This window comes from Pseudopodoces humilis, chromosome 5 (assembly GCF_049639895.1).
Source record: "Pseudopodoces humilis isolate 2021_Gansu_Grassland_sample_001 chromosome 5, ASM4963989v1, whole genome shotgun sequence".
NCBI lineage: Eukaryota > Metazoa > Chordata > Aves > Passeriformes > Paridae > Pseudopodoces > Pseudopodoces humilis.
The window spans coordinates 12,233,162-12,294,579 of record NC_142204.1 but is presented as its reverse complement, the minus strand read 5'-3'; the positions used below and the strand labels follow the sequence as shown (position 1 = coordinate 12,294,579).

General features: G+C 46.6%; 2 protein-coding genes across 2 annotated transcripts; both read right to left on the bottom strand.

Annotated features, from left to right (window-relative positions):
- Positions 1-15,408: 15,408 nt before the first annotated feature.
- LOC148184276 (maestro heat-like repeat-containing protein family member 7) lies at positions 15,409-21,243 on the bottom strand. The gene is made up of 15 exons (XM_088055091.1): positions 21,135-21,243; positions 20,436-20,500; positions 19,812-20,321; positions 19,515-19,663; positions 19,107-19,258; positions 18,719-18,899; positions 18,499-18,636; positions 18,108-18,222; positions 17,828-17,965; positions 17,399-17,575; positions 17,123-17,278; positions 16,859-16,960; positions 16,035-16,137; positions 15,731-15,787; positions 15,409-15,440 (listed from the first exon to the last, which is right to left on the bottom strand). Exons 1-15 carry the CDS (start codon positions 21,241-21,243, stop codon positions 15,409-15,411), a joined length of 2,184 nt encoding a protein of 727 aa, XP_087911217.1.
- A 5,424-nt stretch (positions 21,244-26,667) lies between these two features.
- LOC148184275 (uncharacterized) lies at positions 26,668-37,586 on the bottom strand. The gene is made up of 4 exons (XM_088055090.1): positions 37,055-37,586; positions 35,245-35,390; positions 33,887-34,972; positions 26,668-26,742 (listed from the first exon to the last, which is right to left on the bottom strand). The coding sequence occupies exons 1-4, from the start codon at positions 37,584-37,586 to the stop codon at positions 26,668-26,670; spliced, it is 1,839 nt and encodes a 612-aa protein (XP_087911216.1).
- Between the last annotated feature and the right edge of the window lie 23,832 nt (positions 37,587-61,418).

Here is a 61,418-nt window from a genome sequence, read left to right as displayed (position 1 = left end):
ATTACTAGAGTGATACAGAAGAGACTGCAGCATAAATTGGACTCTTGCAGCACTTGTCTGAATTTCAGTGAAAACCACTACATTTCTTTTAAGGAAGGAAAAAAAGAATCTTTTCTCCAAGCTTTTTGGAGCTTTTTTGGAACTTTTTTTCAGCGGAGAAAGAAAAAAAAAAAAAGAAAGAAAATATAGTTGAAAAAAAAGCTAGATAAATAGTAATATATTATGTTAAGACATTAAATATATTTTAAGCAGAATTTTCTCCTCTGGGTTGGTTTCACATTAATCAGGGTCTCTCTTTCTTTCTTTTATCTACAATATTCCTGGGAGTTGTGCTTCAGGTTATCTCACAATATAGTCTTCCTATGCAGGCCAAAGTCATATTTTTGATCATATTTAACCCCAAGATCAACAAAAATGTTGGTGACAGACATCAGAGGGGTAAACCGTACCTCAGCTCGGTTCTCAACAGTTTTAAAAGCATAATAAATGCTGATTTCCTGCCTCTAGTTTCTCATTATATGAATGAGAAATGGTGAGGAGTGTTTTGTCTCTTTGAACAGATGTAAAGAAAATTTTACTAGAATCAACTTCATAAAGTCAAATACTCTCTTAAAATATTACAAAGAGTACTTCTGATCCATTTCTCCATATAAATTTATTTGTATTCTATTTTAGCAGCAGTTCTAAATTTTAGGAGTTTTACACTTAAAATGTTTTTCAGTTTCTGAATAGTATTAATAAATTTATTATTTTAATCTTATCATTTGCCCTTTTTTTGTTCTCCTTTAAAATTGGATGTTTTCATTTCCCTTAGCCCACAGATTTTTGCATTCCCTTCCTTGAAGATTTTGTCTTTATATTTCTAGAGGTTTTTTCCCCCCTCTATCTAATTAAAACAAAATGACAAAACCTCATGAAAGTGCTTGGAGGCATTAGAAGATGTTTTAGAAAGGTGCTAAGCTGTGTTAGATCAACAGCAGCTGTTTCTTTTGCTTCAGTGCAGCTACAAGAATTTATAGCACTAAAATTTACACATTTTTGCTCATGTTCCCTGAATAAACAACTGGCTAAGCTTTTCTCTCCCTAAATGCAACAGCAAAATTTTACAAAGAAATTATTTCTTTGTAGGAATTGAAGAAGCTGAGGATTCAATTAAAAGTGTATTGATTTATTGCAGGTGAGGATCTTTGTTTTTCCAGCATGCTGGCATCTGAACTCCTTTTCCTTGGTACTCCCATGATTTTTGTCTTCTTTTAGTGCTGAGCAGAAGAGCTTAAAAATTAACTGGTGACTTTTAAAGGTTTATTTCTATTTCTATCACACCTTCCAGTGATGAAGAATTAGCAGCTGTTTCACCTTCAACAAGTATTTATGTCTTTTAAAACATAGATTTTTATAAAGGGTACTCATAGGCAGCTTATACTTGTATACATCTCAATTGATATTAAAACATATATATATTTATATGTATGTATATACCATATACATAGGGTTATTAAAGGTAAGTGTGCTTAAACCTAGCTATTTATTCTGTCTATAATATTTATATTCTTGACTCTTCCCTCCACACTACCCATGCCTCAAGTTCACTGATCAATGTGGGTAAGGAAACTAAAACATTAAATTTTAAAAACAAAGACATAGTTAAATAATCTGCAGCACATTATTCCATAGGAAGGTTAAATTAGAAGCTGAAAGGAGCTGGAAAGTGTCATGGGATGGACAAAGGAAGGAGATAACACCGAGTGGTTGGACTCTCCTGCCATTGGGGACGGTGCCAAAGCTCTCAAAGCATTCCTGGCGGATTCCTGCGGCACCTCCGAATTTCAGCATTGGAGACAAGTGTGATCCAAGTGAATTAAAGAGGAACAAAACACCCCTGGCTGGCTGGGAGCTGGCAGGAATCCCATCCATTGACTGCTGCCTCCGCTCAGCCGCGGCTCCATGAACAGGTTTGACTCGGACCGTCGTGCTGTTGTTGTTGGCACAGGGACGGAGCGGGAGCCGGCGAGTGCTCTGTGTAATCACCACTACGGCTTTCCAGCCCCGGATCAGTTTTCCATAAACAAACCACAGGCCCAGTCCTCTGAGGGGGTCACTTCATTCAGCTGGTGCTCTGGCCCTGGAAAAGTCCCTTGCCCCATAAAACCAGGGGTTTGCAGTAGTGAAATCACAACCAAACACTTCAGATTTAACAGAAGGGCTCAGCATCCTGCAGGATCAGCTCCCTCAGTAGCCAAAGTCAGTCAAAGATCAAAACCCCGGTTACTTCCAGAGGACTTTTTGGATTTTCGCCAGCATAGCCAAGAGGGGAGCTCAACCCTCTTTGGAGAGACTCTTCAAGGTGTCTATGAGTGCCTAAGGTTAAAGACAGTGTAGGAATAAGCAAATTGTGGAAAATGGGCTCAGAGGTTCTCTGTGGAAACTCCAAGCATCTTGGTCCTCTCACTTGTCAAAGAAAGGACAAGACTGTCCCAGCTCCTCATCTGTGGCCATAATCCTGAGACTGTGCCATTCTGACAGGACAAGAAGAAACGGCCTCAAGCTGCATTGGAGAAGGTTCAGCTTAGACACCAGGAGGAATTTCTTCCTAGGAAGGGTTGATAAAAGTTGGAAGGAAGGTGGTGGAGTCCCCATCCCTGGAGGTGTCAAAGGAATGCCTGGATGTGGCACTCAGTGCTGTGGTCTGGTTGACTCAGTGGGGATCAGTCATAGGTGGAACTCAATGACCTTGGAATTATTTTCCAACCTCACCGATCCAGTAATTCTGTATTTGAGCATGAGTTCCCAAAAGTTTTTTCCATTAGCAAAAAGGAGAAGCCAAGTTATCCTTTAGGGAAGGCTTTTTTTTTCTCTGTAAGTAAAGACTCCTAATAGAAAGCGCAGGCATTTTCAGGTTTAATTCCTTGATTACAAATTATGCCCAAGGAAAATTTGACAAAAGGTACTCTAAGGTCATTCATGATCAACCCGATGTGCAGATGTGGATTTCCAAATTTTGATCTGTGTTATTCCACCTTCCTTCTCTCAACTATAAAGTCAATCCTTAATGCCTTTGTTTTCTAAAAAAACAGCAAATAAGCAACATTTTTGCTGTAAATATATTAAATACTAATATGAATATTAATAAATATAAGTATTAATTATCACTAAATCCACATATTTGTAAATGTAAAGGGATTAATAGTGCATTTATATTATTACATTTATTTTAAATAAATACATTTATTACATAAAAATACACTTAAATAATATTTATGCATTAATGTATTCTTTCTTTAATATATATATATACACACATATATATGTATTATTTTTCAGCCTACTCTTCTTATATTTCTGTGTGGTCAACAAGTGCAGAAACCTATTTGTATTCATTTACTCTATATCCACAGTCCCTAAACGCTGGAACCTAACTCAGTCTCAAAACAGTGTTTAAATTCCTAACACTATCCTGATTTACAGCAGCAGAGGATCTCCCTTACTATATCCCTTAATTTAAAAAACCCTAAAAACAAAACAATAAAACCAAAATAGCAAAAGAAAATGAAAAAAATCCAACCAAAACAAAAAAACCCATTGATAATGCCCCCCAAAACAAAATCAAAATAAAAAACATGGAGAAAAGTTGATATTTCCATGTCAATTGTAAAGAAAGAATGATGGATTGAATAATACAAGAAAAATAGAAAAATTCAAAGCAAGTTGTCTGGATTTCCCATGTCCAAGGGAGTTCAAGGATACTTACTCATTTATCTCCCCAAACTTTTTTAAAACAAAAGCAGAAAGCTCAAACAGTAAAGATTGAGACATTTCAAATGTGATTGGGAATGATATTAAAAGGATGACCAAGTATGGGGTAAAATGTCACAATGCTACTATGGTGCATCTCTCCTTTCAGACCTCGGAATATGGGAGAACGGATTATTAAACTTATTTTTTTCAAATTAGGGCTTTTAGTCTTGTTTTTTTAGAAGACTTCTACCTGTCTGATAGTTTCACACCTGTGTGCAGTTTCTTTGTATTTCCCACTGATACTAAGTTGTGATATCCTGTATTTTTCTAGTCAAAATATGTCATTTCCTGTCCCAGTATGTCTTAAAAAGAAAGATCCAAATAATATAAAAAGTTATTAAGATTTTCTTTTTTTCTGTAATTACTGATCTTGTCAAAGAAAAGTGTTAAAAATTAAAAAGACTTGGCTCTAATATTTTGAGAAAAAATGGAAAATATTTGAGGCCCAAAGAAGTCAAGATGGAGATTAATATTTTGGTGTTTTTAAAAACTCATAAAAGCAGATTAAATTTTTCTAAGGAATCATCAATATTTGTGAGCTTGGCTTCATAAAAATTTAGGCTTAATTTGAAAATATATCTGATTATATTCTTCTAAGGGCTTCAGTTTCCCTTAGTCTTAAAATGGACTGTACTTTTGGTTCCATTAAACTACAATTGCATAACGGATTTTTAAATGTGTTACTGCACAAGTCTGGGGATGTTCTTGAGGACAAAGATATCTTGTCACAAAAAGTCTTTCTGAAATACGTTTTATCCAGACAAAACTTCTATTTTCCATCCTTTGGGCTCAAATTTGGACTTTTTAAATTTTTTTATTATCTCTGCAGGGCTGGGTCCTTGGGCACCCACAAATTCTAAGCTGCAGTGACATTGAGCAGCATCCAGTTTAGGAAATAAATGTGACATTAAAATTCCCCATGCAGGAATTGCTGTCTGCTGTTCAACAGCCAGCCATGAGAACGTTTCATTTCACATTAACATGTAAAGGGATGATGGGGGTGAGGGGAGAGCTCTCCATGGCATTTTATTCCATGGGGCTGGGAAATGGGATACAGGCATGAAGGTTAAAGCTGAGACTCCCGAGCTGGGGAAGGAGCTGAAGGCCAGCCCAGGGATGACACGCTTAATGTGAGGCATTCTTCTCGGTGGGAAGACTTTGGCACACATTCCAGAGAGGCTCTAGCTGGTATTGGAACTTGGAAATATCACAGCCCCTCACACTTTGAGAGGGTACTTAAATCGACGCATTGGCTCCCTTCCAGGAATATTACAGCATATTAGTAGAAAGGCAAGGATTTCCTTTCTAAGAAGTCTTTGTAATTTTTGTAATATAAGATGTAGCCAAAAATGGGCACAAAGTTACAGTGTATAGCTGCAGCCCTTTATGACTCAGTTTTTCAAGCTATATCCAAACAGAGGGACAGACTGCTGTCAGAACACACTGGACTTTTTATCCAAGTCTCCCTATTTCTCTTGTCATAACATCCTGGACTCAAGGAGATGCTTGAAAGCCATTGCCAGCTGAGCCTCTCCTATAGCTGGCACCTCATCCCTGTTCCCCTCCACCCAGGAGTCAGGGAAAGCCTGCAGCTATCCACCTTCTTCCCTGACATCTTCAACACTGCTAACATCCACTCCCACCACTGCTTTCTGCCAACATGGGAGGTGAACTCAGGCAGCCCATAAATTTATGCTTCAGTGATTTCCTCTGCTTTATAATTAGACTCCCATTCATTAAATAAATCAAATGCACATGCTGTCTGCTGGCTCAGGAGTAGCAAAGCAGGTACGTGGAAAGCTTGAAGCACTCCTCTCTCCTGCTCCCGTAGACAGGCTGCAGGGTCCCAGCAAAGTGGAGGCATCCAGGGATTTGCTCTGAGGGGAACTGCTCCAACAATTCAGTACAAGATACCAAACTTGCAGACATCTCACTGGTGTGATGCTCTCACACGGAAAAACTTTCCATGAGCTGCTGGTGGTTTAGGCAGTCATGGTGCAAAAGATGCAGTCATCACCATCTAGCTGCAGGAATTGCCTTTCCAAACGTGAGTTATCAGAAGGGACAGTATTTATGCCCTGGCATAAAGCCCATTTGGTGAAGAAATGCCAGGATACTGGAGCAAGAAAGGAGCAGTGTGTTCTTATAAACACACTACCCTCTAAACACATATTTACAGAAAGGTTTAAACAATGGCAGGAATATTATCAATAATTGCTATTTATGAGTGCATCTGTGGGAAGCTGACACTTTACATAGATTCCACTCATATTTGAAAAACATCCTTAGTCATTTGAACGATGTCCAATAATTTCTTGGGCCAAGAAGCAGTTCAGTCACTCTAAACTGGAAAAAGTCACAGCACCACTTTCATGGGACCCCATAGACCCCAATACAAATCCTGCATTCTGAATTTTCACAGCTGCCAGTGGAACTGGGTTTTGAATTATTCTTGGTTTAGTAACCTGGCGACACCGCAGCAGTACTGTTTCTAAATACCTCCAAACTATCCCTGATAGAGGAATGGCGCACAGGATTAAAAGTAATAAGAGAATTATGACAACAGAAAGCCCCTGCCAAACCCCTTGGGGCACTGTACAGTCTAGTTAGAAACTCAGTTACTAAAACTAAAAGACAGTTAAAACCACTTCATAACAAGCTCTTAAATCAAGTTGATAAAAGCAATTAAATAAACAGCAGGAAGGTAGAAGAGAGATTAAACTGAAGGAAAACATTGGCACAAGTACACATGGTTATAACCTAGACAGGAATACATCTAGGCTGGAAATTTGTTAACCACTCTGAAATCTTCAAGGACAGAGATTCTTGCAACAGCTGTTCAGCAGGAGTAAAGGGGAAACAAGACAATAATCTGAGCAGATTTTTTACTGGGACTGTACGATTTCCTGAGACTGCAGTAGCTAGGGCTTGGTGACCCTGTGAAATCCCGTCCTCTCTCCTGTGGTTCTAAAGAATGTTAGGGAAAAAAAAAGAAAGAAAAAAGCCAGATGAAAAACTGCTCCAGTAGACAGGACTGAGAGTATAAGTGTGTATAAATATCCAAAGGGAGGGCTCAGAGCAGGGCCCAGGCTCTACTCTGGGGGGCCCAGCAATGGCACCAGAGGAACGGGCAGGGACTGATCCCAGGAAGTTCCACCTGGACATGAGGCAGAACTTCTGTCCTGGGCAGTGACCGAGCACTGAACAGATTGTCCAGAGAGGGTGGGGAGTCTCTTCACTGGAGATATTCCAGAGCTGTCTGGACACAATCCTGTGCCCTGTGCTCTGGGATGGCCCTGCTAGGGCAGGGAGCTGGGACCAGCTGATCCAGCCTCACCCATTGTGTGATTCCTGTGGGACGGGGCCATTTTGCCAGCCAGGCATAAATGCTCCTGGAAGAACTGCTTGGAAATGAGACCCAGTGTTGGCTCTGAACCCACTGTTACCACTGTGTTGTGTCCTAGCTTGTTGGAAACTCTTCATCTCCCTGAAGGTTAAGCTCTCCTGAATTCCATCCTTGGGAAACTCAGAGCGGCAACCCTGCCAGTCACCACCTTCCTCCCTAATTTGATTTAATGGCTGCTCTGTGCATCTCACTTCCCTCCCACATCAGAGCTCTTCTCTTCAGCTCCTCCATCAGAGCCACTTTCTCTCTGTTGAAGGTCTCCTATAAAAAACTCATTTATTGATATTGCTTAGTCTGCTAATTGCACAAGAGGATCATCCATTTTCTGCTGGGGTGTTCAATTAGCCTGACCCTTAAGATTACATTTTCCCTTACATTCCGCCATCCTTTATTTTCCTTCTGTGCCCTCCTCTTCTCCTCCCCTCTGCCCTGTGTCATCTTTCAGGAAGCAATATATTGTGCCTTCCATTTACATCTCTGGCTTCAGGCCCATTTGGAAACTGAAATCTCCATTAGAAACAGAGACACAAATGATTAAACAAACCTTAAAATGGGACCAGGGTGTAGGAAAGTAATTAAATACTCCATAAACGCTGTAAAGCTGTAATGAAATTGCCATCCCATTGGGTTAGTGGTTTGTGGGGGGTGCTGTCCAGGGAAGAGTTTAATCCTGGCCTTCAGCCATGGGCAGGAATTCCTGCTGGCTTGTTTGTCTGAAGCTGGAGGAGCTCTCTGGCCAGTGTCACTGTGGGCACATGTGGGGCTCAAATCTCTTCATTAACCTGATTTCCTACCACAAAACAGCCAAAATTCTTCTGGAGCTGTAAAGATTCACTTACCCATGGGAGAGCTGTTGAGGGGAGACCTACATTGCGTTGCTCTATACAAATTGCCTTTTAAAGGAGAGGCTTTACATGCCTCAAAACAATAAAATCAGTGCTTGACATTCTAAGCAAAAGGCAGATATCTTGATGAAATATTCTGGAGATTTAAGCCTAATTTGTCTTTTCTGCTTTCAATTTTGTGGAGCATGTTGTTGTCTGAATTGTTGGACCCCATCTTGGACCTCATGCTTTTCAGGGATCAAGTGATTTTTAAAAATACTGAACAGTTAATTGATCTTAAGGCCTACACCTCATAAGAGCATCAAATCATGGTTTGCTCTGGCAGTTTAATCCTCTTTCTATCACAGCTAATGGAGACCAGGTTATGACTGAAAACCCCAAATCTGCTCTCAGCCTGCTCCAGTAGCACCAGAATTGTGCAACTCTACCTGCATCATGGCAAAACATCATGGCAAAAATCTACAAAATCTGAAAAGAGAAAAAATAATTTAAATCAGATGTTTTTATACTAAAAGGAGGACAAAATTGGTTTGTTGAACAATTTCTGGTGCTTCTCTATACTTCTTCTTCTTCTTCCTAATATTATAAGATTAACATTTTTACTAATTTCTACTTGATTATTATGATATTTCTGCTTGATTTTCCTGCTTCTTTTAGTAATTTTTGTCTCCCCAAATGAAAACTTGGAGGCAGAGTGCAGTGGGAAAATGTAAAACAGACAGAAAAAAAGAGAAAAGTATCAGAAACTCAGTTACTAAAAAATAATCGCAAATAAGTCACAGGGTTGATTCCCAAATTAAAGGATATTTAATTGCAAGTTTGTTTATAAGGAAATTACACCAATAATTGGGAAGAAAGTATTTATCCAAAGTGTATCTCTGGATGACCTTGGATATCTCTGGATAGCACAGCAAAAGTATCCTTGTGTGAGTAATCTTGTGAGATAAATCACTTTGTTCACAAGTGTTCACAAGGATTTGTACCTTTGCAAGTGTGAAAAGGATACATGGAATCTGTGAGTTTGACATGTTATTGTTTGGAGGTGTTTTTCACAAACTAAAGGAATAAATGTTAATGGAAGTGACATTCTCTGAATAATTAACAGAGCCTGGGAAATAGTTTCTAACACTAATTATAGCCAATAAATCAAAAAAAAATTGAAATTTCTTTTTCCTTTCATCTATTGCTTCTTGGTGTATTTTGAACTTCTTGTGACTTCTAATTGCATTTTAAGGACCCTAAAAGGGGCTCAGTTTGGCTTGAAAACAGAATTGTTTTTTAAGTAAGTCTCTTCTGTTGCCTTATTTCATATTGCTAACTCATTTGGCCAGCTCTAACTCACCCTGACTTCAGAGGTCATCTGGGGATTGGCTGCCAAGCCACGTCACATCACCTAGAATGTGACATGCAACTAAATTCTTCCCATGCCTGTCCTCTACCACAAACATCTTTTTTCTTTCTGGCATAGCTGCAAGATGCTGCTTATATGCCAGCAAAGATTCCTTGTGCTAAAACAGGATGATTTTTACAGTGACAGCAGCATCAAACAGCCTGAGCCATTCCCATTATCTTTCTTTAGCTTATTTGTTTTTATTTTTAAAGGCTTCTTACTTTCCCTCTCAGTTTTGTACATGGATTTTTGTGTCTACAGCTGTTTAGAGCAGTATTTTTTCAGGTACAAAATGAAACTGCTGATTCTTAGATCCCACTTTTTTCAGGAGACTGAGTTCTAGTTTTATTTATCTAAGCCCTGGTTACTTTTTCATCCCCAAAAGATTTCTTATTTTTAATTGTGTAAAATGGTACCAAAAATACCAGATTCCTCTTTTACACCTGTCTTGGGTCTTTTATTAGAAATTGATGCTGAACATCAGCCACATCCCCTATCAAAAGGTGTGCTGACTGTTTTAAATGGTTTGACACAGCAATGACTTTTCTTTTGCTACACGTCTGAAATACAGCCCATACAATGGTGTACTGAATTTCTGGTGTGTGACTGTTAATAGTAACCTTATCTATTGAGGAAGCATTTTCCTGAATCACAATTTTAACTTGCAATAAAAATATATTAGTGCTTTTTCTATTGCAGGATGATTTAACCTGCTCTAAAAGTTCTCTGATGACAAATACATAATCAGACAAGAGGATTTTACCTGATATTTTTGTACAAGTTTTCATTTTCGTTTTGAGAGATTAAATTAAAATCTATAAAATGATAGATGTTATTCCTGAACAAATAAAATATACCCTTTATAAAACTAGGTAATCAGTCTTCAAGCATGATTTAAGCCTAGAAGTTGGATTTTGATTGACAGACATTAGATGATACATATTAATGAAACTAATTAATGATGTGCTAGGGAAGACCAAAGATCTGTCTGGCCCAGTATACAGGGAAAGAAGAATGTCGATGACTACAGTAATCTGTATTCTGAATTATTTTGAAATTATAAACAAAAGCTCCCACATCTGGAGCTCATATCTGTTCAATGGTGTTTAGTATCTGCCTAGTGTCCAGGAATTTCTCTTGCAGATTTTAAATGTGTTTCTACATACAGTGTACATTATTTTCTGTGATAATGGAATGGAAAAGAATTTCCTATTTTTCATTTGAAGGCTGCCTCTGGTATTCCTGTGCTGTGGCAGCTGGGATGGCAGGAGTGCCACAACCTTCCTGAAGGAGCATCCTGAGAAGGATGGTTCGCACAGGCACAGGCACAACCCTCTCCTGGCCTGGCGAGTGGTGTTCAGCTCAGCAGCAGCTTCTCCCAGGCAACACAGGGAAGAAAGAACTAGAGCTCTGGCTAATGATTCCACAGAGAAACCAGCCTTTATTAGAGCAGGGCCCTCTGTGAAGAGACCCAGCAGAAACTTTCCAAACTGAGGGAAAAAAATGGGGTAGATATAGGGAATGCAAGGGGCAGGGAGAAACCAGTAACCAATGGGATGCAGGCATGGGGGCAGAGAGTAAAGGGAAAAAATAGCAGTGAACCAGGGATTAACACAGGGTTGCAAAGGCCTCTGGGTGAGAAATTTTGCTTACCATAACAAAAGGGTCTGTGGATCATGGATAACTTCTCCAAGGGAGCACAGCAAGCTCCCTGTTGGCCGGTTCTTTGGCCTCCACGTTCCTGAATTCATGTTCTGAAAGAAATAATGAATGATCACTCCTCAGTCACTTTATTCCCATCATTTGCTACTTTACAGGCCTCCATCATAGCTCTCTTCAGATATCCAAGCTGATGAATTGTAGTCTGTTCAGTCTTACTGCATGTGGAAGACTTTTCTTTTCCTGACCTCCTTTGTGAGCCTTTTCCAGACCTGTCCTAGTCCTTGTGGAGCCCCTCTTCAGGAGTCTATCAGATACGTACACAGTGGCATAAATAAAGATTTCTCCTTCCTTCTCAGTGATCTCTTCCTGGGGTGACTTTGTGATGCTTGTATCCCCAGTCGCCTGGTTTACGTTACATATTAAGTTCTGCAACTGTAAGACTGGCTCTGAGAGCAAAGAGGGGGGAAAAGAAGCCACAGTTTGTGTTGAGAAAGAGCACTCACTGCCCTGCATCCTGCCCCTGGACTGTGTTGTCTGCAGCATGGACAGACAGCAGGACTGAGCTCTCCTTTGCTTTTAGTTAGTTTTACCTAGCTGAGGCAGGGAAGTTCCCTGGACAATTTTTTTTCCCTTTTTCCTGGATCTGTGCAAGCCTGCTCTGGACTGAAAACCCAGCCAAACCCTGGGAACTCACGCCTATGGCCCACCGGGGCCTGGGCCTCAGCACTTTCCAGTGATAAGAGACTGAGTGAGCTGAGCTACACCATAGGAAAAGGACTTTTCCTGAACTTGCCATCTCATCAAACAGCGACAAGTTTTATTGTTTAATATTATTCAATTTCTGTTAAATAAACAGGCTTTTTTTCCACTTTTCTCCAAAGAAATCTCTTCCTGAACCAGTTGGGGGAGGGACCACTTGAATTTGTTTTCTGGAAAGACTCCATTCGGAAGTTCTGTCCCAAATTTGCCCTAAACCAAGACACTGATATTGTCAAAACTCAGTGTCACCCAAGAGCAGGAAACACCAGTCACACTAGATACCTCATGAGGTTCACCAAGACCAAGCTGGTGCTGTACTTGGGTAGGGGAGCATCCAGAAGAGGCCACAAAGTTGATAAGGGCTGAGAAATTTGGGGCTGCCCCCCATTTGTCATGAGCATGAAATGGTTATTTTTACCCCTATGGAAGTAAGAGGAAAAAATTAAAAATATTAAATGAGTAATCAATGCATCAGAGATTTGTACCTCCTTCCCTGGTATTTGGTGGCACGGCAGGAAGACAAGGAAAAGAAAATTACAGAGCCAATTTTAAGGTGAGACAGCATGTTCCAGTAGCCTGCAGATGCAGGGGTGGTGTTCCATGACTGTAGGCTTTCCATCCCTTCAGGCATCCCTCTAGGATAATGTTCTCTATCCTGGGGCTTAAGGGTTGGCCCATATAAAGCTAGAGAGACCCCATTAGGACACAAATTTTCATTCCTTCTCCTTTAAGCAGATTGCCTGCTTGTCCTAAAGTAGTCCATCCTTTGGCCACAGGTGGCCAAGCAGCATCATTGGTAGACCTACCTGAGTTGCTCAATCTGTTCTACAGCAGTTACAAATGCTCAACATTGTAACACCATTCCAGCTTGTTTTTCCATCTTGTTCACCTGTTTTCCAAGCTCTGCATTCTCTTAAACAGCAACTTTGTCTGCAAATAATAGGGAACCAGCCATCTGACCAGCAGGAATCAGACACTCATTAGAGTGTCTCTGAGGAATTTGTATAAATTCTCTGCAGTATTTCAACACCCCCACAAGGTCCTTGGCCTCCCATGCCTTGGCCCAATACTTATCCAGGTTTCTAGCTTATGTGATAATGTGCTCCACAGTTCCTGCATCCAGCCTGATGGCTCCACTGACAAAACCACCACCCGAGGCTCCTTTTCACCAAACATTGTTATCAATTCACTCACACAAAGAGACTGCAAACCACAAAAAGAAGTGAGGCTGGTAACTCTATCCAATGAAATTGCAACCACGCCACCCACTGACCACAGAACAGCTTGTGCTGGGACAGCTATGTGCCCCACTGACCAGGCCCTGTTCTTGGCACACACACACCCATGGCACTCCTTTCTTGTTTTCCAGCTATGTGCCCATGCTCATGGTGCAACCACATGCTCCACTGCCCAAACCCTGTCCCTGTTTTCTTACCCACACTCAAACGTGCACCAATTTTTCATTCACACATGCTCAAAACACCATCAGTTTTTGTGCTCTGGGCATCCCATCCTCATTGACAATAATCTCATGGGCTATGGAGGACGACTATGCAAAAGTCATGTGATTGCAAAGCAAGTTTTATTTTATTAGTAGCTGTTGCAAATAATACATACCAACACCTGGATTGGTGAAAAGCCACTGAGCAGCAGCAGGAGATGGAGCATGGTGCTCCAGTGGGAGGGACAGGCAGGCTGTGCACCTTCAGGGCACCCTGTGCATCAAAAAGGCTTGCATTTTGTCCTTGCGTCTCCAGAACCAGGCCTCATCTCTTCTCCACTGTCTTGGGAAGGATGAGAATTTAACAGAAAAGTTTTATGGATATGAATGCTTAGCAGAAGGTTCTCTGGAAATGAAAGCAAGCTTTGATATTATAAAAAGATGTTTTTAGGGATAACTGTTGCTGAAACAGATGAAAGAACAAAGGTTTAGTCGAGTTGGAAGGTTTATAGCAAAGGTTTAATCAATTACAAGGGAGTTTTATGGCTAAAATCCAATATGTTAACTGGTCTTCAAACAAAGCATGTTTGCTACCAAGTAAAAAAGCATAGGCAGACAGAAAGATGTTTTTTACCAAAGCAAAAAGAATTTTACACTGCAAAACAAGTTTCAAAGTTTAACATGTAATTGCTAACTCAGGTGATTGTTAGTCACTAACATAGTATGGTAATTTTAGCAGTTTTGATAGGATATATGTAAATGTAAAGGTGTTGTGTATGATGCTGATTGGTTGTTATGTAATAATATGTGCAGAAAAAGAAAGAGATATAATGCATTGTAACCTGAACCATAGGGGCTTTAGGACACATGGCTTGCCTATAGCCAGCAGCTGTAGGCTGACCTATGATGCCCTGCTGTAACCTAGTATATGGAATAAACAACATTATAAAGAAAAGCCATCTGAAGTCCCCATCTCTCCATCGGCTCTTACACCACTGGAGTGGAATTATTCCAGTTATGACATCTTCTCATGCTTGGCCAGTGCGTGAGACGAGGTCACATCAGCTTGTGATACCACCTCCATGCCAACAACAGCTACATTGTGTACTGTTCCTCTTTCACAGGTTAACTTCCCATCAACTGACTAATTCATTTGTTTTGGTTTGAAAAGACAGGTGTCTGTTAAGGAAGGTAGAAACTTTCTTTGAAATGAAAAAATGTAAACTACCCCCTTCGTCTGAATTATTATAGTCTTGAAATCAAGGGGCTCTCAGGCAAAGACATGGGAATAGGAATAACAGTTCTTTACTAGGAAAATGGAGTAGTACAAAAAAGAAAACTAACAAAAACCAACCGACTGCCAGAGTCTGAATTCAACCTGACACCCTGTTAGTCAGGGTGTTGGTAGCAGTCCAGTTACATGGTGTCTGCAGTCCTCCTGGAGGAACAGATGTGTTTCTGTTGAAGTAATGATCCTGTAGAAGGGCATAGTTTTCCTCTGAAGGTCCAGTGGTGTAAATGGGTTTAGTCATTATCTTGTCAATGTGCACAACAGCAGACCAAATATGGCAGGGCCTTAGACACAACTTTGGTTCCTGACACACAGGCTCCTTCTCCCACAACTGGCATTCAGGGTGCTCAGCAAGATCTTTACCTCTACAATGCTGTGTAACTGGAACTTCAGCCCAAAGACCTTTCCAGCTTGATCTGCCCTCATTCCTCTGCGTCTCTGCACAAAACACGGCGCGGAAGAGAATGGCAGGAGGGGTCTGTGTGTCCCAGCACTCAGGATTTGCACCACTTCAGTTCCACAGAGATGCAGATAAAGTGAAAAGCCAAACTGTTTATTATTTGGAAGATGAAGCAAAGGGATGAGCTGGAAGGGAAAAAAAGGTGGTAGGCACGGTCTCGGGGCTGGAGGGAGGGAGAGGGCTGAAGGTACTCGAGCTTCCCACAGGCTCAGCTGTGCCTGGAGCTCTACTGCCACTGGGAGGTGGTGTCTGTCCTCTTCAGTGTCTCCTACTGCTGTTCTTGGGACACTGGTTCACTGGATCCTGAAGATGACTCTAATTCTTCTGCTTCTCTGGCAAACTGCTCTTGAACATACAGGTTAGACCGTTTTTTTCTTTGAGGCTTGAAGGGCTGCAACAGAGAGGAAGAGAGCCACAGTCATTGGCCCACATCTGCGGGAATCCTAGGAGACATTCCTGCCTAGAGTGTCCCACTCAGCTCTTGCAAGGGCCTCAAGAGAGGAGAGGCCAACAGGATCAGCCAGAAGGTGCTCACCACAAATCCCCGCCGCGTCCCTGCAATATCTCTGTGTTTTGCCCACGCCACCCTCGTCCGCACAGGGAGTGAAGTCCTCTGCAGCTGGGGCAGGGATTGCAGCTCCCCGTTCCAGCCTCCGCTGACAGCCCACTGCCCTCACTCACCCTCGCTGAGGAACCGGAACTCTTCCTTCTGCCCCCTCAAGAGAATCCTGGCAGACCCTGGGAACACAGAGCCTGTCAGGGCCCCAGCGGCACAGCTCCCTGTGGCCACATGCCCTCCTGCCCCAGCAGGGCTCAGCCCTTGCTGCATCCGGACGCCCAAGGGCACGGCTGCCAGAGGCCGGCAGCAGCTCCAAGGACAGGTGGGGCTCCAGGGCGCCGGGCCCGGTTGCCGCTGCTGGGGCAGCAGCTGCGGCTGGGGCCCAGCTGCGGAGGGGCGGGGAGGGAGCCCAGGCTTGTGGCTCACCGATGAACCTCCTGGCCACCCCTCTCAGGTGCTCCTGACCGCTCTCCAGGTATGGCAGGGCTTGGCGTGCGTATTCGGCCGCTCGTTTCCTGTCCTGTGCCAGCTGGAGAGGGAGGCAGAAGGGAAGGGTTGGCGTGGGCTCTGCCCCTCGGCCGGGCACTCCCTGCGCCCAGCCCTGGCCTCACCTGCCCACACAACCCTGAGGCTCCCACAGCCCTGAGGCCCGGCCAGCAGCCACTGGTGTCGGGCTCTGGAGGGGGCAGAGGGCTGGCTGCTGCCTGGGGAGCCGCGGTGCCACCCCACCCCACAGCCCTGCTGGGCCGGGGCTTTATGGGCACCCGGCTCAGGGCCACAGGAGCCTGGAGAAGAAGCTGTGCTGCCCAGGGAAGGGAGCAGTGTGTGAGGTGCAGGCTGGCACCCCTGGGTGCACCACTGGGTGGGGCCCACAGCTGCCAGCCCCATACACTGAGTGCCGGGGGTGTGCGGAGCTAGGTCCCGGTGGTCGGAAGATAACGTGGTGTACGGAAAGATAGATTCACCCCCCTCCTCTATAATCTATGGTAATTACCCCGTAATTAGCCAATAGCACCTAGCTGTGATGAAAGCAGATGGGAGTGACATTGTGAACCTAGGTTATAAAGTGTCAAATTCTTCACCAACACCATTTTGCCATCCACCACGTTGGTGTTGTGTGCTAATGGACCGAGTGACCTGGGATTGGTCCCCGTGCCGTTCCTGAACCAGGTCCTCTGCCTCGCAGAAGCCAGCATGGGGGCAAGGGGCTTCTCCAGGCTTCAGCTCAGTCTTCTCCAGGCTGTCCTTACCAGGCAGTTGTGAAACTTCCACATCTTCTTCTTCTTCAGCAGTCTCTTGAGCTTCTTCTTCTTCAGGAATGTGGTCACACAAAGGAGCACTTGAAGAGAGGCCTGGAGAGCAGCAGACATATGGGCATACCACTGCAGCCCAAAGAAAAGGACTTGCGTCCCTGTGGCAAGGCCAGGAGCAGAAAGCTGGAGCCTGGGAGAGGCTAAGCCAGGAGACATCTGAGCCCCTTCCCAAGGATGCACCAGAATCACTCAAAACCTCACCTTCGCCACACGCTTGTTCTCATCATAGCAATGAAAGAAGAGTGGGAGCAGGCTCTGCCTCACAATCCTCTTCAGGGGCTTTTTTCTTTTGTCCACTGCCAAGTCCATCACCTTGAAGAAGAGGTGTAGGGAGAGCAGCTGCATATGGATTTCATCCTGGAAAAAAAGAAAACACCTCAGCATCAACTGCCTAAGGCCCATCTGGGAAAGGGCCTGAAAATCCACAAAATTTATGAGCAATGATCAGTGCTCATGGCTGGGGGCACAGAGCCTTACCTTGTCAAAGAGTGGCAGGAGTGCCTCAGCCAGCTTTGGGGCAGTGGTGCTGGATATCAGGATGTGTTCATTCTCAAGTATATTTGTGAGCACAGAGAGGGTCATGCTGACAACGTATCCATGTGCATCACCAAGCAGCTCCAGAAGAATTTGAGAGAGACTGCACATTTTTCTGGCCTGTGTGGAACAGAAGGCTGTGCTGGGAAGCCAGAATGGCTGCACTGCCAACACCACCCTGGCACTGCAACCCCACCCTGCTGCTGCAGGGCCCAGAGGCCGAAGGTGTGTCCCAAAGCACTTAGGCAGCTGAGCCAGGAGGCAGGAGAACTGAGTGCAGCTGCCTCAGCTCTTGAAGCCCAGCCAGACCAAGGGGCTGCTTTCCCCACCCCCACCTTTCCAGCACAGCTTCAGCCACTGCCCCCTTCTCACCCTCGAGGGATCCTTGCTGAGCACCAGGAGGCCTTTGAGTGCCAGGCGACGCCTCTCCCTGCACTTGCTGTGCAGGTGCCTCGACATTATCTCCAAGATGCTGTCACCATATTTACTCAAGTCCAGGCACTCGAAGACCTGAAAGGCACAGGTAGTGACAGGGAACCCAGCCAGCAGGAGCTTGGAACTGTGCAGGCACCCTGTCCCAGGCAGCTGTGGCTATGCAAGGGGAGAGGGCTGGCTGGCAACTCAGTGAGGTAGTGCTGGCCATCAGGCTCACCTCCACAAGGAATGCCAGGAAGGGCAGATCCCAGTATGTCTCCTCCCTGTTGAGCAGCCGGAGTAGGTGTAATGCAACGAGGGAACACAATGGCACAAAGATACGGCGCAGCTCCCTGGAAGGGGGAAAAAGGCACCAAGACCCTGAGGTTGGGGGGCAGATCTCTCCCAGGACTGACTCACAGAGGTCCTGTCTTTCCTCAACCTCCTTGGAGAAGATATGGGTGCTTTGGGAGGCAGCTCCTTCTGGACACCCTCCTCTCCGAGCCTTTTCCAGTCTGCTCGACCAACTCTCGGTGACGAGACCCTCTGGCCATGACCACAGGGACTGTGGGGGGCCCCCCAGGCAAAGGTCACAAATGCCAGAGGTAGTGGGGAGAAGGGGGTCTCACCTGGCCATCAGACCAGTGCCATAGTGCTGGGTGTTAGCAGAGACCAGCATGTTCCAGACACTCTTGCGCTCCATAGTCATCAACTCTTTGTCACACCGCAGTCGGTGGAGCAGAGTCTTCATGGCCTTCACTGCAAACCTGTGTGCAGAGCAAAGCCCAGGTCACGCTGGGAGCACAGGTGCTGGCCACAAAGGTGTAGGAAGGACAGGAGGACTGGGACCTGTTGGGGTTGCTGGGAAGGCAATGTTCCTCCTTGCATGCTTTCCAGAAGGTACCAACTTCCTCTGATGGTGTCTGCTGTGTGGTGATGACAACATGGAAGAGCAGAGCCACAAACAGGCGCCCAGAATAAGGGATCACTGCCTTGTGGCACTGAGGCACAATCACCCAGAGCACCAGAGCTGCCTGCAAAAGAAGCAACCCAAGATAGCGCTCAGTGCCAAGGTGTCCCTGGGGCAGGGCCCGAGGGGAGATGCAGGGGGAGCAGTGGGCCTGGTGCCCCCGAGCCTGCCCCTTGCCCAGGTTTTAGCACAGCGCCTGAAGCATGGAGAGAATGGAGAGCTGCTGGAGAGGCGACCTGGGGGTAAGCAAAGGCTAATTCCATAAACTCACAGCCAGGGCAAAAACGTCCTTGTTGTCCCCACTGGTAGTGCACATCCTGTACAGTGGCCAGTGCTCCATCACACAGAGCAGTGTTGGAAGCACCTTCTGCAGTGTTGGTCCTGACGAACCTATGACTCTCCACATCATTGTGGCAGCTCTGTGGGATCAGAGCTCTGTGTCAGAGGCATCTCAGTCACAGTACCATGCCCTGTGCAGCTGTGGGGCCCAGGTGACAGAGGCCTGGTGCCCTGAGGGACAGGGAAGGAGCATTGGCAGCAGGCTTGGGAAACAGAGGGGCCCGAGGGTCCTGGACCTCTCTGCCTGTTGGGCAGACCCCATTGGACAGGCTGTGAGAGTTGATGTGCCCTAAAGGCTGGTGAGCCCTGACCTCTCAAGGCACATGGGCCCTGTACCTGTCACATGTTGGAGCACAGTGAAGGAGGCTCAGCACCACGTCATCAGGGTGTTCTTCAGCCAGCCTCAGAATGTTGATTTGCAGCCTGGCACACACAGTGACGTGGAACATAATACTCTGGTGAATGGTCCTTACAATGTCTGGCACCTGGTGGAGGCATGAGGAAGACTTAGAGTGCTGTCCAAGGAATCCACTTCTCCAGCTTCCCCCAAGAAGTGCTTCCCTTCCTGCTACACTGTGCTGGCCTCAAAGACTGAGGGGGCCCAGTGACCATGGAATGAAGGAGCACACGAACCTGGGAGGCCTCCAGCCCTGGCCCCAGGCTGGTTACCTGCTGCAGAGAAGAGACAGCACTTTCCTCGAAAAAATCCATAATGGGAGTGTGAATCACAGTGGGAGTGGGTGTGGTGTGATTTGTGATCCTCTGAGTCCCACCGGTGCTGGTGTTTGCAATGGCCATGTGCTCAATCACTGGTATGACACCCTTTGCCCTGTGATCATTCATTGTGCTGTCAGAGTCTTCTGAGCACTCAGACGAATCTGGGCTGATTTCAGTCTTTGTTATGCCCTGAGTCTCTCTATTGATAATGTACGTGATGACCACATCCTCAGTCATTGATATGAGGAGAGCCTTTGCCCAGTCTTCAGTCACTGAGGTGTCAGAGTTTTCTGAGCACTTAGCTGAATCTGGGCTGACATCAGGCTCTGCTGGGAGCTCGGTCAGCCCGGAGTTAGGCTCGTCTGTGCCCTCAGTTGCTGTGGTGCTGGTCTTTCTATGCCGAATGGGCACAAACTTCCAGAACATCTGCAGGAGAACCAAGGACAGGGAAGAAAGGAATGTTCCATGGAGTGCTTCAAGCACAGTTCTCGGCTGAGCAGTGATAGCAGGCCCAGCCCAGGTGGAGATGGCTGCAGGTACCTTCAGCGTTCTGTGGAAGCTGCCACGGGCAGGGTGCTGCTCTCGTGTCGGGTCCATGGCTGCACCTGGCAAAGAGCAAGCACAGCCAGAGCTGAGGGACCGCAAGGGAGGTGGGAGAACACAGCCCAGCCCTGCGCTCCCCAGGCAGGGACAGCCCCGTGGATGCCCCAGGGGATGGAGCATAGTCACTGTGAGGGGCAGCCCTGGCCCAGCTTCTGTCCTATCCGTGGGCATGTCCACAGGAGGTGAGATGGGATGGAATGGGGCCAAGCCAGCTGCAGCCATCAGTCCTGTGGCCCAGCTCTGCTGTGGATGCTAAATGCAAGAAGCAAGCAGGCAGCACGGTGTCTGTGGAAAACCAAGTCACATAACTTTCTTAGACTGTCCTGAGATGTGGCCTGGGAAATCATAAGGAGGAATCAAAATAATCCTTAGAGACAGAAGACAACCTTGCAGGTGTTGTTTGTCAATTTCTTGTTTTCTTGCAAGAGAAGGTCGAGGGATGGTGTACACAACTGACCAATGATGGTGATGTGTTAGTTTACTGACCAATAAGAGTTTTACCTTTCCAGACCTTCTTGGACTTGTCTATAAAAGAACATCCGGAGTAATAAACCTTGCTCTCCTGTACAATCCACAAGAGAGTCCGTGTTGTTACTTTCACCATTCCCAATATAGTGCAACAGCTCTGCCACTCACCATCCTGACATGTCTGGAACTGCTCCGGCTCCTCAGGCTGTTGTGCTGGGGCAGTTCCAGGGCCTTCAGTTTTTTTCTGCCTGAACAGGCTGAGGAACCTGCCCGCCATGCCGCAGTCTGGCCTCGAGGGCACCTTCTAGAGAGAGATGCCTCAAGAATGCTCTGAGGCAACAAGTTGTGCAGTTGTGCCTGGAGGGCGCCTGGAACAGAGAAGCCTCAGGAAGGCTGCAGGTCAGCAAGTCCTGCACTCTGGTCTTGATGGCTCCTGCCACAATGACAGGAGACCAATGACTTGTTCGTAAATGATTCAGGTGACCAAATCCCACGATCTGGTTTTGAGAGCTCCTGACACAATGACAGGAGATTCCATGTAAATTATTCAGGTCACCAAATCCCACAGTCTAGCCTGGAAGGGCACAGGCCGCAGGCATAGAAGATGCCTTGGGAAAGGTCTGAGTCACAAAATCCCACAGTCTGGCCGTGAGGTCAGCTGCAGGAGTAATGCCTCAAAAAGCTCTGGGTCAGGCACGAATGAGTGCGCTGTGTGGGGGCTCCTCACAGCACCGCTCTGATGCATCCTGAGCTGTTGTGTGCTCTGAGCACTGTGGCGTGGCCCTGTCACCGCCAGCTCCTATGTCACCATGTGACCTTGGATACCTTGTCCCATTCCATCCCAGGGTGACCATGCTGCACCGTGTCACAAAGGGCCCTTGCACCCACTGCCACCTGGTGCCCTGGGGCCACCCCCAGCCCACCTGAAGTGGCCCAGGTTGGAAGGAATTTTTTTGCCACAAGTGTTTAAGACAGCCTGACAGGATCTTTAGGAATGGGTCAAACCATCAGCAAATGCTGCCCTGCTCTGCAGGATCAGGGCATTTAAGAATCCTCAATTCAGGATAACTTTACTTCCCCGGTGTTCAGCTCAAGTAGTTCCAAAAAGTTTCAGACTTCATAAATTAACTAGAATGGCAGGAAAATATGAAAGATTTGGAAGTTTGCTTCCCATCTCAAAGCAGCAACTCATTTCGTTAACGTCATCAATTGAGAGTCACTTTACAAATCGTAACACTACACAGAGAGTAAAAAACGGCCATTCTTCGGATTGCAAATGATTTTCTATGAAAGGATGATAATATCCTAATTCTCTTAAGGAATAAAAGTTCTCAAGGAATGAAAGTCCACTCAGTGTTACAAAAGTAGCCCAAACAAATGAGTAGGTTGAAAAAAGGCTAATCCTCCCCCTGGTACAGATATCTAAGTGGCCAATAAAGTACAGCTCTCCTCTCTTCTTCCCTGCAGGAGAATTAGGACTACTAAAAGGTAAAGTCACAGATATTCCTTCTGTCCTCCCTAACCAAAGCTGTGCCGAACCACAGATATTGCTGTCAAACTGACTCAAATTCCAGCCTAGACCTCTCACTTCCAGACAACTCCTTCCCCAACATCCCTGCCAACACCAATTCCCCCAAAACACACACACAGAATCCCTCAGCATCCTGCCAGGAGCCCCAGCTGTCCCCATCCCTCCACAGAGCTTTCCCATCCTCCAGCAGACCCCTTGGTTCCCTGCACATGCTGTGGGATAGCACTCAGGAGGATCTCTTCCAAAGCCTTTCCCAGTAGCAAGCTCAGGCTTCTAGGCCAGTGGATCCTGGATCATCCTTCCTGCCGACTCTTCCTATGCATGGCTGTTACATTTGCACATTTGCACTCTGCTCGGACTTCTCCACATAACCAGGATTGCTGGGAAGGGATTGAGAGCAAGCCTGGCAAGCTCTTTCTCCACATCCCTCTTTACTCTCAGACCAGGTAGAACATTCCACAGGAAAGCAACTGGTGCCACAAGGAGTGGGAGTCATCAGGTAGCTCTGGGGTGATTGTTCAGGATTGCTATATCCTGAGGGAGCACTTGACCTTTCAGTACTGCCTTAGTTTGCAAGCCCTGTGTTGGTCAACATCCTGACATGAATGCAGGACTGCTGTGAGGCACTGCTGGAACCCTGCAGGACAGGACTGGCTCTTTTGTTTACACGTTGAAAAAGAGTTAGATTGTATTTAACTAGAAATTTAGTGAATCCTGAATTTGATAAGGAGCTGTGTCTTTATTATGAGCTAAGATTTTTTTTTTTTTTATTCTATATTTTAGCTGCTTTTTAGTGTTTAATTTTGTCTCAATACAGCAGAGACCCTTCTTTTGGTTTGGATTCTATAGGGAATTTTTTCCCATCTGAAAGGAAGAGCCTGTGAACGGAGCGGTTCTCTGGGGGACAAATACAGGTCATGAAGAAACAAAAGATGTGGCTGAGACCTCTTACATCCCACCTTGGAGTCAGCCAAGGGAAAGGAGCATTTGGGAGTCATGCTTGGGAGAGGTGGTGGGGTTGTGGCTGTCTCTTAGCTAGGGGTTGTGGCTCGAGTGGCAAATGGTTGAGGTTTTGGTATTGGACTGCTGCTGCTGCCCAGAGGATTCACTGCTACTGCATAGCTTTTCCGTCTCTGTGTCTCTTTACTGTGGGTGAGCCTCTGCTCACAAGTGTGGCCGTGTAAGTGGGTCTTTTCAATACCCAATCACTCTGGAAGGTATCCTTACCATCTGCTTGGGTGTCTCAGGGGAAAACGGGGACCCTGACACCCTCTGAAAGGGAGCCTCTCACGGATGCTTGCGGGAGCCTGGCAGCTGCTGCTATTGCCAGGCCATTACACAGGCGACAGCCAGGAGAAACCTGAAACAATCCCCCCCACACCTTATCTGCCCTTCCAGGCTGCCCAGCCCCCACTGTTTCTGCCGCTGTTCTGGATTTTTAGTACACTTTTAGCTCGATACCCCTGGGTCCACCCAGCCCCATGCTGCTCCTACCACAGCTTTGGGGTTATTGCTAAACTTTGTTTGCCACCCCGGGCCTGCACTCCTCTGCTGTTCCAGCCCAGCGCCCCGAGGTTCCTGCTGTAGTCCATTTCACCAACTTTATATCGTCCCACATTCAGGTGCCAAAATGACTGTAGTGGGTCGACCCTGGCTGGGTGCCAGGCGCCCACTCTGTTGCTCGATCACTCTCTTTCCCACTGGGACAGGGAAGAGGATAAGATGGAGTACAACCACCAGGGTCAGATAAGGCAATTTTATTGCAGTAAGAGAAAGAAACAAAGAGATCTGTGCATGGGCTAAAGACAAAAAATGTCTATCTCTATCTCTACTTTCCATCAGCAATGATGTTTGGACATTTTCTGGAAAGAAGGGCTTCAGCACGTGTAATTGTTCTTCCAGAAGGCAAACACTGAAAATTCACAAATGCCCCCGTTTCCTCCTCTCTCCCTTAGCTTAGCTTTCTGAGCTGTCATCACAAGGTATGGAATATGCCTTTGGCCAATTTGGGTCAGGTGGCTTGATTGTGTCCCTTCCCAGGATCTTGCCCACTCCCATCCCCTTTGATGGGGGAAGGAATGTCAGAGGGACGGCACTGCTAGGCAGTAGCCAAAACACTGGTCTGTTCTCAACACCCACCTAGGTACCAATGCAAAGCACAGCACTGGAAGGGCTCTGGATTTTACCTTGGTCAGAACCAATACAGATGGTATGGAAAGTTTTGGATTCTGGGATGTATCTGTCCTTCTGCACCACAGGCCAGACCCTCCTGACAAAACCCATTCAACAACCAGCAGAATTGCTGCTACATTGGGCAAGAGGAATATATATTCTAGAAAAAGGGGAACCTACCTTGACCCCTATGCTGTCAGCTAAGAATATCTCTGCTGCTGCTACAAAAACTCACTGCTTAGCAACAAAACACAAACACGCAGATGAAAAGATCCCAACCTCTGTAGAAATGATTTTTAATGTATTAAGACCTTTTTTGAAAGGGACCCCAACTGTACTAAGAGATTGTTTAGTGGGGAGACAGCACAAAGTCAGGGAAGATGTAGTGTGCAAACCCCAAGAATAACAATCCCTACATGGGGAACCTCCTACATCTCATGATGTCTCATTCACCAATACCTGAGCAAAACACATACTGTGTAAAGGTAAAGGTATAGAGCCATTACTCTTAAAACAGGAATGGAAATAGTAGAAGGAAACAAAAAGGTAGGCAGGTAAGTGTGAGGAAGAAGCAAGCCTGACAGTGCAGAAGATTCCTGGGAAGCATGCAAGAAAGTAGATTACGCATTATCTGAGAACAGGAAAGGCATCCCATTTCTTCAAAACTTGCAAACTTTGAGAAAACTAACAAACTGTCAGGCCGATGGATTTATTACAACAAGGCTCCTGCAGCCCTGTTGCTTGTGTGAGAAATGAACTTGTAAAAATTCGTAAAAATCTAAATAAATGTATATAACAATAATGATATAAAATATAAAGTGCAGTATGACACACAAGCCCTTCCCAGATCTAGCCACGAATTCCCACTCAAAGGATAACGATCCTAGCCGGCACCCATCAACAAAAAGAATAGACAGGACGCGGCCCATCAAGCTGACAGAAAAAAAAACTCCTCAAACTGACAAGGACAGGCTCGGTGACCATCAACAGGGAAGAATAGACAGGACACGAAACATCAAGCCAAAACGGAGAGGCTCCGACGAGATATTCATCACCGGACCTGAACACCTCGCCTTGCGGGCTACCGTTGGGGGAAGCCATCAAGTAAACAAAAGGAAAAATCCAACCGAAATATCCATCAGCTCCAACCCGGATCCAGCCATCCCATCCGGATGGCCTGAACCACAAGAGCCACTCAGAATTTCTTTACATATGAGGAGACTCGGTCCGGACGTCCATTCGACTCTATTCTCCAACGCCAGGAAATCAATTCATACGACAATCAAGGACTGTTGATGAATGGTGCCTGCCTGGAATTTGGCCTCAAGGCTAAAAATCCCTATAAAAACCCCGGACAGTTTACCCTCCTTCGTGGATTTGGGAACACCTATACCTTTGGGTATAGACCCCTGTCCACCCAGCGCTGCGCTGTTTGTTTTATTGTGGTTTTCCCTCATTGTTTATTTTTTTTATAAAAATTGTTTTATAATACATTGTTTTTATTTAACCCAAATCTGCCTTTGCATTTATAACACTTGCAAAAGAATGAACAGATTCTCATACTAAGTACTGTCTTAACTCTGCAATGAACAGTTTCATTTTGCTCTCAGCTTGTGAGTCTCTCATTCATACACCAACAAATGGCTCCCAATTTACAGGGACTTCAGTGCTACTGTTGTGATCCAGTCCAGTGGTGTAACCTGACTGAATCAAGCATGTGTGTGTTCAGCTGATCACAAAGGAGCTCCTTTCATCACTGGCTATAGAACAAGTTAGACTTTTGTGAATAGGTGGGCAGCATTTCTTATAATGGGGCGAAGTGCAATGAAATCCCAAAAATGGCATAAAGACTGACTGTTGCACATCACCAGGGAACAAAGTTATAAACTCCAACCCCAAAGCCTCATCCAATTACTTAAAAGGGTCAAACAATTTTGTCCCTAGTATCCATCAGATGCTTCCTATGACCTTACTCACTGGCAAAAGGTTGGTGAATGTTTACCAACCCACCAAATTTCTCATCACAATGTCCACCTTGATGATGTTATTACTTGGCGTGTGGTATACTCGGCTCTGCAACAATTTAAGGAAGCAGATCATGCCCTTGGGGATGCTCCGCCATCAGATTCTGTTTTTATTAATGAAACATCACCTGAGGATAATGACCTGGAGAAAAATGATTTGTTTGATCCTGGTCCTATTGATTGTGGACAAGAACAAGATTTATATCGTCCTTTAGCCCCAATATGTGCTGTGGCTGCAGCAGCCTCTAGTGCAGAAGAAATACTATAAATAGCATGCAAAAAGGTTGCAGCAAGTATTTCACATATTCTACCACTGTCTTATACCTTGTCCTATTCCTCTAGTGACTATAAAGAGGAAACAATACCACCTATAGGACCTGAGCCAGAAAGGTTTATACAGAAATGCTAGAGCAAACGTTGGAGGAGGGCGATATTAAATTCTTTCAAGCAATGCCTGTTGTATATCATAATCAAAACCCGCATAATGAACAGCTTATCATATGAGATGGTAACGAACTGTGCAGATTGGTGACGGAAAATGGTTTACACTCCTCCTTTACTACAAATTTATTGGATGCAATTGCGGAAGGACATACTATGTTACCACTGGATTGGCAATCTCTTTTTAAGACAATTTTGACAGGAGGACAATACTCTGGTGGACAGAATTTGTAGATTTGGCTCAAACTCAGGCACTGAATAATGGTAATCAACAACCATCCATCAGTATCACTGGATCACAATTCTCTGTTACACATGTATATGCGACTGTTTGGGCTCAATTAAGACTCTCCCCCCAAGCATGGGATCAGTCTACTGTTATTACCATGTGAGCACTATGAAAGGTACCTGATAGAAAAAAGTTGGAGTCTGGTTTTGCTGCTGTGAGGCAGGAGCCTCAGGAACCATGTATTACATTCATTGATCGATTACAATTCGCGGTTAGACAGAAAATTGATATTCAAGAAGCAGCTGATGCTGTCTTAAAATCTCTTGCTTACGAAAATGCTGACAATGACTGTAAAAAAGCCCTGGACTCAATTTGTAATCATGCTGTTGTTGAACTTTGTGATTCTATCAAGGCATGCACAAATATCGTCTTGGAACAATTTAAAGCACAACTAATTGCTACTTCAATAGCCCAACAGCTGCAAGTGGCCAGAACAGCTGTTAAGTGCTTTGAATGCGGGTGGGGCTAGGACATACCAGGAAGCAATGTCCAAAGGGCCAAAGGGGCAATAAAAGGCCCAGTAAACCCTGTCCTCACTGCCAAAAAAGGGCTTTACTGGAGCAATCAATGCTAGTCTATATATGACAAACATGGCAACCTTCTTCCACAGTAGGGAAACTCAAAGTGGGGCATGCTGGGGTCCAGTGCCCCAACAGGGCCCCACTCAATCTGACACAAACACAAGCAGAAGCCTTGCAAGTGGTACCACTGGGAGTGCCATGGCCATCAACACTACCACAACCCTTAATGATACCTTGGTTCACCTGCTGCCCACCTCTGTGTGTGGGCCACTGCCTTTTCAAACACTTGGTTTACTCCTGGGATGGTCCTCTACCACCCGCACAGGACTGTTTATATTGCCAGGAATCATTGATGCCAACTAGAAAGGGGAAATTAAAATCATGGCTTGGACACCTAATCCTCCCTGTACTGTGGCACAGGAGAGCAGACTGGCACAATTAATACCACTGCCAGCAATTTCCTATTCAGCACCGACCTTTACAACAGCAATGAGATGCAAGAGGATTTGGGAGCACAGGCACCTCACAAATATTTTGGTCACAAATATTTTAGGGGTACAACAATCATTACTTGTCAAATAGAATTCAAGCCTTTCACAGGTTTAGTCGACACTGGAGCAGATGTTTCCATCGTATCCCAAAAGGACTGGCCATTGGAGTGGCCCCTGGTCCCCTCAGCAGCAATTGTAGCAGGCGTCAGAGGTCAGCAGATTCTTTGGCAGTCCACTAGGAAGCTGAAAATCATCAGACCGGAGGGCAAGACTACTCCCTTGTGACTGTATGTACTCCTGATCCCACCAACTCTGTGGGGGTGCACCTGATGACACAATGGGGTTTGATCATTTCAACACATTTTTGATAGAGGCCATTGATGAAAAGCTGCTTCTTAAACTGACTTGGCTTTCAAATAGGCTGATCTAGATAAATCAATGGCCCCTGAAAAATGAGTAGCTTCAGCAAGCCCGGATCCTTGTGCAAGAACAATTACATTTGGTTCATATAATTCCTTCCCCTGGAAGACACTTATTTTTGTAATTTATATTTTGTAATTTATTTTATTTTTCCCCTTATTTTAAGAAATCAGGAAAGTGAAGGTTTTTACAGGATCTCAGGGCAATCAAGGCAGTCATTTTACCTATAAGGAACATTGCAGCCTGGAATACATAACCCCACAATGATTCCAGAACACTGGGAATTAGTGATAATTGACTTAAAAGACTGCATTTTTACAGTTCGTTTGCATCCTGATGACACACCTAAATTTGCCTTTTCTTTACCTTCTGTCAATCATGAGATCCCCATGGAATGATACCACTGGCTTGTGCTACCTCAGGGTATGAAAAACAGTCCTACTATCTGTCAATTTGTCATTCAGTGACAAAATCAGTACAGCAAAAATAACCATCTATTTTGCTGTATCACTACAAGGACAAAACTAATTGCTTCTGACAATTCTCCGTTATTACGTGACTGTCTTGCTGCTTTAAAGGTAACACTTGCCAGCAGAGGCTTGTGCATAGCCACAGAAAAAATCCAAACAACCTCCCTGGAAATACCTGGGGTTTAAATTATTGAAGACAACTGTCACCCCATAGCCAGTGACCCTAAAACCAGATTGAATGAATGAACACATTGAATGATTTTCAAAAGTTTTTAGGTACCATTAATTGGATTTGCCCTTTATTGGGAATCACCACAAAGCAATTATCCCCCTTATTTCCATTGTTAAATGGGGACCCAGATCTCTTTTCCCCATGGCAGTTGACAAAAACAGCCAAAAATCTATAGAGACTGTAAGTGATAAAATCAGTAAGTTCTTTGCCACATGTCAAAACCCAGATTTGCCCTTGCGACTGTTGGGGATTCTGCAATCTTTCCAACCCCATGCCTTTTATTTGTCAATGTGATGTGCAGGAACATTGTCTCTGGTTATTAGAGTGGGTTTTTTGCCACACACCTTTTCAAAAACTGTAACCACTCAACTTGAGATGCTTATTTGACTGCTGTCAGTGGGATGACTTTGATGCCAGAGCCTGACAGGATATGATCCAGCAGTCCATCTCCCTGTTACTGCAGCAGAATTAGAGAATCTGCTCAAGGATTCAGAGTAATTTCAAATTGCTCTTGCTGACTATAATGGACAATTTTTTTTCACAAGATGCCTCAACATGACCTAATACAATCCTTCAAGGAACTCCCCTTTCAACAACGGTGACTACAAACAAACTCCAGTCCCTGATGCAAAGACTGTTTTCACTGACGGATCAGGAAAGACACACAAAGCCGTCACCCAGTGGAGAAATGATAAGAGACAGTGGGTGTCACTAGTAGACATGAAATAGGAGCGTGGATTCAATCACAGCAGCCAGAGGTTTTTCATCCAAAGAAGGCAGAAGGCAGAAGGCTTTATTTCAGGGTTTTCATCCCCTTTTATAAGGTGTTATGATACAGGTTTAACATGATTAGTAAAGGGAACAACACCTCTCTTGTTCCATTGGTGGAACAAGAGAAACACTCAAGACATCTGTATAATACTGTTCTGGGAACCAAAAACTTATTTACAAAAAACAGTCCTTGAAAGAAACACGTTCTCCAGAAACTTTCCTTTGGGAACAGATCATCCACTGACAGGCTGAAAACTCTCTCAGGCTCAGTAAATCATGTCCACAAGTGGGAACATTCAATAACCTTTCAATCTGGATCTACCCAGGTAGTGGAACTGGCAGCTGTGCTAGAAACACTGCTCTTTTTCACAGGAACCTATTAACATTGTTTGTGATTCTCTTTAGATTACAGGAATTGTTGAGAGAATTGAGCACTCATTCCTGAAGGAAGTCTCTAACAAAGATCTTTTTGTGTTATTAACCACTCTGTACAGCTTTTTACTTCACAGGTCTCATGAATACTACATCCTGCACCTTAGGTCACACACTGCTCTGCCTGGACCTATAGTAGAAGGTACTGCGAGGACAGATGCCCTTGCCATGACAGTCACCATACCACAAAAATTTAGGGCAGGCAACATTTTCTCATTATTTCTGCCATCAAAATGCCCAAGCACTGGCAAAACAATTCAATCTGACTTTGCTACAAGTACGGGATGTAGTGAATACTTGCTCACAATGTCAGCAGACTCTTTCTTTGCCACAAATTTAGGTACAAACCCGTGAGGGTTGAAACCTAATGACATTTGGCAAACAGATGTAACACACGTTTTGAGCTTTGGGACTTTTAAATGTGTCCATGTTTCTATTGATACCATTTCCAGATTCATAGTAGCAACAGCACACAAGGGTGAGAAATCAAGAGATGCTTCAGCACAATGGGTGTCCCTCAGCAGATAAAAACAGAAAATGGATGTGCATATACATCTCATGAAACACAAGAATTCTTCCATGCTCGAGATATCAAATACGTCACTGGTATTGCCCATTCCCCAACAGGGCAAGCTATAGTGGAAAGGGCACATTATACATTGGAAAACATGCTACAAAAACAAAAATGGATATTATATTAAATATATATCATAAAGGATAAAATAGGAATGCTCCCTCAAGAGCAGCTTGACAAAGCAACCTATGTTTTAAATTTTCTGAATTTCTCCACTAGAGACAACTTAACTGCACATAAAAGGCTCCTGGGTCAGACCACTCATGGGGAAAAAGTTCACCCAGAAATTACATACAGGGATGTACATAGCGGTCATTACATTGGAAAGGTCCAGTTCCACTTTTAGCTTGAGGAGGAGGTTATGGATGTTTCTTTACCTACAGGACCATACTGGCTCCTGGCAAGATTCATCAAATCCAGCCAAGGATGACAACATTTAACCTTGACATCTTTCTGCTGTACTGCCATCAAATGGCAGAAGAGAGAATCTACTGCGCCCACATCATTCAACCTCCACTGTTTCAGCCTCTCACCTGGTAGGATCTACAGCCTCCCCTCAACAACAGTGGAACAGAATAGGTAGGAGGAACCTGGCTTCCTCCCCTGGATCAGGATATTGTAGATACATATTGTATTACAGTAACACTACTTTTGTTACTGATTTACCACCTGTTATATACTTAACATGGAGTAGGACAAGTACCTCTTTACCTTGTGCTTAATTTTCTTTGCAATTGCATTTAATAGATGTACACTCAGAGAATGCAAGGAAATTGACTGCTATTACATTTCTGGCCATTCCGTCTACCTCCAACAAATCTGTGGATGCCACTCCACCTCATTTCCTGAGGTCCTTTTATACCCATCTCCGATATAAGGCAGTTGGAATTGACGTAGTGTATAAGACAATGGCTACAATAACAATTCTTACAGTGTGGGAGGGTAATTGATTGGAGACTACATGGTATCTTTAGAGAAAGTGGGACCAATGCAACCATTCTCCCATCCCAACAGGCAAACTGCACTATTGTTTGGCATGATGGTGGGATGGCAGGATCATTAATTCAATATTATTTAAGTAATACTCAGTTCCATGTACACAAACAGTCATGGAAAATGTTGTTACCTGCTTTTGGCAATAGAATATACCAAGCAAAATTAGATGAGAATGCAGCAATTGCTAATTTGACACTGCTAGAGGAACAATTATTAATGACTTGTACTTCACACCTGTATGTTTTTGCTTTAGCTAATGATTTTCGGTAGATTATAGAAATGGTTTATATTTTTTATCATCTGATTCTTTTGTTTTCAAATCATGTATAACCTACAGAGATATGTGTAACTTTTCTGTCCTCCTTCCATTTAAAAGACGATCTGAAATTTGGCTACCTGTAAATATGACTCAGGCTTTGGAAGGACAGGATGGTCTCTTGCAACTGTCTCAAATAGTCCAAGAGGAGATCCAAACAACTAAGAAATGAGTTCACAAATTTCTGGGTTGGTTTATCTTTGCTATTGTTCCTGCCATAATCATATTAACCATAGCCTATGTGGCTGTCATTGCCTTAACTCATTCCATTCAAACTACCCATATCATGGGACAGGCTTTAACTAATATCACAAAAGAATTACAAACACAGGAAAACACTGATAAAGAAATAATGGCTAGATTAGAAATTAGAAGTTAGATTAGCACTTGGAAAGTGCTCTTATTTCGGTAGGTAAGAGAGTTGAGGACCAAAAAACTCATCTATCCCTGCACTGTGACTGGGAACATACTCATAATTCCCTATGTGTTATTGTAGTTGAAAACACTCACTCACAGTGAGAGACTTCTCCAGGGTCAAGCTGTTCAGGTATAAGCAATTTATTATATGGGTAAAGAGAGGGAGATGCCGCGGCGACGGAAAGCCCGGATCACTGCAACTTCTCTAGAGACAGCCCTGAGAAAGGCTGAGCCGAAGCGCGTGTGAGCAGCTTCGAGCAGTCGAGTGATTCCAGCTCAGCTCAGTAGTAGTTCAGTGATTTCAGCTCAGCTCAGCGGCGGCAGGCAGGCAACACAGGAAGCAGGGACGAGAAAGCTGGTCCAGCGTTCCACCGAGGCACAAGCCTTTATTCAGGCAGAGCTTCGGCAAAGGGTGCCGGTAACAGGAAATCTGCCAAACAGGGGAAAACCCGGGATATTTATGGGGAAGGAGAGGGGTGGGGGGAAGCCCGAGATACCTGTATTGGGGTGGGACAGCAGGGGGGAACACCAATGAAACACAACAGTTTAACATATCTAACTCAAAGACCCCTGGGAGCGACACATTGTGTCTCTCTCACAGAGAAGTATCTCCTCTCCAGGGGAGAGCCAGGATCTCGGGCCCAGAGGGCTCCTCCGTACCCACAACTCCCCCTTCTTTACTTATTAAAAAGGCATCCCCTAGAGAGTTAGCTGATAGCTTCTTAAAATATGAAAACATACTTAGGAAGATAATAACAATCAAGAAAACCCAACAAATGTTCTTGAGGACGGAGGCAACCCATCTCTCGAGTCCCCAGCTCACAAAAAGGTCTTCAAGCCACTGGGGCTCCTTTTCAGCCTGGAGTTTTTGGACTGCATGTTGGAGTCTCTGGATGCGGGCGTGGATGCCTTCACTGGGGCTGGAGAGGTTAAAGCAGCACAAACCATCTGATTCCTCACAGCCGTGTCCATGGGCCAGGAGTAGAAAGTCTATGGCAGCTCGGTTTTGTAGCGTAGCATGCCTAACAGTCTCTTCATCTGTCAGGAGGTCACTCAGGACAGAGGAGGTCCGGTTGGCCTGCTTACCAAGCCAACACTCCAGGTGAGAAAGCTCACCAAGGGCTTTAGCAGCAGCTGCCCACGGCAAAAATGCTGACATCACCACCCTCTTTGTGTAGGACCAATCTTTAATTTGGCTATTGCAATTTTCATCTAATTGGGCAAGATCTTTCTTTTGGCGGGCCAATTCATTCTTTTTCAGCCAATCATGTATTAGAGTTGAATTTGGAGTGAGGATGGTAAGCTGTCCAAGCGTGCAAGGACCTCCCCAGAGTCGGGAAGGGATTCCTGCCCACACTCTATCCCCACAGATCAAGAACACTCCCCGGGGCAGCACTCTGGGATAGTGAGAGGAGGTGGATCGTGTGCTGCTGGTGTAATTGCACCATTTGGACTGACTGTAAATTTTACTGTTGGGAGTCACATTTTTCCTTGATTTAATTGCCTTTTGGTATTTCGAGGCAGGCCATGCATTGGCTACTGGGTGATAATTAAAATTTATGCAATAGGTAGCTTTGGAGGATCCCAAAAGCTCTAATTCCTGGGGTTCCTCTGGTGCATGGGGCAAGATCTTTGTCCACTCATCCCAAGTGTCTACTGGGTTGGGTTCTTTCCCTGTGAAAGGATATTCATGGGGCTTTAAAGGAATCCCTACCAGGCAGGATGACAGAGGGTTGGTGGCACTGCCCATAGACAAGCACATGTGGTCTTGTTGGAGCGTCTTTGCAAGGGTGATCCACACGTTCTCCTGGGGCTGTGCTACTAGCCAGGCATCCACAGCTGATGTTTTCAGGAGCATCCAGATAATCAGGAGCATCAGGAACTCAAGGATGGTTTTGCTCTCCATTTTCTACAATAGGACATAAAAGATTAGCTCTGATTTTTGGAGGTGGGGGAGCTATTTTCTTTCTCCCTTTCCTTTCCTGTCTCCCCCCTCTTTAAAAAAAAACAAGAAAACAAAAAAAAACCCAAAACAATTATAAGCGAGGTTATTCTGTGTATTGGGGGCACATGACCCGACACCAGCAGTAGCAGAGGTGCACTTTGGTACAAACTAACAATTTGGGCTAGGCAACGAGGGCAAGAAGGGGAAAGGGGAGGGAGTTAAGAAGACCTGTGTACTGTCACGGTGTCAGGCATGACGTTGGCAGTCGTCTTGTTGCGGCCATGGTAGCAGGACGGTTTGGCCTCTGTCTGGTTGTTGGTCTGGTGGCAGGTCAGTTCAGTGGACTCCAACGATGTCTCCGTTTCCAGGCTGCAGTGGGCTGCTGTTTTTCTGGACCTGTGTGGGTCTCAGGAGACTTTGAAAGTTCTGAATCTGGTGCAGGGTTTGTAGGGCCTAAATAAGGTTTCACATTTTTCCCTGGGAGCCACTTAGGTCCTGATGGTGTGGACACAGACGCGTACCCTCTCCCCCAGGTAATCAATGGGAAAGGTCCCGATGTCAGTTGTGATTCAGGATCCTTGATCAGCACTGGCGGCTTCTCTGTGAGTTTGGCATGAGTTGAATTAGAGAAGTGCCAAATTACAGGGGGGTCAGGCTCTGTAGATGAGCAATTTAGAAAGTTCATGACATATAGAGCCTTACAGAGCCTCTCAATGTGGGGAATGATTTCTGTTCCTCCCCACTGGTGATCAAGGACTCTTTTCAGGTTTTGGTGGGTTCTCTCTACTATTGATTGCCCTGTAGGGGAATGAGGAATGCCCGTGGTGTGTTTCACCCCCCACTCATTGAAAAAGTCTCTTAGTTTGTGAGAGGTGTAAGCAGGTCCATTGTCTGTTTTAATTTGTTCTGGGACTCCCAGGGTAGCAAAAGCAAGGAGAAAATGTCGGATGGTGTGCTTGGCATTTTCTCCTGCATGGGCTGAGGCAAACACTGCACCAGAGAAGGTGTCTACGGAGACATGTACGTATTTGACTCTCCCAAAGGACGGGACGTGAGTGACATCAGTTTGCCATATCTGGCAGCTGTTCAGTCCTTGGGCGTTAACCCCGGAGTTAACAACTGGTATTGGAACGATTGGCAATTAGGACAGGTGGCAATTATTGCTCTAGCTTGGTCTCTGGGTAGTCTGAACATTCTCATCAGTGCAGGCATGTTTTGGTGGAAGAACTGGTGGGACAATTTCGCTTGTGCGAAAATGTCAGGGACATTGGCTGCCTCAGCAGGCATGGCTAAGGCGTCTGCCCTCCTGTTTCCTTCGGCAATGGCACCTGGGAGGTCAGTGTGCGCCCTCACATGCATGACATAGTAAGGTTGCTTTCTGTGAGAGATAAGATATACTAATTCAGAAAGCAATTGGTATAAATTTGGGTTAGAGACCTCTTTTAGAAATGCATGTTCTGCTTTCATAGCTATTCCAGCCACATAAGCCGAATCAGTCACCAGATTGAAAGGTTCTTGGAATTTCTCAAAAGCTCTGACAACAGCTGCTAATTCAGCAATCTGTGGTGATCCCTCGACCACTTGGACATCAGACTCCCATTTCTGTGTCCTGGGGTCCTTCCAAGTCATGACTGACTTGTGGGATTTCCCTGAGCCATCTGTGAAAACCGTCAGGGCCTGGAGCGGTGTTTTGCTCTGTAATGATTTGGGGACCAAATTAAATGTGGTTTTGAAAAGTCTGTGGCCAGGTGGGTGTATAGAAATTTGGCCTGAATAGCTATCGAGAGCAAACTGAAGGCTCTCATTGGTTTGGAGCAAAGGCTCCAAACTTCCAGTTGCCAATGGGAGGAAGATGCAGGTGAACTCACAGGCTGCAAGAGTGCAGACGGACTCTAGCTCTTTTAATGAGTTCAGCCATGATTTCCTGCAGGGTGGTAATAGTTTTAGTGGGCTGGTTATGTGTAAAAATCCACTCGATGATAAGGAGAGGATCCTTCAATGCAGTGTCCCATTGAAAAATGAGCGCGTGTAAGCGCGGGGCCTTACCCAGGATAACCAGCTGGAAGGGCAGGCTGGGCTCATACCGGTGGGCTTGCCGTGAAGACAGGGCCTCCTGGACCTTGGTGATGGATTCCCGGGCCTCCGGCATGAGGGAGCGTGGTGAGTCGAGGGCCTCACTGCCACGGAGCAGGTTGAAGAGGGGTGCAAGGACTTCTGTTGTTACTCCAAGCAGAGGGCGTATCCAGTTGATGGACCCGCAGAGCTGATGTAGGTCCCGCAGGGTCTTAGGGTCGTCTCTAATGGTCAGCTGCTGGGGCACGATGGTCCGCTCACAGATCTGGAGTCCCAGGTAGGTCCAAGGGCAGGTGTGCTGGATCTTGTCCTCACGGATCTCAAATCCAGAGTCCTCAATTGTCTGGATAGTTTTTTGTAAAGTCCAGTGCAGATAGTCATAGTCAGCAGCACAAACCACGATGTCATCCATGTAGTGGAGGATGATGGCATCTGGGAACAGGGTCCTCACAGGTGACAGGATGTGGGCCACGTACCATTGGCAGATGGTAGGAGAATTTTTCATCCCCTGAGGAAGGACCAGCCAATGGTACCTTTTTAAAGGTGCTTGTCTGTTTGGAGAAGGAACTGAGAATGCAAATCTGGGAGCATCCCGAGGATGGAGTGGTATGTTGAAAAAACAGTCCTTGATGTCAATGACAGCCAGCTTCCAATCCCGGGGGAATATTGAAGGGGAGGGCATGCCAGGCTGGAGGGGTCCCATGTCCTCAATGACTTTGTTGATCTTCCAGAGGTCCTGAAGGAGTCTCCACCTGTCCTTGCCTGGTTTGCGTAGGACAAAGACAGGGGAGTTCCAAGGGCTGTTGGACTCAGTGATGTGGCCCTTGGCAAACTGCTCTTCCACAAGGGCTTCCAGTGCACGCAGTTTGGTCTCAGATAGGGGCCACTGATCAGCCCACACTGGATGGTGCTGTTTCCAGGTGAGTTGGGGGATGGTAGGCATGGCGCGCTTCTCAGTGACCCCGACTAAAAATCCCTGCTGGGAATCCGCAGAGAAGCCCGGGGACAGGAGATCCCGTCCCCAGAGGGTGATTGGTGCTCTCACCACAAATGGCCTGATGGTTGCCATTTGTCCCTCAGGTCCTTCGATAACAATATTCCGTTTGCTCCTCATGGAAGCTGTCATCCCTCCATTTCCTGAAATCATGCCTGCAACAGGTTGTAATTCCCAATTGTCTGGCCACTTGGAGCGGGCGATGATGGTAACATCTGCTCCAGTGTCTATCATTCCTGGGCGCTGAATTCTTTCCCCATAACAAAACAGGCTGCAGTCCACGATGGGTTTGCAGGAGCCCACAGCCTGTGTCCACATAGCACTGGGGTTGAGGGGAACATGATCTGGGCAGTCACTAGGAAGTAAAAAGGCCTGTGCCACAGGAGTCTGTTCCTTTAAATAATAAGGAGGGTCTATGCAGGTCAGAGAGATGGAAATTTCATCTCCAGGGTATATAGTCTGGACCTCAGGAATAGTATGAATTTGCCCTGGACAGCTGGTAGAATCCCCAAGCATTAAGATGTTAGAGGGACCGCTTGGTGGTCCACGTTTCCCTGTGGGGACTTTGTAAATACAGTCACCCTTCATATGTAAAGAGAGTCGAGTTACCAGTTGATGCCGGGTTCCCATCTGAAGCGCTCCACCTGTTGGGCTTAATATCGGGGTCCCTGTGGAGGCAGGATGGTGGGTTTGGCAGGAGGGGTGGAGCGGTGCGGCATTTGATTTGATGTCGAAGCGCGGGGCCGTTCCGCACTCTGCTTGAAGTTTCCCGAATGCCAGTTCTGTCTGGGGAACCGTTGGTGGGCTGGTGGTTGTATAGAATGTCTCTCCGGACAGTCTTTGAAAAAATGTCCAGGCTCACCACAATTAAAACAACAATTTCTATTGGGGTCTGCAGCATAAGCTCCAGATATCGCCTCTGCCACTCCTTTAGCCACTGCAAGTGCCATTGTATTCTCACTTGAGGCAGAGGAGTGTTCGGTGCAGGCTTCAACCATCTGATCTATGGTTGGTTCGGGGTCCAGTGGGAAGGCTCGCAAAACTGCTTTGCACTCTGGATTAGCATTGGCCATTGCTATTTTTACTAATAATTCCTTTTGCACCTGTGGGCTCTCTATCTGCTTTTTCTTAAAAACGAGATTCACTTAATAAATTATTAAAATAATTTAATATAAATAAAAGACAATTAGGAGACATAAGAAATAAAGCAAAGGGTTAAAACGGCCGGGTGCCTTGGCGCGCTGCCAAGAGCACACCTGGTATCCCAGGGATCTCCTTTTTATCCCCTCCTTGCTGTGAGGGGTTAATGCATATTCAGCATGTCCCCTCCCTGGTTCCGCTATTCTTGGATCATGCTTCTGCACCTGTCCTCAGTTTCTGCTTGTCATCATAATTTTTTTGTGCGTCATCATTATAATATTGCTTGGTCAGCATTCTTTTGGAGTTTTTTTTTCTGGTTTCCTTTTCTCTGCGATGGTCAGTTGTTGATAAGCTGTCTGGGCCCTCTCATCCTTCTTCCTGAGGGGCAGCTGAGCTTTCTTTCCCCCCTGCCCACGTCCTGGTAGCTGGCTTTTTTGATAACCAGGTGGTGCTTCTATTGTTCTCTTGATAAGAGTTTGGGCCCCACTGTCATTGCCCTCTGGGGTTTCACTTGCCTGGTACCTAGGAAATTCTTTTAAGCTTAAAGTACTTGTTAGCAAGAAAAAAGTACATTACATAGCTAAAAAGTATCTTAACATATAATATTCATCTGCTGAAAGCCAATATCACAATACTAATTTATAACAAACCCCTCCTCTTCTTTTTTTTATAAATCATTGGCTTGTGCAATAATTCTTGTTTTCTAGCTTCTAGCACTCGGTTCATATATTCACAAATCAATTTAGCTCTTTCAACAGATTTGTCTCATTATTTCTGTTTTCTTAATTACTATGATTTTTTGTTTTTGTTTTGTTTTTGCCATTCTAGATGTAGCTAATTTCAGGTTCTATAGCATTTGCTATGCTTGAACTATATTGGTGAATCAGCCAAATTAAACAGGGATTAAACAAAGAAGAACTATTAAACCAGCTGTAGCACTGCTACAAAGGGGAAGAAGCTTTAGCTTCTACTACTCTATCCCCAAACCATTATCCCATCAATTTTTTGGTCATTACTGCATTTCATTTTTTGAACAGCACATGGGCCATTTTTCTGAGATCTTTGGCGATATCTAGAATGGCATTTTTATTGTCATGAAAACAACATTCTTATTATTTTTTTTTTTTTTTTACAGAACACCCCTACTTTTTGATAAAAATAATTAGTTAAAGCCACTTACTCTGATATATTGCAAGCTCTGGCTTTTCATCTCTGACTGGCTATTAGTTCCATAGCCCCAGCTGTTTTATAGGTTATGATTTCTACAACAGCTTGGAGTTTCATAATGCAAAAATTGGGGTTCGATATCCTCAACTTCAATTCTTGTGCCCAAGATGTTTCCAATATGCGTTTCAGGGGGCCATTTCTATCTCCATTTTTGAGGTGCTCAAATAAACCATTCTCTTTTATTTCTTTTTAGGACTTCCAAAACTAAACACCCCCAACTGATTTCTGTCTCGTCAGAGTACAACTCCCTTCCATTGCGATGGGAGCTTTGGGTATGCACTTTTCTAACATATCCAAAATAAGCCATCTTGGAGCCTTCTAATAGTCATTTTTCTGTTGAATTTATATTTTTCCCCAAATTTAGATATTTACTGGGATTCCAGAGTAAGGATTTCTCCCTTAACCATTTACAATTCTGAAGAGTCTGGTTCGATTATCCCATTACACACAATTCTTTTCTTTTACTTTTCCTTGAGTCCAATACAGAGTTGGCTCTTTGGGATCCACCATGTAGAAAGTTCCATTGCTAAACCTTATTACCTTTTTCCAGGGAGTTTTCCCTTTTTCTTTAATATATTTTTTTTCCTTACCAGTTCGCCATAAACATTCTTCCCCTATCACTGTTGAACTTTAGGAATCCATCTTTCTGGTTGGTCCCCCTATTATATTGGTCCGGTTCACTTAAGGAGTACCACCGGGGCCTATGTTCTACCTTTCCATGGACCATTCCTTCGTCATCAAGGCTCCTTCACAAGACCCAGCAGTTCGTTTATGTTAAGTTCTTTACTTATCACTCCCTAATCCACAAACAGGTTTTTCCCTAGTCTTGAGATATCTATTTCCCTTTTAATTGCTGTTTGGAGCCCTGCATACAGGTCCTGACGTAGAGGTAAAGGTTAGGTTTAGGTTATCTGTGTTGGTTTTATCTTTTGTTCTTATCACTTGCTCTTTTTTCAATTCTTGGGTTTTTTTCTCTTGACCGCCCCCGTGAGCAAATCATTTTTCCTCTTTTGGGCAAATGTATATCAATCTTAGTACCACTGACTCCTAAGTTTCTGTGATCCATATTTTTTCCCATTTATGTATCCACGCATTAACTTGGATGGGTTATAGCAGTGACCTATTGATATTGGATGGTGGGTAATAAGAAAGAAAACCGGTGTCTTCCATGTAGAGCTTTTGATCGCATTGTAACTGGCTTTGCTGGTGGTCAAAAGGGGAAAAAGGATAAGTGAAGAAGAAGGGACATAATAGGTGTCCAGTATGACAACCCCCACCAAACTGCTATTAGGTTGCATCTCCATCATTATAATTCAGAAAAACACCCCCCCCCCCCCCCCCCCCCCCATGGGGGGTTCCCCCCCCCCCCCCCCCCCCCCCCCCCCCCCCCCCCCGTGGGGGGGGGGGGGGGGCCGGGGGGTGGGGGGGTGCTCCGGAGGGATCTCCCATAGGGGGCGGGGGCTGGGCCGAGTTGTAGGGTCAGTCTTGTCTTCCCACTATTTCCCTTGTCACTTCCTCTTTTGTAATTTCCAAGCAAATTTCTTTTGACACCTTTTAGCAGCAGTTTCCCACCGTTCTCAGGTACTTCCCACTCAACACGCACTAGTAATTTCCCATCTGTAAAAAAAAGTTCATCATTTCTAAGTTATTCTTAATAGATTGGCAACCAACACTTCCTGCAATGAGTGGGCTTAATTGTGAACCATTATACCTATTATTAGAATTTATACACTTATATTTAACTCCAGATAGCATGTCCCATATTGGGGTGTTTTAGACAAGGTATATGATGTGGCCACTGATGGAAGTTGTGGTTCTCCCCCCTACCTTTATTACAAATCACTGACAAAAGTAAAAATATACGAGGGTTTTCCCGACTGAACTGCCCCAGTCCTCCTGTTTGGAGTGGGATTTTTTCCTCCCAAAGGTGGTATTGAATTGTGTCCCAGGAACTTGTCCAGCAGGTACTTGAAACTACTGATAAGGCTTGGGTCTTACTTCTAGTTAGGCGTGGATTCTTAGCTCATTCCTTGGTGTTCATTTGGATTCTGTTTCAGTTCATTTCCGCCGTCCTCTATCCAAGAGTCCAGTTTGTATCACCCTGTTTGGGTGTTTCCAGGTTCAGTCCTCAGATCTTTTGATCTTTTTGGTTGAATCCAATCTTCACTCTTTGATTCCAGATTGCAGCTTCTCTGCCTAATTATCAGTGTACCTGAAAACAATTTCTTAATAAACACAGGGAGAGAATGAAAAACATCACATAAAATTTTCCCATCAGTATTCTTTAAAATTCTTGGGTTAAGCGAAATTTAACCGTTAAACATAGGAGCCAATATCTTTCGGCGTTCAAATTAGTTAAACAAGAAAGGCATAGAGTTTGTTTTGACTTCAAATAAAGTTACATTATTACCTTTACCATTTGGTTAATATTTACTTGGTTTAGCTTCACAAACTTCTTTAATCGGTTTCTTAGAAACTAAATCCCCTTCCTTTTAACAACAAGAGTAAAGAAAGAAAAGGGAAAAAAAATAAAAAGAGATATTATTTCAAGGAAATTAAAACACTTTGATGAGGTTTTCAGAACCTAACGAGCTAGACTACTTTTGCTTTGGTCTCATCATACACCGGTTGTTTCTTCTTCCTTTGTATCCGTTCCTTCTATCCCATTCACAGCGTTTTCAGGACTATTTCTCTCTCCCCATCCTGCTGCCGCAGCTCTGGCCGAGCAGGCTGTTTCAGCAGCTCGCTCTGCAGGGAGGGGCTTCGCGTGCTGACCTAGGGCACAGCTCGTGTCCCCCTCTTTCCCTGCTTGTGCCTCCTTTCACACACAGGACTGGCATGTTTCAAACACATCAGCTCCCACCACAGCCGAGGGCAGTGCCCGGATCCACAGTGCTCTGGTCTGGGCTCCTCTGCTGGCCAGCTCGCTCCTCAGCACCAAAACCACACCCCACGCACCGTTGCCGGTCCGGCTGAGCTCTGCCGGACCACCCCGCACCCTCGTGACCCTGGCACAGGGACAAGGCGGGTTCCCCGCTCCAGCAGCGCCCCTTCACGAACCGCGTTCTGCACCCTTCACATCGGGTGGGAGAGGACCGGGAGCCGCCACACCGGGCCCTGCTGTTCGCCATCCACAGGGGACGGGTCCTGCTGCAGCCGCCTTTACATAAAAGCGATAAAACAACACTTAAAACTTAGCAACTCCTAAACCCAGGCGCTCCAGATGCTCCTAACATCTCCTATTTCGGGCACAATTTCTCACCTCTAATCGAGCTTGAAGTTTGTTTTTTTTTGTTTTTTTTTTTTTCTCCTCACAAGCCAGTGCACACTCTCGGAGCCAACAAGGGACTCTTCTCATTCCTCTTTCTTAAAAATCTTTAACTCTAATGAAAGGCATCGCAACCTCTCTCTCTCTCTGCCACTTCATCTCGCACTCTTTTCCCACTACATCTCTCCAGAATTTCCATACACAAATTACTTTGCTTTAGATCAACTACAAAATCCTAACACCTCCCTTTTTGGGGATCTCCCAAAACCCAAAGGCGCTTGACACAGTGACCAGTCAGATAAGCCAGCACTTTTACCAACTAAAACCAAACCTGCAATTACTATTTCTACTGCTTGAACAGAACTTCAGTCAGCTAGAAATGAAGGACACAGACATCATTCTTCTCTAATTTTCTTCTACAAGTACAAGGAGTCTTCTCACACTGCTCCTTAATGTGAATAAATCTTAGTGTAACCTTTTTATGACAAGAAAACATATGATTCAGGTTCCTTTTATTTTTTCTAGTAATTTAGATACATTGACAAGTTTCTGACAAAAAAAAAAAAAAAAACATTTACATTTATGTTTCAACAGTACTTGCAGCTTTATTACTATGAACAATCATAGCCAAGAACCAGTCTTACAATTGTTTCTAACTCTTCTATTTCACCAAAATTAAGATTCATCTCTAAAAAACAATGAACTTATTTAAATAGACCAAGTTTAGAGTCTCACAATTCTCTTCTCAATTCGAAACATAACAATCTTATTCTAATCTTTTAATGGTCCACTTCTGCTTCTGTAACTAAGCAACAGCTTCTGCAAAACAACACAAGCACTCTAGAGACGTGCTTTTCTTGGCAATTAAAAAAAGATCAAGAAATCATGGCAGATCGGAGCCTGATTTCACTTATACCACCATCACATAACTCTTTTAGAAATAATCAGAGAGATGATCAGCATTTCATATTGTGAAAAAGCGAGACAAAATAATTTTCAGCAGCAGTAAAAAGATTTTACAAAAAATCCATAGGATTTGCTTTTAGGCTGGGTACCGGGTTCTGCTGTTAAAGATCCATGGCTGAGCCCCATGAGGCACGGGACACAAACAAAATAGGGCTAACAGTCTCACAAACTTATTGACAGGCCTGATAAGTTTTTCACCTTAAGAAGAGACTACTATGCAAATTACTGTAACTTGCTTTTAAATTAAATCAAACCACCAAAATATTACGATATTCACTAAAGTAAAAAGAACTTAGAAGGCATCTAAGAAATGGGTTTGTTTTCTACAAAAATAAATATTTGCAGTCACTCAAGAAAAAAAAACAAAACAGAAGCTTACTTCTTTTTCCACTTTCTCCCAGGATGCATTTTCTTGGAAATTTTTTCTAAGCTTTCTCTAAAGCTTCTCTGCTCTCCTGAAAATCTCAAAATTTAATTACGACACTGCTTACTGCTGCAGAAGCCCACAGCACCATCTCATACACGGAATTCTCTCAGAACCCGGTTAAAACAAAGGCTTGCTACTTGCAGCTCCCTTGGTTTGGAGCTGCATACCAATACACGTACTGCTCCTATCTAACTCACACATTCTGGTAAGAAAAAGCTCTCTGAGACAGTTTGACACCAGTCCTTACTCTCGGAATCACAGGAACTAATGTGCCAAGGTCTCATAAGGACCCGGCCTAGAAAACCTGGGTCCCAGAGGGGACTCACCTGGCTCTCTCACCATTGGCATGTTCCCGGCCTGTTTCAACAGCTTCTGGAGGTTCCAGGAGTCACTGAGAGCTCCTCCGGATTCCCCCTGTGCCTGGAGCAGGGAATCACGATACCAGCATCTGTAGCGTTCTATCCAGCCTGCCGGCAAGCCACTTAAAAACACAGCTCTGCGGGCTGTCTTGGCGCTGAGAGAGGCGTGCCTGTTTAAGATGAAGGATTCAGGCTCAGAACTGCCAATAGATTTACTTGTGTCTTTTTGATATTTTCCGCTAGAGCATGTTGCGTTTCCGTTCACTTGTTGAGTACTATCATGGGTAGTGTTATTCAGCATATCATTGTGCCACCTACATGAACCTATAAAAGATTAGGAAAATTAAAGATTGTTAGTGTTTCTTCCTATCATTCATTATCCATTATGTCTTCTGTCAAACTCCCCGTGTATACACAAAACCACCAGTACCATATAAAAAACCAACCTAACATACCACCCAACTAACAGCCAACCTCAGCCCAACCTCACCACCCCTACACCAGGCAACCCCACCCCCCACCACCCGCCCCCCCCCCCCCTGCCCGCACCCACCCCGCCAAGAGACCCAACCCCCCCCCCCCCCCCTCTATCCCCCACCCCCCCCCCCCCCCCCCCCCCCCCCCCCAACACACCCCAACCCGCACCACCCCCCCCACCCCCACACCCCGACCCCCCCCCCCCCCCCCCCCCACCCTCCCCCCCCCCCCCCCCCCGGCACCCCCCCCTACCCCACCAACCACCCCCCCGACACCCCCCCCCCCCCCGCCCCCCCCCCCGCGCCACTCCCCCCCTAACTACAAACGCCATACCACCCCCAAGTGGCACCCCCCAAACAAAACCCCCACAGCAACAAACCCCTCCCACCGCCCGGCGCTCAGTCGCCGCCCGCCATACCCCGCCACCCCCCCCCCCCCGCGCCACGCCACGCCCACACCCCCCCCCCCCCCCCGCGCGCCGGCCCGCAGGGCGCACGGGCCCCACACCCCCCGCCCTCGGGACCCATCCCGCCCCCCCCTCCGGCCCCCCCCCCCCCCCCCAACCCTCCCACCACCCCCCCCCCCCCCGCCCCCCCCCCCCCCCCCCCCCCCCCGGCCCCCCGGCCCGCCCCCGCCCCCGCGGGCCCGCGCAGCGCCAGGCCCCGGGCCCCGCCGGCCCCAACCACCCCCCCCCCAACGCTAAAGAAATCCCATCGCCCCCCCCGCCCCGGGGCCCCGGCAACCAAAGAACGGCCAAAAACCCGGCCGGGCACCAATAAGAATAACGAAAAAGGACTACCTATCAGAAAAGAAGGACCTTCTTAAAACCAGAAGGATAAGGGGGGGCACCAAGCCGAATAAAAGGACTTCTTCTTAGCCCTCGGCCCCCCTCCACCGGCCCCCCCCCCTCCTTCCTTTTACGGGGGGGCCCCCCCTTCCCCCTTCCCCCTTCCTTGCCCTCTCTCTTTACTCAATAAGAGGTATTGTTGAGCTTCTCTGAATTATCCCCTCAGGGCACCCACCCTCCGAGCCTTGCTGATTCTTTATCAGGGTTACGGCCCCGACCCCGGACTCACGGCCACGGGGAACCCGACCCCGGGACCCCCCCCGACCCGACCCCCCCCGACTCACGGCCCCACCCCGCCCGCCCCGCCCCCCCCCCCCCCCCGGCCCCCCGGGCCGCCCCCCACCCCCCCCCCCGCCGCCCCCTCTCCGGGACCGACCCCGCCCCGCCAGGTCCCCCCAGCGACGACCCGGAACCCCCCGCCCCGCCCCCCCCGACCCCGACCCCCCCGACCCCCGGATCTACGCCCCGCCCCCCCGCCCGCCCCGACCGACCCGCCCCCCCCCCGCCCCGGCCCCCCCCCCCCCCGCCCCCCCGCCCCCGGCCGACCGCCGACCCCCGCCCCCCCCGAACCCCGACCCGACCCCGGCCCCCCCCCAGACCCCCCGCCCCCCCCCCCCCCCCCCCCCCGCCCCCGCCCCCCCGCGGACCCCCGACCCCCCCCGACTCACGGCCGGAGGCTCCAAGCTTCCCAGGAAGTTAGTTCCCTTGCATCAATGAGGGGCTGACCCGCCCATACCTTCAGTCCCAAAAGTCCCAATAGCTCGGCAGGGAGGGAGAGTAGTAAGAGTGGGGAGTTTTATTAGCTAAGTAAGTAAGAGAAGTAAGTAAGCCCTGGGAGCACCATCTCCAGGAAAACCCTTTTTCACCGCCGCCACGTTGGGGCCACAAAATATTACTTCTAAAAAAAACCAAAAAAAAAAAAAAAAAAATCAAACAACTTCAAACGCTGAATTTGAACCACCATACCCAGCTACCCAAAAGCGGATAGATCCCTCCCACGCAAGCTAGAGCGGGCGCTCTTGTGCCCGGGGGGGGGGGAGGAAAGTGCGCGGAGGAAGATCTCCCTAAAGAATAACCTTGCTTCTTCTTTCCTTTTACTCATATGTGAGACCAGAACCCCAGGACCCGCCTTCATGGCTCTGGCTGACTCGAGAAACAGAATTTGATACAGCAACCCCCGCGGCGCCTCTCCTGGGGTACAAAATCCCAGTTCGTTCTGGTTTTTTTGCCCCCCCCCCGGGGGCTCCATGACAGGAGCTCGCAGGGAGGGGAAGCCAAATCATCCATGTGTCCCCACGTGATATAGTTCCGTGTGGGAAGGAAACATCGGACCCGTGTTCACTCTTACTCCAGCACAGCACAGAGATACCTTTCCTCTTTTAGCAACACAATTCAAAAACCAAACAAACAAACAAACAAAACAAACTTTACACAACAATCACACCTTTTTCGCATTCTCACATTGTCTCATTCAAACTCCACCCAGTAACAGCAAGACTTAAGCGTGCTCTTTACTTCCCCAGTTACTTGTTAATATTAACGCCCCATTGGGCACTGTGTTAATATGTCAATATCCTCAAGTTTCTTGGGATTATTCCTCAATTTGGCAGTTTAAGTCCATATTTCTTGGATCTTATCCTCAACTTGACAAAGGTTTTAGAGAATCCACATTTTACTCTGTTTTCCCAGTGGATTGTGCAGGAAGGAAAACTTGGGCTCCTTTTCCGAGGGGCTAACCCCTCCCCTGAGACCAGTGTAGTCCCAGTAACCCCAGGGGGTATCTTGCAACCCCCCGTTCCCGCTCCCCCAAACGATTACTTACAATCCGTCTTCTTTCTTTGGGTCTTCGTGCACAAGAATTATGGCTAGCAAAAAATACCAGCGGCGGGGTTTGGTTTTTTGCGTAGGGAGCTTTTCCCCTTTCCTTTGCTTTATTCACTCTCCTTCTTGTCCTAGGGGTTGTGACCTGCAGCCGCTTGGCCCACGCTAGGAGAACGGAGCGGGGGTCTGCTGAATCAGCGAGGGGGCGCGCCTTGTTTCCCCGTTCTGAGATTCTCCGGGTTGGTGGGGTGTGGTCCTAGAGGTGAGGTGCTTATCCGGACGAGCCCCCCAAAAATTCTTAAAAACGGAGATTCACTTAATAAATTATTAAAATAATTTACTATAAATAAAAGACAATTAGGAGACTAAGAAATTAAAGCAAAGGGTTAAAACGGGACGGGTGCCTTGGCGCGCTGACCAAGAGCACACCTGGTATCCAGGGATCTCCTTTTTATCCCCATCCTTGCTGTGAGGGGTTATTGCATATTTCAAGGCATGTCCCCTCCTGGCTTCCGACTTCTTGGATCATGCTTTGCACCAGTCTCAGTTTCTGCTTGTCATCATAATTTTTTTGTCTGGTCATCAATTATCTTGCTGGTCAGCATTTCTTTTGGAGTCTGGTTTCCTTTTCTCTGCAGATGGTCAGTTGTTGATAAGAGTCTGGGCCCCCATCATTCTTCTGAGGGCAAGCTGAGCATATCTTTCCCCCCTGCCCACGTCCTGGTACTGGCTTTTTGATAACAGTTTGGCTTCTATTTGTTTCGTTGTAAGAGTTGGGCCCCACTGTCCTTGCCCTCTGGGGTTTCCTTGCCTGGTACCTAGGAAATTCTTTTAAGCTTAAGACTTGTTAGCAAGAAAAAAGTACATACATAGCTAAAAAGTATTTAACATATAATATTCATCTGCGAAAGCCAATATCACAATACAAATTTATAACATTTTCAATGGCCACTTTTAACTTATCAATATATTTAATAAAAGACTCAGTTGCCCCTTGCTTAATATTGGTGAAGCACTGTGTTGGCACTTTATGATCAGGGGTGGTAAAAAGAGATATCTTAGCAGCATTAGCTATATCCTGTAAAGCTGCTTCAGGCAGATCCTGGGCCTGATCTCGGGGCTTTTGGAAATCTCCTTCTCCTGCTAATTGCTCTAAAGTAAAATTAGGTCTGTTAGCATCTCTTGCATAAACATCTGATAACTGCTTTAAATGTTTCTTCCACTGCCTCTCCCACAACATGTATTCTGCTGGAGAGAGAAGGCAGTTCATAATATTCTTGATGTCATGGGGGACCATGACGTGGGCAGAGAAGGAGGCTTCCAGCATGTGTTTAAAAAAATGTGAACTCCTGTCATGTTCCTCTGCAGCTTTGCAAAGTTCCTGCAGTTCCCTATAATGAAGGGATTCCCATGCAGCAACTTGTGCCCCTGTCCTGTCTCTCCTCATTATTACAGGAAAGGCAAGTATTTTCAGGGACAGAGCTGAGTTCCCCGCCCGTGTGGCTTCCCTCTGCACCTCAGCCCAGTGGTCTTCATACTCAGAGTCTGAATAAGAAGATTCACTGCTCTCATCTCCTAGTGGAGATGGGGGGCGCTTGGTAGCAGCGCTGGGCCGGCTCGGGTGCCTAGAGCTGGCCCTTTTGTGGCCGGGTGGGGCAGCCGGGATGGCCCCGCTCCGGCCGGAGCCGTCCCAACCTCCGGGGCACTGGGACCCTGGAGCGGGCGCGCCGCTGGGGATGGGGCCCCGGCACAAAGGGACAGGAGCGGGGCCCGCGACAGTGAAAGGTTTCCCGATGGATGGGGCAGGGCCTGACGCGGTTACACCCAACGACGCAGTGCGGGGGGAGGGGGAGCAGGACGCGGCAGGAAGAGAAGGGGTGAAGGCGGGAAAACCGGGGTGGGAGTGGGACAAAATGGCGGGGCTGGCCACGCGGCCAGCGCCAGCTGTGCTAACACTAGGAATTGGGGGGGACACAACCGGGTGTGAGGGCATAGGGGAGAGGGTAGAGGAAAGGCCCAGAGCAGCATGGCCACTGCTGCCCTGGTACGGGCAGAGAGACAGTAGGGAGGCGTCAGAGAGACGGCAGCAGCCCTGTGCCCGGGGGCAACATCCACCCCCCAACTGACTCTCAGATAGGAAAAGGGGTTTGGGGACACCTGGAGGGGCTGACGGGGTTGGGGGGGTTTAACTGGGGACCCAAAACTCCCTCTTCTTTTTTTCCCTCTTTTTCCAATGAGAAAATAATATTTTGAAACACAGGAAAAAACTTTGCAACAGAAAAATCCCCTTTAGCTTGAACTGTATATAACTTTCTTCCCACATTATCCCAAAAAATTCCTGATTTAGCAGAGTCCGAATTAATCCTAAAATGTTTAAAAACTCAATGAATAAATCTTTTTAAATCCCCTTTAGAAAACTTAAAATTTCCTGCTTTTAGGGTAGTTACAACTTGGATATAAAAGTCCCTCTCAGGTGGGGTCAGTCTCCGTACAGAGGACTCATTCCCCATCCTTTTTCACTCCCCACCCAGCAGTAAAACAGCAAAGAAAAAAAAAAAAGCCCGAAAAAAAAAAAACCTTTCACGGGATACAGTTCCAATTTCTCTTCGGCAGATGCCGGCGGGCGAAAAAAAAGCTGCTGGGCGGGTGGTCACCTGGCAGCCGGTCCTCAGGGGCTTTCCTTGCCCCAGATGGTCAGACGAGGGTCCCGGCCGCAGCCTCTTGGATCGCTTCTTGCTAGAACGCAAGCAAGCTTCCTTGAGGCGGGGTGGCTCAAACGGCGAATCGCCTCGCAGCTAAAACTTTGAGTGGACGCTTCTTCGGAGCTTCTTCAAAGCCCCCACGTTCGGGTCGCCAGTTGCCGCGGCGACGGAAAGCCCGGAGCACCGCGACTTCTCTAGAGACAGCCCTGAGAAAGGCTGGGCCGAAGCGCGTGTGAGCAGCTTCGAGCAGTCGAGTGATTCCAGCTCAGCTCAGTAGTAGTTCAGTGATTTCAGCTCAGCTCAGCGGCGGCAGGCAGGCAACACAGGAAGCAGGGACGAGAAAGCTGGTCCAGCGTTCCACCGAGGCACAAGCCTTTATTCAGGCAGAGCTTCGGCAAAGGGTGCCGGTAACAGGGAATCTGCCAAACAGGGGAAAACCCGGGATATTTATGGGGAAGGAGAGGGGTGGGGGAAAGCCCGAGATACCTGTATTGGGGTGGGACAGCAGGGGGGAACACCAATGAAACACAACAGTTTAACATATCTAACTCAAAGACCCCTGGGAGCGACACATTGTGTCTCTCTCACAGAGAAGTATCTCCTCTCCAGGGGAGAGCCAGGATCTCGGGCCCAAAGGGCTCCTCCGTACCCTCGGGGAGAGACCCTTGTCCGCTGCCAGCCTCGGCGTCCACGTGGCCAGGGAGGGGCTGAGAGAGTGGAGCGAGGAAAGGGAGAATAGAGGTTAAAGAGGGGGAGGGAGGAATCAAGAGCAAGAGAGGGGAGAGCAGGGAGAGCAAGGGAGGCTTAGGAGAGAGGGGAAACAAAAGAGTAGGGGGAGAGAGAGAGGGAGAGAGAGAGAGGGGAGAAAACGAGAGGGTGGGAGGAATCAAGAGGGTTAAGAGGGTGGGAAGAGTAAGAGTAAGAGTAAGAGTAAGAGTAAGAGTAAGAAAACACAAGAGAGCGAAGTTCCTGTTACAATTCAATATATGTCTTTCTATAGTGAATATTCTAATTCCCAGTAACCAATCACTACAAGAAACACCCACTAAAGAATTTATATATAGCCTATAGGAATTACTACATTACCATACAGTGTTACATTTCAAACTCTAAAAGCTGTACAAATTCTTCTCTTGCTGCTTGACCTTTAGATTCTCTATCAGCAGAAGGACATTGTTTCATCAACAGGGATTCTCCTTTAGCTGGCTAGGCTATTTTTCTTTGGATATTTATTAACTAGCATTCAGTATCCCATGACTCAAAGCTAGCTCTCACTTATTTTGATTCTAGGCTTCATATTTTCAGAATCTTTTGCTAAACAATCATATTCATAAGGTTTCCCTGTTTCATCCTCTCCAATGTATGTCACTCCCTTTCCATGGAATAACATGGAACAGAACTGAGTCTGCTGAGCACAGGCTGGACAGGACTCCGCTGGATCTCACCAAGGCACACCCTGCCTTGGTGTGGGTCATTACAGGAGAGTAATGACACCACAGATATGGTCATTGCTCTCCTGCACGTAGTCCCATCATGTGACAGGTATGGGGCCCACCTGCCCAGAGGGGTCAGGGCTCCCCAGCCTATTACCTGCCACAGCCAGTCCCAGGTGTCTGATCAATGAGAGTGCCAGGCCCCTCTGGCTGCTCCCTTTCCCAGACCTGGAATGTCAGCCCCTGAGCCTGCTGCCATGCTCCCTCCCTGCCACTCAGGGGCCTGTCCCCACAAAGCTGGGCTGCCTGGGTGCTGCCAGTGAGATGCAGTGGGCAGAGGCAGAGCTGGCAGCCTGCTCCGCCTGCTCAGCTCCCCACTACTACCCAAGCAATGATGCTGTGTCTGAGACACCCCTGAGTCAGAGCTCTGACCCTGCAGAGAGAGCTGCTATGACCATGTGGAAGATGATCATGTCCTCGCCCAGGACTGCAGAGCTGGCACAGCTGCTACTCCTCGGTGTACTGGGGAACTGGCCAGAGCCCAGCACATGTACCTCCAATGGGACAAAATGGGTATCTTTGCCCTGGCTGTGAGTTTCTGGAATTGGCTTTTGCTCACCCCAAGGCCACCTCTCCTGCAGCTTTCCATCCTCCTTCCCCCACTGCATCTCCCTGCCTCAGGCGCTGGACTAAAATCTTGCCTAGGGGCAGCTGTAGGGGCACCAGGCCCAGTGTTCTCCCTGCATCTCCCCTGGCCTCTCCCTGCCATGCTTGGGCCCTGCTACATGGATACCTTGGCACTGAACACTGTCTCACGGTGCTTTGTCCTCTGCAGGCAACTGTGGTGATGTGGAAGATTCTCCAGGTGCCCTGTGTCCCACATATAGTGACGTTGTATTTCCCCCGCCTCTTTGTGCATCTGTTCTTCCAAGTGTTCTTCAGCACTTTGCACATGCCAGAGGAGGTCAATACCTTCTGGATGGGATGCCAGAGCCTTGTCAGCAGCCCCAACAGGTGCTCAATCCCAGTCCTCCTGTCCCTGCCATGTCCCCAGGGCAGGAGCCAGTACTCCCAGCATGACCTGAGCTTTGCTGTGCCCACAGGTTTGCAGTGCAGACCCTGAAGTCCCTGCTCTGCTTTCTTCAGTATGAGGATGTGGTCATGGCAATGAAATGCAAGCATGGCTGGGACATGCTTCTCTGTTCTGACACCCAGTACTGTGCCTGGGGTGCCCCACACAGTCATGGGCCAGATGGCCTCATCACCAAGTGATGGCCAAGGAGACTGGAAAAGGCTGCGAGAGGAGGATGCTTAAGAGCAGCTGCCTCCCAAAGGGCCCAAGTCCCCTCACAGGGTGGTAGGGAAAGATGTCTGTGAGTTAGTCCTGGGAGAGGTTTGCCCCTGCTGGCTCAGAGTCTTGGTTCTTTTTTTCTTCCTGTCAGAGAAATGTGCCATGCATCCAATACGCTCTGTGTTCTGGGATTACATTCTACCTGCTTGGGCGGCTCAACAAAGAGATACCATACTGGGATTTCCTTACCCTGGCATTCCTTGAGGACGTGAGCCTGATGGCCACTGCTGCCTCGCTGAGCTGCCTCCCAGCTCTCTGCCCTCGCATAGCTGCAGCTGCCTGGGATGATGCCTGCGCCTTGTGCTGCTGCCTTATGCGGTTCCTGGCTCCTGCAAGCTGGGTCCTCTGTCACTTTCAGATCCTGGAGTACTTGAACTTGAGTGAATCCAGTGACAGCATCCTGGAGATCATGTCAAAGAACCTTGCAGAACAAGCTCACAGAGATGCGTCATCAGGTTCTCAGGGCCTTCCTCTGGCTCAGGGATAATACCTCAATGGTGAGAAGGGGGCAGCGGCTGAAGCCATGTGGGCAGTGTGGGGCAGGGGAATGCAGTTGATAGGGCTTGGCTGGGCTTTGGGCACTGAGACAGCTGCTCCCAGCTCTCCTGCCTCCCAGTTCATCTGGCCCAGTGCTTCGGGACATGCCTTTGGCTTCTGGGCCCTATGGGAGCAGGGTGGGGTTTCACAGACTTGTGTTCTGCACAGGCCAAAAAGAATGTGGAGTCTGACTGAAAGCCTTATGGAGCCCCTGTGGGAAAAAAAGAAGTGATGTGGATGACAGGATGACCATCATTCTACTCAGCTGTTTGTTCGTGGATAATGGCGCCCTGATACCCAGCCCCATCTCCCTGCAGCTGGCTGAGGTGCTCCTTCCAATCTGTGGCAACATTAAATCCCTGTGGCCCCAGCCATGGGCTCTGGGTGCTGCCTGGACACTTGGTGCCCCATGAATTTTCAGGTCTGTGCCCAGGTGGGCTTGAAGCAGCCGATGCTGAGGTCTTTTTTCCTTCCTTTCATACAGAATGATAACCAGGTTCACCTCTGCTCCATGCATTTCTTCCAAGAGATAATGCATCTATTAATGAAAGAGAGAGAAAAGGCCCTGAAGACACACATGTGCACCAGAGCCTGCACCCACTCTCCTCCCACTGCCATGACCAGAACCAGTGTATGGTGGAGGTGAGGACTTGTGAGCTGCTGGTGTCCCCCTGGGAGTGAGCTCAGCTGCCTCCTGCACTGGAGTCTTGCAGGCTGTAGCCTCCTCGGGGCCTTGGCACTGGGATGCTCCTGTGCCCTGGGCTGTGGTGCCATCTCTGGGTCTTTGCTGCTCTCCAGGCCTCCCGGGAAACATTGCATTGTGCAGCCAGATTCCTGAAGAGGAGGGATCTCGAACAGATGCTGCAGGTGGATCTAACACATTGGGCCAGAGCTTATCTGGCTGTATCACTTTGGCCCGTGCCAGGAGTGGGTCACACCCCTGGAGCAGGAGGACCTGAGGTGCAACTAGAGTATTTGCTCTACAGCTTTTTGGCTGTCAGTCTGCACTCTGAGGAGGCAAGGACGAGAGGGAGGTCTTTTGCATGGGGTAATAATAATTATTGCTCTGAGGAATCTTGGGGGAAAAAGAGAGAAAATGCGAGCATGCAACAGCTAAAATATGGAGGTGGTTCAAAGGGAGGGTACAAAGCATCAGCTAATCAGAGATATCCTGGGGAGGGGAAAAGGCAGGATTCATAAAATCATCATCCAATGAGGGAGGTAGAGGGGGAGAAAATTGGGCCACATGGACTAATCAAATGTCAAAGTTTAGGGGATTTCCAAAGTGGAATTCCAAGCATATGGTGGACCTATGACAGGATAGACAGGAGACTCAGGATAGATTGACAACGTGAGGTGGAAGGGTCTCATTTGGACCAAACCATCAACTTGGGCAATAACAGAACACACCATTAACAAGAAACATCTCCCCATTTTCTGTTTAAGGAGAGTTTTGGTGTTGAGGAATAGATTCTGATCTGGGGTACATTTTCTCTACCAGGACTGCCGTGTGGATACTGCTGTATGATTGACTTAATTGGTGGGAGGGACGAAGACAACTCTCTTTAAAATGGAAAAGGCAATTAGAATAAGAAATATAATTAAGAAAATCAACAGAATGGTCCTGACAATAGAAGCTAGCCATCCTTTTATACCCATCCTTTAAAGATGGAACTCATCTTGGTTTCTTGTTTGATGTCTCCAAGGAGTTCTTGCATTTTATTGATGGAAGTGTGGACAATTTTGCTTTTGGATGTTAAAACAACAGAGCCCTTCAAAGTCTTCACACCCATGACCATGTGCAAGAAGCAGAAAGTCAATGGCACCATAATTTTGTAAGATTGCTTTCCTGGTTATCTCCTTGTCATCTAGCAGGCCACTGAGAGTGGTTGATGGGGAGGAAATCAGAGACATGGTAAACATTAAATAAAAACATCAACTAAAAACATCTGACATATCGTTGGGAAAAGAACAGTTGGGGAGATTTTGACACAGTGTTGGGAGTTAGGTGTCCTTCCTTTTGTTCTGTCTCACCTATGGAATTTTTACCCAATAGTGGTGGGGAAAATCCAACTGCTGGTGGGTGCTTGAGAAACACAAAGAGTTTGGCTGGGGGCACGTGGTCACAGCTATACTTCTCCCATTTGCTGCACCTTACCTAAATATGGGTCCTATAACTAAGGCTACTGTGGCTATTATCCAGTTTGTTTTGTGGGTTGATAAGGTGAGGAATTCATGGATAACTTCCTCTGGAAGGTGGGCATATTGGTTCAGAGCTATCACACACTAACTGGATGGTTTTGGGGTTACTTTAATAATGGTACATACTGTAAGGAAATGACACCAGGGGAAAATTTCTCCCAATCCTTCACCCAGTTCCTTGGGCCTACCCCATGAGTTTTCAAAGGGTTAAAATCTTCTCTAGATGCAAATGACATCATACAGTGGCTGGTGTTGTTGATGTGCCTCTTCTGTTTGGCATTCAGAGATAAGGGGAGATGGACTGGGATAAGCACCCTGACACCTACCCTAGAGAATAGGGATGTTGCCCCAGAGCCTAACACAGCCCTAGAGAGTAGGGTTGCTGCCCCAGTACTTGACACAGCCCCAGAGACTAGGGGTGCTGCCCCAGAGCCTGCCCCTGCCCCTCAGCCCACCTCAGAAATGAACCACCCACAGTGGGTGGGGGCTCTGGTAAGGGAGATACATTAAATAGGCCAGAAGCTAGAGTGCATTTCCTCAGCTGTTGGGAAACCCTCCCCCTGCCTCGAAGAGGGAGAGTCTGATGGTGCTGCAGTGGAACCCACAGACGTTACAACCGTCCAGGTTCCAGCTGAACCACAAGGGCAGTCACAGCCAGCAGCTGTTGCCCCTGTGGAAATGAGGAAGTCTAAGATGAAATCACAGCACCCTGTTGATAAGGATAAGAAAGGAGGGCCCTCACAACCCACAGGGGAGCCAGAAGTTGAAATCATCACTGAGTCTCTGACATATGACAGTCTCCGTAAGTTACAAAAAGACATTGTGAGGCGGGGGCGTGAGGCTTATACAACCTGGTTACTTCGGGTCTGGGACCTTATGGGTACAGGTGTGCAGCTGGATGGTGGTGAGGCAAGGAATGTGGGACCCTTGACCCAGGACTCAGGTGTAAATCACGTATTCATCAGGGAGCCAGGGCCCCTTTCCCTCTGGGAGCGGCTTTTGATGAGTGTGAGAGAGAGGTTTGTCCACAGAGAGAGAATGGAAGAGCACTATCATAGAAGGGAATGGAAAACCATTGAGGAAGGGATCCAACAGCTGAGAGAAGTGGCGATATTAGAGGTCCTTTTTGGGAGGGGTGGACAGCATGATAATGACCCCGACAAAGTCAGGTGCACTGGGCAGATGTTGGCAAATCTAGGGCCACATGAATACACCACCATCATTGCCATGATTAATGCTGATAACAACCAAGAGACAGTGGGTTCTGTCGCCACCAAACTTAGAAATTTTGAGAATATGGTCCATGGCTTGATGCAGGCTCAGGTCTCTGCTGTGATTAAGGAACTCAAAGAGGAGATGAGAGAAATGAGGGAGGAGATGAGGAAGAACAGTTCCCATATGGCACCAGTGTGAGTCACAAGCTCCAAACTCCAAGCCCAACATCCCCCAGCTAGAGAGAGACGATACACCCCATGAGCTGAGCTGTGGTTCTTTCTGTGTGACCATGGGGAAGACATGGGAAAGTGGGATGGGAAACCCACTTCTGCCCTGGCAGCACGAGTGCATCAACTCAGGGTGGGAAACACAATTGGGACAAGTTCCACTAAAGTGAAGGTAGTCTTAACATCCTATGACCAAACTGCCAGATATTACAGAAAAGAGTATGATTTGTCAAATCCCCTTGAAGGATCCTCTAACTTGTATGCCCAGGGAGGAGAGGATGACCAGCGCTAGAGGGGTGCTGCCTCTAGCCAGGAAGAGGCATGAGAAAACCGGGTCTTTTGGACAGTGTGGATCCGATGGCCTGGCACATCAGAGCCACAAAAATATGAAGCTTTAGTTGATACTGGTGCACAGTGTACCCTAATGCCATCAGGACATGTGGGGGCAGAACCTGTTTCCATTGCTGGGGTGACGGGGGGATCGCAGCAGTTGACTCTGTTGGAAGCCGAGGTGAGCCTGACTGGGAAGGAGTGGCAGAAACATCCCATTGTGACTGGCCCAGAGGCCCCGTGTATTCTGGGCATAGACTTCCTTAGAAATGGCTATTACAAAGACCCAAAGGGACTCAGGTGAGCTTTTGGAATGGTTGCTGTGGAGGCAGAGGACATTAAACAACTGAACACCTTGCTGTGAGATATGAATTAGGAGGAGGGAAAAACAGGCTCAAAAATTAAAAGAAATAAAGTTTATTAATAGAACTACAAGAATAAGAAACCAGAATAAAATCTCTGGAAACCTTTCCTCCCCACCACCCAACCATTCCTTTGTCCAACTGACAACATAGAGACAAAACCTGGTGGTTAAAACAGTACAAATTATACAATAGTCTTTTCATCAGGCCTTGGAGAGCCCAGCCCTGACTGCGAAAGGCTTCAGCCACCCTGCTGGAATAGGACCTGGAAGGCTTCCTGGGATGGCTGTAGCAGAGCCTGGCCCTGGCCTAGGGCTGAGGGGAAGCCCTGCAGGCTTCATTCCCCACCCAGGAGTCGCAGCAGGCCAAGCCCAGGCCCCCCAGAGCTGCACGGACCTGGGGAGGGGAATGGGAGCCAGCCAGAGTTATGTTACCGTTCAAAGATGGAAACAAAGAGAGCCAGAAGCTCCCAGGCTTAGGTTTAAAAGGTGGTATTCACAGGGTTGATTTCACTTTTCAATGGTGAACAATACTGTCAATTTTCAGAAATGCACAGCTATTGGCCAGGTCTCAAGCAGAGAAGAAACTCCCAGCAGCCTCTCTCTTAAAGCCTTCACTTCCGTGTTTTCTACCTTTTTTTCCTAAATGTCAAACCATCATATGTGCCCTGGTGGCCAAGAAGACCAATGGCTCCTGGCCTGGATCAGGAGTAGCGTGGCCAGCAGGAGCAAGGAGGTCATTCTTCCCCTGTACCCGGCACTGGTGAGGCCGCTCCATGAGTGCTGTGTCCAGTTCTGGCCTCTCAGTTCAGGAAGGATGTTGAGACGCTTGAGCACGTCCAGAGGAGGCAACGAGGCTGGTGAGGGGCTGGGAACACGAGCCCTGTGAGGAATGGCTGAGGGAGCTGGGGTTGTTTAGCCTGGAGAAAAGGAGACTTGGAGGTGACCTTATCACTCTCTACAACCTCCTGAGAGGTGGGTGTAGTCAGGTGGGGGTCGGTCTCTTTCTCCAGGCCACCACTGACTGAACGAGAGGACACAGTCTCAAGATGTGCCAAGGGAAATTTAGGTTGGATATTGCGAAACAGTTTTTCACAGAAAGAGTAATAAAATACTGGAATGGTCTGCCTGGGGAGGTGGTGGAGTCACCATCCCTGGATGTGTTCAAAAACAGAGTGGATGTGGCACTTGGTGCTGTGGTCTAGTTGAGGTGTTAGGGTTGGGTTGGACTTGATCATCTTGGAGGTCTCTTCCAACCTTGTGATTCTGTGACTCTGTGATTTGTTTGTATAGTGTTCTTTTTGCTATAAAATAGATGATAGCACATCTTGAGTAGGTAAAAAAAAAAAAAAAAAAAGATAAAAAGAATATAAATTTAAAACAAAACAAAAAAACCCAAATCTAAAACATGTGGCTTGTTTTACATAGGAACAATCCCTTTATACCATGGAGAAAAAAAGAAAATAAAACCAAAAAAAAGAGATTCTAAAAAAGGATAAAAGAAAATAATACTAATAATTTAAAAAATTGTCAAGATTCTGAATATTTCTTCTTTGTAGATTTTCTGGGGAGTAAAAGTTTGGTACCTTATTTTACTATTTAAAAGTTATTATTTTGCCATGTGTAATCCAAGAGATGAAAACTGCTTTGTTTTCTTGGGTTGTTTGGGTTTTTCCACTTGAGTTTCTCAGAATTTTTCTGGTTGAATTAAAAAGGGGTTGAAAATAAAAAATAAAGGGGGGAAAAAGAAAAAAAGTGTGGAAAAAGGAAAAAAAAAGGGACAAATCTCTTGAAAATATGAAAAACAAACAAAAAAAGAGTAGTTACACTTTGTTTCCACTGTGTGCCTGAATGCTCTCAGGATGCGACACTGATAACTGGGTTCTTTTCCCCAGGACTGAGAGTGATGAGACAGACGCTGTCTTCTCATGTTCAGACTTGGATGTTTATTCTTTTCTTATCTATATTACATATATACAGAATACAAGGAGCTGTATACACTAAGATAGAGAGGTGCAAAATGGAAAACGAAGAGCCTCTTCGAGGTCTTTTATATGTCTGTTTGTCCAATTAACAAATGCCAAGTAAATTATTTTTCTTAATGACCCAATGACCTGACACCTGTGTGCTGCACTGCGACATTTTTTATCCACTTATTATTATCCAAAAACCCTTAGAAGAAGAAGATGAAGGAAGAAGAAGTAGAAAGGGACAACACCCTAAGTCCTCCATCTTGTCTCTTTGTCATGGAGTTACTTTACCTTTAAGAAAGTTTAAGTTGCTGGGATCTGCCTGGCGTCTTTTCTCCTGACCAATTATCGGTCATTGCTGAGAATTGACAGCAGTTTAGGCCATTGAAAAGTGGGATCAACTTGTGAACCCTACCTTAAAGTGTAAAACCAGAGCTCTCTTGGTTCTCTTTGTTTCCTGGCTGGGAAGGGCGGCGGAGCCCC

What these genes read in the sequence shown, in the direction of transcription:
- LOC148184275 (XM_088055090.1), bottom strand. Translation starts at nt 37,586, where the DNA reads ATGAAAAATTCTCCTACCATCTGCCAATGGTACGTGGCCCACATCCTG. An exon ending in CTTCCAGCTGGTTATCCTGG is followed by an intron (nt 35,391 to 37,054) that starts GTAAGGCCCCGC and finishes CCAGAAAAACAG; the next exon opens with CAGCCCACTGCAGCCTGGAA. An exon ending in AGTGGCTTGAAGACCTTTTT is followed by an intron (nt 26,743 to 33,886) that starts GTGAGCTGGGGA and finishes AAATTGTTGCAG; the next exon opens with AGCCGAGTATACCACACGCC.
- LOC148184276 (XM_088055091.1), bottom strand. Translation starts at nt 21,243, where the DNA reads ATGGCGGGCAGGTTCCTCAGCCTGTTCAGGCAGAAAAAAACTGAAGGC. An exon ending in TCCTGGCATTCCTTGTGGAG is followed by an intron (nt 17,966 to 18,107) that starts GTGAGCCTGATG and finishes TGTGCCTTTCAG; the next exon opens with GTCTTCGAGTGCCTGGACTT. An exon ending in TCCTGCCACTCTTTGACAAG is followed by an intron (nt 17,279 to 17,398) that starts GTAAGGCTCTGT and finishes CTTTTTTTCCAG; the next exon opens with GATGAAATCCATATGCAGCT.